At 44.7% G+C, this 72,089-nt stretch overlaps 1 long non-coding RNA gene across 2 annotated transcripts; it reads left to right on the forward strand.

The window, feature by feature from the left end:
- The first annotated feature begins 21,891 nt into the window (after positions 1 to 21,891).
- On the forward strand, positions 21,892 to 35,692 carry LOC134416838 (uncharacterized). Of its 2 annotated transcripts, none has more exons than XR_010027428.1 (3): positions 21,892 to 21,971; positions 32,979 to 33,192; positions 35,416 to 35,692. It is a non-coding gene; the product is annotated as an uncharacterized LOC134416838 (long non-coding RNA). The 2 variants fall into 2 exon arrangements; XR_010027429.1 differs by lacking the exon at positions 35,416 to 35,692 and adding an exon at positions 33,539 to 33,829.
- Positions 35,693 to 72,089: the final 36,397 nt, after the last annotated feature.

Below are 72,089 nucleotides of genomic sequence, written 5' to 3' on the forward strand. Positions count from 1 at the left end.
GTTGTTTCTTTATTTGTCTTTGCTGAGCTTTTATCTTTGATATTGTTCTCTCATGAGAATTCCAGTGAATTGGAGAAAAAATAAGCCCATTTTTTCCCTATATATCTTATGAGCATGATCCATCTTCAACATTATTTGGGACATGTTTTGGTTTTGGCATTGTAACAGAGTGAGTGACTGAGACTGAGGATGCTTGGATTTTATCTTGCCCTTGTCTTGGAACTGCCTTGAGGAAGTGACTTTTATTTGAGGAGGAAAAGCCATCAGGTCTAAGACATGGCAATTGTCAGAGCCAGATGAGTAAATGAAGGGGAAAACACAACACTGAAGTCAGTGGCAAAGGACTCAGAGAGTGATGCAGAGACCTGTTCCAGTTGTGTCTTATTTTGTTTAATAACTCTGATTAGCATTAAACCAGAAATGGATTTTGTGTTCTTCTTGAAGACCAATGAAATCAGCTTAGATTTGTTTATGGAATAGTAGAATCCATGAAGAACCTGTGTTTCATTTCAAGAATGATTTTTTTTCATTTCATTTAAGGAAATAATTTCAAGTAATTCCTCTAGGATCAGTTTCCAGAGTCCATAATAAAGCACTTGTAGTACTTTAAGGGAGAATTATATGTAATTGGGATATATTATGTGTAATTGGGAAACATTTACAAGAGAAAGGAATCTGGGAAGGATCAGTAGCACACCTCTTTTTACTCTGAACTGAACCAAATTTGCAGTTTTCTATATTCACCATTTGTTTCCCCTGCACTGAGGGATGTATGCAAGGCTCTCATAGATGCTTTTCTCAGCTGGCTACACTGTTCATTCTAAGATGGGTGTTTGTAAGTCTGAAAGGAAGGGTGACAGAGAATTCTCTCATAGGCATCCTGATCCTTAGGGTGATTTTTGGGTAAATCCACCATATCCCATAGATCCCTTCCCTTCTGCACTAGAAACATATCTCTAGTGTGTCTCATTTTCGTTCAAAAGGACGTCTTGTCCCTGATCCAAGAAAACACGTGTAAGAGACTAACCAGATGTTTTAAATAGAGGACAAACAACAGATTTACAGAAAATATGTATTTGAGACTTCTGACCAACTGTTTTTGTTCACTGGTTGGTATTAATACAACTCAGATAGACTGCAACTGCTCTGTTGTAAGAATACATGTTCGTGTTTTGTTTGTGTGTAAGCTGTAATTGTTACAGAGCCTATTCCCTGGAAGAAGCATGCAAATAAATCATTATGTGCTTTTTCTGTGCTCCATTATACACTTCATTCAGTTCATTGCCTTCACAAGACAAGTGAGAGAGTTCATTTTGTTGACTGCATTTTCCTAAGGCCTAATGGTATCACACACACCACGACACAGAAGGTACTGCATGACACACACGTTGCTGCATCACTGCTCAAACTGCAGTGGATCCAGACCATTTTCTCTGGTTAGTGTTTAACTGGAAGTCTTTGTACCCCTAATCCACAAGCCTGCAGCATGCTCAGGCACTGCCAACAATAGATATTTGAACTCAAATAACCTGTAAGCTGGAACTTAGGTTACAGCATCAGAGAAAACTGGAAGACATTTCTCCTATGTGGCTAGGTCATGATCTTGTGGACTGAACACAGTAGAATTTCTCCATCCTTTTCCTTGCAGCTTTATTTTTTATTACTAGGATGTAATAAAGCAGTGGCAAAGGCTGTTCCACTGTTGATTTCCAGGGTGCCATCCTTTCTTGTATTTAGGCAATCAAATACCCTTATGCTCACAGGGCATACACCTCAGAAATTGTAAGGAAAAATGCAGAAGTAGGTCTTTAATCCATCCTGTCTTGTCCTTTAGACATCATGAAAGGAGTCCACCTGCTGTAATTAGAAAAGGTCCCAACTTACTAAATTGTAGCCTTTGCAAAACTGTTTTATGTCAACAGCTACTTTTGGACAACCAGCAGGTCTGGCTCAAATTATTTGCATCTGCTGGGGGTTGTATTACCATTCTTTTCTTTTTTAAAGGGAAAAAAAAGTGCATTTCTCTCTACACATACACACAGTCTTCTAGTGGTATTGTAAAATACACTCCTTCTGGACTCTGGGTTGCTGTAATGTTGTTTCAGCTGGTAAGTGTTAACAAGAAGCCAGTACAATGGAGTATGAAGCCAGTGTGAGAGCTCCATCAGAGCAGATCTTTACAGAGATCAACAAACACTGTAAGATGATATGTGTGATCTTTTCCACCAGGAGTAGAGAGGCAATAGATTGAATGCACCAAAAGCTTTTTGAAACTCCTCTGCTGCTATCCAAGTTTTACCTCTTTGTCTACTTGTATAGTCAAACGAAACTCCATTTTCACTCCTTTCTCTTCTTTTTTCTTTCCTTTTGTACACTTTACTTGCCATTCTAATTAGCTTTCTATTACTACTTTAAGGGGCAAATAGTGATGCCTGTTCTGTAGAGGCTGAGAGCTTTTCTGCAGGCAGCTGTGGATGGGTTTGCTTACACTGTTGGGCAGGAAGGGCTGGAGCAAGGATGGCTGCTGGCCTGGGCTGTGGGAGAGTGACCATGAACCCTTTCTAGACTGGGTCTGCATCACTAGCCCTTCTGGAGGAAAGGCTAGTGCAAAGAACACTGCCTTTTTTCATCCACAGAAGGGTAGGAATGATGTTCTCTGGAGAAGGGTAGTTAGAGAATAGATATATAGATGATTATAACATGTTAAAGAGAATTAAACTTTCATGTGTTCCTATGTTTCTATGCCCTTACACTCAGCACAGTTCCCATAATTTCCCAATTCCATGTACTGGGCACAGTCTAGGGCTGTTCAGAGCAGCTGAAAACAGACCCTAAAAGACCACCAGGTCCCCCACAGTCTTACAGAACCTGTGAAAGGAATAAGATCTATGGTCAGAGATGAAACAGGAGACGTCAGTGACCCTGATGATGGTATTTGCTTCCTCTTCCTCATCTGACACTGATCCCTTTTGTAAAGCACTCAGAAGTCTGGGAAGTGTTACATAGGAATTAAGTGCTATTTATTAGATGCTGAAGGAAAATGTGGATTCTTGGTATTGCTTTCTTGATGTAGCTAAAAGGAAGCTTTGTGCCAGGAGCTCTGTTCCTAATATAACCTTTTGGATGTGAACACTCACACCATGCTGTTCATCTGCTGGTTTCAAGGCCTCCAGGAGGGTCTGTCTCACAGGAAGTGTTCATGAGGTACAGGGAGAGGAACAGTCTGCCTTGGATCACCCCATTTCCAATGTAAAGCCCTTGATCCATGTGGTCTGCAAAGGCTGTGATTGTTTATCAGTGAGGACCCTCCTGAGACATCTGGGCTTTCTGTGGAATGCTGGGGAACAGCTCTGCACCTGGGGAGACCCTGCAAACCTCCCCTTGCCCCCTGCTCAAGGCAGAGCCAGGTCTGGCAGCTCTAAGCTGCCTATTGTGGATCTGTGTGCATTTAGGGCTGGCCTATTTATTCAGCTTTAGCATTATGCCAGTGGAAAATACTGGCCAATAATGCATAAATGCCTTTATCCCACTAACACGGGCACTTCTTGTTCTCTAAAGGACTCCTGAGACCACTGAAATAATGCAATTAGCACATATGTGGTATGGTAGAGCAGGGACAAAAGAGAATAAGACAGGTTTATTCTGCAGAAGAAAATGTATGTGTAGTTTAATCCTGCAGCCCATTAGGGTGACCATCTCCACACCGTGGGCAGGTGCAGGGCACTTGAGAGTTGGAGCAAGGGAGAATTGTGATCCCCAGTCAAGTAACTGAGATTACTTGCTCAAAATACAAAAGCAGAAAAATACAGTATATGAAAATACAGTTTCCAGAATAAATAGAAGCTGCTTTTGCCAATAGTTAAATATTGTTTCACAGCTATTGGCCAAGCCATTCAAAACACATTAAAAAAAAAAAAAAAAAAAAAAAAAAAAAAAACAGACAGATTGTCTTCATGTTTCAGGAGAAACCAAAACAGTCTGGAGGTGGCAGTGGCCTACACAGAGGAATGTTGTCCTGAGTCTCAACAAGCTCCATCTGGTCTCAGACTCAGACTTCATTTTGTTTGATTTGGGGCATTTAAAATTATATTTGATTTCCTAATTGCCAGCATACTCCTGCTGGGCTGTTCAGTAGAAGTGAGATGTCCTTGTTAGATGACATCTTCTTCTTCCCTTGCTGGTGCTAGCATGCAGAGCAGGCACCTTTTCTCATTCCTTCTCAATGTTCCCAGCTAAAAATGCTAATGGTGCAATACATGCTAAGGCCAAGGGCTCTGCCTTTGCTGCTTCTCCACTGTGTAATGCTGGAGCACATGGCAAACACAGCCATGCTTAAACGTTCTTTTTTAGGTCTCTCATAGATAAGTGTAAATGTGGAGATACCAGCTCACAAAGGGCTTTCCCCAGTTACCAGCACATAGCTCTGATTCCAGTGGTGGGTACCATGCACATTTACCCTGATGAGTTCAGCTTCCCCTTTTTGGCACTCTGGCAAAGACATTCAGACTGCTCTTAGAGGAGCAATGGAACTGCCACCTTGTTGTGAATACCTGTAGTGCCACCCTGGAGATTTTAATGCCCATTGGAGGCTTTTACACAGTCACCTCTCTCCAGGGGGTTTTGCTGAGCCCCGGCAAGACTGTCTGCCCCTTCTGCCTCCACACACAGCTGCTGGAACAAGGGCACTTTTTCTGACTACAGCAGGTTTATACCCATTTACTGTGCTCCAGGTGCTGCTCCTTACTGATATGATGAGGAAGAGTCACTACCTCACCTGATTTTAGCTTTTTCAAGATTTGGTTTCTGGCCTCTTTCTACAAAAAGTGGAGGCAGACAGGCATCTCTAGGTGGAGGTTCAGTCCATCCTCAGAGGTGAATCTCACTGCACCTGACTCACTCCTGGTGGGAGCAGAGGGTTCCAAATGGTGCAGCCTGCTGCTGCCCTTCCTTGGCATTCAGGAGGGGTGACTGGTGGAAGGAAGCTGCCCCAGGCTGGATCAGCAGAGCCTCAGCAGAGAAGCACTCAGCATGGAGGAGTGCCCACCTTCCCACCTACTCCCCATTCACCACAGCACATTGCTTCCCAGCCCACAGGGTACGTCTGTGCCTGAATGACAAAACTGTCTTCTTCAAGCCTGTGTGGGCAAGAGGTATATGCATCAGTAAACAAAATGTTTAGAAACACTTTGCAATCAGTCTATTTTTAATCTTTCCCTTCTCCCTCTTGTTCTGTTCTGCCCCCTTCCTCATTTTGGTTCATTTCACCAAATAAATATTAAATGTTTTACTTCACATGCTCTGATAGTTTTCTTCAACTCTCAAATTCTTTTCTTCATTGGAGAATATTTTAATATATTATAAAGTGTATTTTTAAAAAAGAGGGACTTTTTACCAAACAAATCATCAGTCACAACAAAAGAAAATGCATCTTGTCTAACACTATAACCCTAATGCCAGGTGAGTTGGAGCAGTTTTGCAGATCCTTCATCACCCCATTGTGTCTCCTGCAGCAAGATGGACCAGAACAGAGCACTCCTGTGGCCACTGCTCTGTCAGCTCCACTCAGAGCCAGAGGCAGTCCCTGCCACCCCAGGATGCTCTGTGGCACAGCCCTGTGGGGCACTCACAGGACCAAACACAGGCAGACAGTCCCCTGTGGAGGGGAGGTAGTCTGCAGAAGCTCTACACCAGTCAGGGAAGTGTTCCCAACTGTTGGACTCATTGCAGCATTTTCTGCAGCATGATACAAACTGAGAGGAGTGGGATGCAGAGAGATGAACTTTCACTTCTTTGGATTGTACAGATGTGAAATATCTTTTATGCTTTTTCTCCAACCATCCAAACTCTCTCACTGGTAAGAATTTCAAAATTAAGGAACATTTTCTCTTCCTACTTCTCCATAGAGGGAAAAAAAAAACCCAAAAAACCAACTTTGATCCAAAAGATGCTTATAGGAAGAGGACAATGACCATAGGCCTTTTCCAGTGCTGCTGCCCTGCAATAATGACCTTAGTCCCAAGCCTGGAAGGAGAGTTAGATGCAAGGAATTTGTCTGCACTTCTGGATCCCTTTAAATCCAATTGGATGTCATTTGCCAAGGCTGATTGCACCAAAGGGGGCATGTGAGTTTGACAATGCTCTTTTGTCCCCAGGCTTTAAGATTCGGTCCTCTAATTAATGCATCCTTTTAACCTCAGTGTATGGGCCCACCTTTACAAATAGCTTGGCAAGTGTGTGAGCCAAAGAAGATGCTGACCTTACCAGCTAGGACCTGAGCTTGCAATGTGTCAGCTATACTGAAATTATTTCCATGCAGAAACCTCCTGGATAATTTGCTGGACTTTCATGTGAGATATCCAGTGTCCATTGGGGAGCAAACATTTGGCTGGGACAGCATGTCTGTAGTCTGGGAAGCATGACATGCTGCAGTTTTGCTCTCCAGCTTCCAAGAGCTTGCCCCTGTTCCTCTGCCTTTCCTGAGTCAGTTGCCCTCAAACACTCTGCTGCTGTGACTTCCACTCTATTTCAGTCCAAGGTTTTTGTGATGGCTCCACTTTGTAATTAGCAGTGCTGCGAAGCATAGCTCAGAGAGTCAAAAAGGATGGAGAGGGTGACACAGCAAGAAGCTGCAGAAGGATGCTGACTTTCACTGCCTGCTCTCCTGGAGATGCAGCTGCAGGCACCACAGGGCTCCTGCAGCTGCTGAGCTCCCCAGGGAGCGGGGCACTGAGTGGGGCAGCACCTTTTGGTACTTCAGGCAGCCAGCTCTGGGCAATTGTCCTTTCCCCACATGTGAACGGTGGGTAGCTCCCCCACCCCAAACTCTGGCTGAGCACTGCTCAGCAGGTGTGGGACTGGCTAGCAGCCACCAGCAGAGCCTGGGCTCTGGGAGCACAGGGCCAGTGTCTCCTTCACCTGAGGCTGCCCACAGACCAGTGAGCTCACAGGACAGAAAAGCCACTTGCAGGATTGGATCCTTGTCCCACTGCAAGGACAGGAGCAGGAGCAAGGAGCTAAATGGTCTCTTTCCAGCACACTCTGGAGGAGAGAGCTGTGGGTGGGGGAAGGCAGCACTGGCCTAAAGTCTTTACACAGGCCCATGGTGCAAGAAGGGAAATGCAGGTGGGGAAGGATAAGGATGTGCTGGTCCAGCAGGCATACTTCTGCTAGGGAGAGTGGTGTTGCATAGCTATGACATATGGGATAAATGCTTCTGATCTGCTTATGTTTTCTCTGGAGACTCATGTCTCAAGGGCTGAACATCTACTGCCTTCCCTTATTTGTCCTGCCCATGCCAGCCATACCTTTTGTTCATCAGGAAATGTTGTTATGGCCCCACTCTACTGAAAAGACCTGTCCGAAGCAACAAAGAAAAGAAAACAATCAAGGGAATCTCCTGGAGCAATTGAAAAAAATTGCCCAAGATTAACCCATAGAAGAATCTGAGATGAAATAAAAAAACAATAACTGTAACATTTCAAAAGGAAAGAAAATGCTCTGAGAAGAAGAAAATTCTTTCTGTGTCCTTCTGACACATGCAGCTTGTCAGCTAGGCTGGCAGGCTGGGCAGGCAGAGAGGGTAGCTCACTGAAAATGGAGCCTGTGTTTTGATTGAGGGGAGACTGTGCACAATGAAGAATCCTTAGCATTTTCGGCTGTGAACATTTTTCAGCTCTTATGAGAATAAAAAGGGGCATTTCCCAAGGCCAGTAGTGGATTTTTGCAAGAGCTGCATTCCTGCTGAAACTACACTTACTCTAAGGCCTATGTGATCTCACTTTTTTTTACTTGGCTAAAAGGAATTCAATGCTTTCCACAAGGTGTAACATCTGTCACACATCCACACAAGCATTGTTTATTTTTATGAAACATGAGCTATGCTTACAGTTACTGGCTCTCACTTTGCATCCCCCAAATGAGAATCTGCAAGGAGAATCACAGCACTTAATTTCCAGTAGTTTGTAGAGGCATAATATACCAAGTGGGCCTTCTGTAGCACACTGATAATCCTACATAATTACACATATATGCAGAACTAGTGTCAACAAACTGAAATCAAAGTCTGCTTTGAAAAAAAATCCGTGTTATTACACAGAATAAATCACATAGAGGAGATGTGCAGCTGTATTCAGATGCTGTCTAGAAGATGGAGAAGAAAGGTGTGATTGAGCAAGGCTTCAGTTTTGATCCAGAGCTGCTGCTGACTCCCTCTTCACCTCCAGCAACTTTGCTGGCTGGGTTTCTCCAACTGTGAAAGGCAGAGGGGATAATGTTTATGTAGAGGTGTGCTGTGAGAGCTATTGGCTGCATCTGTGTGAATGCTAATTTATTACTGGTGAAGTGTAGCCCAGATGAAAGTGTTACAGCACGCAGCCTTCAAAGTGGATCTGCTGGTTGGCACTGCAGATTTTTATCTGAGAGGGGCTGCATAACCTAGGCACAGCCTGGAGGTGACGACCACAGGGATAAATTCATAATCTGGGCAAGTACTACCAGGAAAGAAACATGCAGGGGATGTGGGTCTGGAACACAAGCATAGTGTGTTTTGCTCTGAATTTTTAGCTTTCTTTTCACCCTATACTTTATCTGATTTTCTAGTAAGTGATAGTCTATTGATCCAAATTCACCTCTGATTAAGTCCAACACCCTGAGAGACATTCACCCACGCATACACCCAGCAGCTCACAGCACAGGAGCTTCTGAAAAGAGTACACATTCTGTACTGTACGTGTGAGTAGAAAAATAAAAAGTGCAATGTAAAGTATAGTTGTTTATAACTGGGACAATTTGGCCTGTAACTAGATGCCATGTTGTGCTGACATCTGTCTTCCAATGTGATAGTTTTTTGTCCCTTTTGAGCAAGAGGCAGTGAATGTGATGGGGTGCATCAAGACTTTCCACCTTAACTCGAGGAAGCAGCCTACACACAGCACTTCAGTTTCATGAACGTCCAGATGGCACGTTTCTGGGGGAAGGGGTGAGTAAAAGCACACGTGTGTCTGTGTGTCTGTGTGTCTGTGTGTCTGTGTGTGTGGGGACACCTACACACGTGCGTTTGGCTAGGAAGACACTGATCAGTATGTTCACAGCGTAGAGGTAAAAAGGAATGGGTTTATTCTGCAACCCATAAAAGCATCTCATGGTAACTGCATCTTCTGTGAGCCCTTTCCCCCTTCTTCAGACAGGTTATAGCATTTGCCACAACTCCAGACCAGGGTGGGTCAAATGTGAGTTTGCCAGCAGCTCACATCTCTCCAGTATCCATCTGACACACATCTTTCCCTCTTGGCTCCTCTTTCTTTTACACTTCAGGCAGGAGAAGGGCTCAGTCTTCAATAAACTGAGAGCAAATGTCCACTTCCTCACTTCCAGTGCTTGCTTACCTTGAACAGTAAATAACTAAAGTTCAGATCATTGCCTACAAGTGATGAGCTGATTGGTGAATAAGGTCATACTGCATTCTAGGAAGGCCCTATAAACCCCACATGGATCTCTTTCCCCTGCATGGCCATGTAATCCACCCACCTCTTTAGCCTGGGGTACTTGATTTATCAGCACAGCTTCACCTCACTGAGGCTGAAATGGCAGGTCAAACAAGAGGAGCAGGCACTTGTCTGCCTTGCATCCTGCAGGGTGAAAATATTCATGCTCTCTAAAGTGTGGGAAGATTCTTCTCCGAGCGAGCAGAAGAACTGAAGTTGTACCTCCAGAGTGCTTAGGGGAAAGGCAGGCCTGGAAGTAGCAGCACACGAGAGGAGAACCCCACAGAAAAGTGACAAGATTAAAGGATCTTCTCTCCCCCACCCCCTTCTCCCATCCCTCCCCCGAACGGGTAGCAAAATCAAAGTTAAAAATGTATCTATGGAAGGGACTGATGAAAGATTAATAATTAATTTTAGAGCAGCGATACAGCATTTTTTGAAATGTAAATTTGATGCGCAAAAGTGGCATATTATGATAAGCAGGAGCAACAAGGGAGAGTGAGTACAGGAGGGCCTGTTGCTCAGAGACAGGCTAGTGAGGAGCACTTACAGCCGCCTTTATTTTTTCTCTTCCCCTCCCTCTCTCTCTTTATGCAAACTTATTATCTGAACTTAGGAGGTTTTGAAGAAGTTTAAGGGCTGCATATCTGAGGCACAGTCTGCAGAGTGCATCTCAGCTGCGGGTTTGCCTTGGAAGCTAAATCTCTAGTTGTGCATTGCCATCCAGTGTCTTCCCACACTCCGCTTCTCCGGACCGCTCCCGTCGCTGTGGTGCTGCTAACTGCTCCATTTCCTTACCGAGACTTTCCCTTCTGCTTCTAATATTTGGATTTAATTTTCAGCCCCTTCCCCTCCCCGCCCCATGCCCACCAGCCTCACAACTCCCCTCCTCCTTAGCTCAGGCTCTTTTGAACCATCTCCTTTTGTGCTTTTTCCCGTGCATGGTGCAGGCTCTTTTACTCCCCCTTTTCTTTCCCCGGCCCTGTTTACATGAGGGCTTTGAGAGCAGCTTCACCGTGCGCTCTCATGAGAGTTGTGCAAATTGCACCAGTGCTTTCGTTGGAAGAGACACTCATCTCTGGAGCCCCATGCTGTGCAAGAGTGCATCAAGACCAAGTAAGCCCCTTGATGCTGCCTCACGCTGTGATCCTCCTTTGCACAGTGTCATGTGTCAGGACGGTTTTCCCACAATGCATTCTTTAGTTCGGTGGCAGGAAAAAAAAAAAAAAAAAAAAAAAAAAAGACCAAATAATCTGCTGTCGTCACAGGCAAACACATTACCTGCGGGGCAGGGAGAGGAGCCAGTCTTCTTTCACTGAATCAAATTCATTCCCTAAAGTTGCCTTTGGATGTGTTTTTATTAATTATTGCCCAGGCGGTCCAAACTCTGACCCTTCCAACTTTTTGCCCATTGCATGTTTGTTGTTTTTGCAAACAGCAGACTTTTGAAAGTTGTTGAGACAAAAAAAAAAAAAAAAACTTTGTACTTTCATTTCCTTACTTGGATTCAAACGATGGTTTTATTAATGCATATCGACTGACATAAGTTTCACAAGTACAATTAATGCCACATAAATCATTCATATCCCTGCCCTGTCATTTACGGAAATACAGCATAAACTCCATATCCTTATCTTAATTAAGCTGATAAGGCACAACAGATCCAGCTCCGAAGTGCAGCTGCGAGGAGCGCAGAGCGCTGCGGGCTCTCTCTGGCACGCCCGTGTGTGTGCGGGGCTCTCACCGCCCGGCCGGGCAGCGCCTGCCGCAGAGCAGGGACCGAGCCCCGCATCGCTCTGTGCTTTGCGGCAAGGTTTCGGCACTGCCAGGAGATTTGGTGTTTCTCCTGCAGGGAACCCACGCGGCTCCGCAGCCCAGCCTCGGGTGTCGGCAGCGAGGCACCCACGTCCAGCTGCGAGCAGAGGCTCCATCTGCAGCAGCCGCAGCCCGCAGCGAGGCACGGCTGGGCGGGGAGGGGGCAGGATGCGCGCAAAAGTTACAGCGAGGCGATGTGAGATCAGCCAGCCCTGCCGGAGGCAGAGGGACGGGCTAGCCTGGCCTGGGGCCATGCGGGAACAGAGTCCCGATGTCAGACACACACAGCACCCAGATGTCAGACACACACAGCACCCAGTCCCTGCACCTGCGGGACGGCAGGCTGGACACAAGCGAGGGGCTGCTGGCCTCTCTCGCCCTCTCAGCACTGCCCATGTTTGCCCTGCTCGGGGAAGAATGTGCAGTCCTCAGTGCATCTTCCCTTCTGTCCGTGCACACACCTCTGTGCGTTCCTCAGCGCATCTTCCCTTCTGTCCGTGCACACACCTCTGTGTGTTCCGCAGTGCAGTGCCCTCTGTCCGTGCACACACCTCTGTGTGTTCCCCAGTGCAGTGCCCTCTGTCCGTGCACACAGCTCTGCCCCTGCCCCTCGCCTGTCGCCCCCACGGGCAGCCCTGCCAGCCCCAATGCACAAGGTGAGCTGGCAGAACGATGGGGTCTGTGCGTGTCTGACACCACCCCGGGGGGGATGAGGAGGGAAGGGAAGCTGGTTTTTGGGAAGGAGGAGAAGCAGCACCCCAGCAGTGCAGCTGGAGCAAGAGGCAGGCTAAGGTAAGAAGAAATATTACACCAGAGTATTTTCTGGCTTTGCCCCAGAAAAGCATCCCTATTCAAGAGGAGCACTTCAGCGTTTGCTTATGTTTAAGCACGTGCTCAGTTCCTGTTGACCTAAACAGAAACGAAGCATATGTGTTTAAATGAGCATATGCTTAAGTGCATTCTTCAGACAGGAGGGATGGAGGCAATTAAGCACGTATCTATATGCAAGCTAGCTCTCTGTCATTTACATTTAGTCGTTGTGATGCATTTTGGACAGTGAACAATTCTGGCAAGGAATTTTTTTACTAATCATTTCACAACATTTGATAGCTTTATGGAAAAGACAACATTCTCTGTTCCTTTGAAATAAGGTTTTCTCCCTAAAAATACCACAATAAATAAATAGACCAAACCATAGATTTGTTGCAATTGCAACTTTTCTCAAGGAGATAACAGCTAGCACTGGAATGTAAGCTGCTGTCTGTGTCCACTCTGGGTCATTTCACCGGAGAGAGGCATCTTGCATAACTATGAAAGGAGACAGAACTGTCATTTAAGTCTTGAAACAGAATAAACTTTTCCCATCCATTGTTCCCTTGTATATGTGTAAACGTTACCTTTAGCGGGCATGATTTGATTTAGGCCTTCCCCACATTGCAGCTGGTTTAATGGAATGCCATAATAGTGTCACACGGCTATTCTTGAAAAACAGCTACTAAATGTTGATGTTACTTATTGTAGCAATATTTATGTGAGAATGCTGCAAATACTTGGGAAAAGGTTTTAAAGGTTGAAAGGCGAGTATAACCATAAATTATGAGAAATGCTGCAGTTGGGAAGTGACATAAAGTTCAATGGCCTCAGCTGTCGACACTGTGTGTTCATTGTTTTGGACACTCATGTGACTGCGCCTCAGCCAGCCGAGGGCTGCTTCTCTCCCTTACTGCATGGGATTTCAATGCAGGATTGTGGAGGCCTTTAAAGTGATTCTCTAATGTCTGTTGTGTAACTTTCTCATCTCTGACACGAGAATCACCCTGAAAGCCAACCTTAGTAGTCTGAGTGACTGAAACAGATGATGGGGTTCACATGAATGCTGACTTACAATACTAAATCATGTTTTATTTCCTCATAACACTGAACAGAGAAATGGAAAATAAAATGCAGTACTGACCAGTAGGGCAAATTTATTTGTTGGTGGTTTATTCCCAGGATGTTTGAACTGCTTTTTGGGAGCCTCTCACCCAGCAAAGTGTAGAGAATCCCAGAGCCAAAGCCAGCCCAAAGGGTCACAGTGCCACTGACGCAGTGGGGTTCCCCTACCAGGCAGAGAACATCTGGGGCATCTCTTGCCCCAGGACTCGGAGGGAAGGCAGAAGGGATGGAGCTGGGACAAGGAGCCTGGGGGAAGATCTGCAGAGCTGGGCTGGCTGCTGCTGTCCCCCGCCGTGGCCATCTCTATTTGATCTCATGCTCAGCAGCAGCCTGCTGGCTTCTCTCAGGCTGTGACACAGGCAAAGCAAGCAGCAAAGCCAGGATAACCCTTCTGCTCACAACAGCCCACGGCGTCTTTTGCCTGTATCTAGACTAGCACAAGGGAAGCTTGGAATAGATAATGTCCTGAATTGCAAGATTGTGCCAAAGTGTCCTCAGACATACTGTGCCATCCTCCTCCTGACACTCTCCTCAGGCGCTGGAGAGCTCCGTGGCTTAGGTAGATTAGATTGGCCCCTTAATAAAGTTCATTTTGAAATTGAAGTATCCAGTGTTGTGGCGTGCAGTGAGGCCCCCAACTTCCCCTCAAAACTTTTAAGCATGCTCTGGAGGGTGGAGGGAGGGGACATCTGTACCCAAACCAGAGGGTTTTCTTTGTGGGCAAGGAAGAGTCCACACACAAAACTGTGGGCAAATCTCAGAGAGTGTCATGAGGGGTTGTTAGAGTCCAGTCAATACAGTCCTTAACAGCCATACCTGTAGTTCTCTGTGCACACACCCCATGCTACTTGCTGCCTTGTATCCCCTGCCCCTGCCTGTGCCAGTCCCTGAGCAGCTCAGCCAGGTCCAAGGTACTGTGATGTGAATGCTACAGGTGCTGCAATTATGGCATGATCTACAGAAGAGTCCACATCTTTCAGAAACTCCACTTTTCCTTCAGTTTTACTGCTTTGCCTTAGTTAGGCTTTGAATCCCATTGGTATCCGCAGCATGTTCATGAAGCTTCTGGCAGTTTCCTCATGCCAGGACCACATTGGTGCTGTCTCAAGAGTTACCAGGTCACCAAGAAGCTATCCACTGAACAAAACCTCAGAAGCTGTCCCTGAGCACTCAAAATCCTTTTGTCCTGCTCCCTGTGGCTGGAGAAGCTCCTTCTGTTCAGTAGCAGAGGTGATAAAAACAGGAAATTCTGGAGACTGGAGACAGGTCTGGCACCTAGGGTCCATTCCACCACTATAGAAGTCTTCCCAGCCTGGCAACTTTTTCAGGAACAAGTGCACCTTGGAGATGGAGCACTTTGATGCTCAGGGCTTAGACCTTCCTGTCCTTTTACAGCATTGACTATGTTATGCAAGCACATGTGGCTACAGGTGCATGCATTTGCACAGTGTTTGTGAAACATCACTTATTCTGCATTTATAAAAAGTCTGTAATGCATGTTAAATTATTTTTCCCTGATTTGAATATTTGGTTAATAAATGGGACAGCCTGTAGCAATGTTCTCTTCTGCCAAGACAAGGGTAACAGGGACATTGTACAGATATGCATTTAGCAAAGTTGGAAAATGTCATTAGCACATAAAACCTAAAACCATCATAAGCCCATAAAAACTATGGTAAGCCAACAAGTAAAATCTCAGTAAGTCTATAATCACATAACCCCTGTAGTAAATTGCTGTTGTGTAGTTAAAGCTGATTAAAAATTGATTAAATCAGTTCAAACCATGTAAGTCTCACCTTAATGCATCCCATGGTGTTTACCCTGACTTGCATGGAGCCCTTTGCTTCCTTCCCTCTCCATGCATACCCACAGTGATGGGGCAGATAAGTTCTGCTTACCTGTACCAGACCTGCAAATCAATAATTTACAGTGTGCAGAGATAGTGCCAAATAAAAATACTCTACAAGAGCCTAGCAAGCGTGCAGGGCACATCATCTAAAGCATAAATATGGCACTGGCCAAGTTTCACAGCTGCCAACAGCACTGTGTTGCTTTCAATGCCTTCTCTTCCTCAAAGACTGCTAGTACATGTGGTCCAAAGTTCTTCCTGACAGCAGAGACGCACCTAAAATACAGCTCATGAGGAATTAGCCGATCCCAAATATGAAGGCAAGTGCCAATTCCTTGCTGCATCCCTTTCTTCAGACAGCTGTTGTGGGAAGAGGGTCAGGGCAAGCTCTGCACACCAGGCAGTGCCACAAAGGCCCCTTGCTTTGCTTGCAAATCCTGAGGCTCCTATTCTGGTTCTGTGGGATGAGATGAATTAACCTCACCCCATTATTTTCTCTGACTCCACCAAGAAGCAGCAGCAGCCACAGTATTTCATCCTGTCAGCCCAAGTCTGCCATATATCACTCAGCTATGTCCAGCTGCTGTCTGTGTCTCAGGAAATGCTCCCCAGGTGACAACCACGGGATGCTCTACTGTATAAATGCTGCCTCGCTGTGTCAACACCCACCCTTCACAAAGAAACAGCTCACACAGAGTTTCCATGGTCTGTCCTGTCACAGCCATAGGCTGCAGCAAGAGGAGAAGTTCATGAAGCTCAGCATACACACAGATTGTGACAGGGACACTCAGAGCAGCCTGGCCTGGTCCCTCCATCCTCAGTGATGAGTGAGTTCAGCAGCTGTCCAACTGTCCTGTCCAGCTGGGGGAACCACCCCATGTTCCAATTAGAAATATGCTGTACAGCAGCAGCTGATTTGTGCTGGTGGCCCCATGAAATGTCACACAGCCTGGTGACCAGTAATCATCTACTTATCTTTTCATTTCTGAGAGCTTTGTTCTCTGATAATCCCAAAAGGGGAATAAAATCACCAAATACACTGCTTATTGCAAGTCTTTTATTCAGTCCTTCCTGCAAAGAAGATAAAATTCAAACAGTGAAGGGAGCATGAAACCTGTTTCTGACAGTAAAGTAGAATATCAGAGTTTTGGAGCAATAAATGCCTTTTCAAAAGATGATTAACTAGTAATGCCTCTGTAATGATAAAGGGGGGGGTTCAGAAAGTCAGTTCAGCATTTCTAAATAAAAATAAAATTTTCACATCAACTTTCAAATGGAAGTCCCAAAAAAATCTCTGAGAAAAAAAATAATTGAAATTACCTAGTCAGTGGTGTGATATCTTTCTGTGAAGGGTTCAGTACACCTTGTCCAGGAGCAGGAGAGACAAGGGAAGAAAGCAAGGAAAGAGTAGGCAAGGAAACAAAAAATATTTTAGGAATTACTCTATTGCTCACTAAGAAACCAACTTTTGATCTTTAACTTGGCTTTAAAAAGACTGTGTTATCAATTAATTTCTGAGTTTTAAGCCATGTAGAAAATTATCAAAGATATTGATTCTGAAAGAAAATGCTTGTAATTCACTTGCATAAGGGTGAGACAGAAAAATCCAAATGTCAAGCTGAAGTCAAAGAAGGATCAAGAAGATCAAAGCTGTGGGACCTTGTCTTCAAAGTTACAGGCTCTTGGACAATTAAATGAAAGTCTGAAAGTGGAGGTTTGGGATGGTTTTGGAGGCTTCCAAAGAAATACCATTAGTAGCTGGCAAACTGTAAAGCCATTAAAAATAACCTTGAAGTTGATACAAGTTTCATAGAAGATCTGTCCTAAAATAAGAATTAAATGTGCTACAGAACTGGCCAGGAAAATCATCTATTCCTTATCATTTGCTTCGTTGGACATCTATAGGATAACAGCATGTGCTGCCTCAGTGAAAGTTAAAGAATGATGTCCATAGGGCAAACAGTTATCTATAAACTCATTTCTTACAAACCTTTAGGGAGACAAAATCCTTTTGATTTTATTGAATGTACATTTCTGTCTAATCTCCTGCCAGGCTCTCCTTAGCACTACCCGTGGCTGCAGAATTGACCCCGGGCTTGAGCTGAGCTCACCCTTTGGAGTGAGCCACAACTCCTGGAAACAGGATGTAAAGGCATTTTTGATGCCCGTTTGAATGAAGTGGATATCAATGCCATCCATCAGAGCATTCTCGAGCCATGTGGGATACAAAGATTGCTAGTGCCAATCATAATTTGACTTCTTACCCCATAAATGCATATTATTTCTTTTTCATGATCCTCACACATTTCATAGTCACTTAGAGGCTAAGACAAAGGTGTTTGCAGCCTTGCCTTTAAAAATTAGTACTTAGGTTCTGCTTCAGCAAGGCATCTGAGTTTATTCTTAGCTTTATTTTCAGACCATTCTTCAAGGAGCATTTCTACAGCTTAACAGCTATAGTACAATTAAGAAACATACTGGGGACAAAATTCAGACTGCCAGTTTCACTCAAGAAAACCACAAGATCATTATTTGGAGACAAATATCAGGAGTATTGAAGGACAGGTTCCTCCTACCAAGACTCCATATGCAGCCCATGGTGAGAAGCAAGCATCTCCAGGAAGGAATTCAGGCCATGTACCTTAGGCAGCCATCTGAGATGAAATAGTCAAGAGTTCCAGAATCACACTTCTTGTCTTTAGTGACACAGCAATGTACAGACCTAAAGAACATAAATCTTTATGATCCCTCTCTCCTCTTCTGGTCTTTTATCTCCTCACCTTGTCCATTGCTTTGAAGAGACATACTGCTCCAACCAGGTCCTTTTGGTCTTCCTCTCTGCCCCTGACATCCTTCAGACCACCTGGAAAATGCCTTCCTGGCTGGTGGGCAGGACGTGCTTGGTCAGTCTTTCACCTGTGTTTTGCCAGTGTCTCCTAAGAAATCCTTTCTTCTATAACCTGTTTGTCCTTTAATTGTGTGAACTTCTGATCAGCTTCTTCAGACACACATCTCTATCTTTTTTTTTTTTTTCTCCCCTTCTGGACTAGATAGGAAAAATGGGTTTTCTCTAAGCCAAATCCACCTTTTTCTCCTAACGATCTCTATTTGAATTTCTCATCAGCAGAAGTTTCTATCATTAATCTGTTTCAGGTGGAGAGGTCTCACCCAGCCCTTCCTCAGTTTCTTCCCTTGTAAGGAAGTAAGAACAGCAGATAATTAATCTGAGTTCCATATTCATAGTGGATTTATAGAGAGAATCCCTGGTGTCAAAATCTTAAGCTCTCCATAGGCAGAATAGCCAGCCAAGAGCACCCAGCAGTGGACAGCCCTCTGAGACTTCATAGAACCAGTTAAACTCAGGCTCTGTGCCTTTTTTATTCATTTCTAAGATATGTATTTGTGCTTTTTGTTGTCAGTTATTGAGATTGCAATATTTTTAAGAGTTCACTGTTACATTAAGACACCTGTTACATAAATCAGGTAGACATACTGAAGCAGTGGTGAAAGGGTGGCAGCAAATTGGGAAGAAAAAAAAATATGTTTAATAAAAAGTAATTAGTACTGGACGGTGTCACATTTTCTAAAAGGTCCCAGATGTAACAAGCAAAGCAGAGCTAAGCTTGTAAGACAGCAAGATTTTTGCACCTTGAACAACTGAAGAGACCAGTCACAAAACCTTCTCCCTTGGAGGCAGAAGCTGAACTCAGCCTGCAGGCATTTGCATGAGATGTGCCTGGGTTTAGTGGGCTCCAGCACAGGTGGATTTGGGTTTATCCACTGAGATCAGTAATGGCTCTCAAGCTCCTTAAGTACTATTCTCCATCTGCCTGGAGTACCATACTTGCAAAGAGGACTCCATGGGAACAGACAGAACTTAGGCAATCTTCAGTGAGCTGAAGATGCATTTATTTGTGTGGCCCTACCTCTCCAGCCTTCTTCCCGTGCTTCTGTACAGCAAGACCTAGCAAGACAAAACAGAAGCACATTCCCCTGCTAAGCCTCTCCCTTTGCACTGAAACAAGCAGCAGTCCCCATGGGACCAGGTTATCCCAGCCTGTCCCTGCCATGCTCCAAACCACGCCAATGCCTTTTCCTTGGTGATGGCTCTCTGCCAAAGGAACAGAACTGCCTGCTGTGCTGGATCCTGACACTGCAACAGCCACATGTGCAAGAAAAATGCATCCTCTCCTCCTCCTAGCTCTGCACTGGTGTGCACGGACAGATAGTCCTCCAAAGTAATTACAATTACATTTCAATTAGTAACAGTCAGGGCTTCACAACAGCGGGCAGTTTCCAGGTAGTACTCCTGTGTAAGGGACGTCAGTCTTTCCACATCTGTGGCTGAAATGCTAAGGAGAAACAAGGCAGTAGCTCTTGCTCAAGACCAAATCCTCTCAGCTGCAATTATCTTACTCTTTGCCTAAGAATAAAACCAACACATTCAGAGTCTTAGCCCATTTGTTTTTGCTTGAGCTTCATTATGCTGTTGCTGTCAATGATGCTTGGCTTTTCTTCACAGATCTAGGTGAAGCTGGTCCATGCTGAAGTCAGTTATCTCTGTAAGAAAAAATTCAATATAAAGTCTCTGCCTTTGGCTTTTCTCAGCACTTGCCCTTTCACTCACCAAGCTTGTTTATGGTGCAAACGATTTACAGAAGTCTGACAGCAGGGCAACAGGGTGAAAAGCAAAAGGCAGAAGAACTCCACGTTTTTGTCATGTCATAAACATGATAGAACAACAAAAACAATTCCATTTTCTGCTTTCTCCCTTCACTAGTGATAAAGTCAGATCTCTGAGATGGTATTACTTTGAAAGTAACACTTAAATATGTGCCTTTGAGGCCTTTTTCCCATTGTTTTCCTTTAAAATGAAGTTTAAAAATACATTGGGGATTCAGTAGACTCTATAATTCTGTCTCTAGATTTCTGCTTCTCTGAGATTTGCTTTTATTCCAAAAGTGTCTCTGGTGTAAACAGGTGCAACTGTCTCATCTTCCATGAAGGTGCACCCATACAACCAGACATGCTAAACACCACAACCAGACGTGCTAAACCAGACATCATTTTGGAAATGCATCCCTGCACTTCCTTCCTTCCTTCCTTCCTTCCTTCCTTCCTTCCTTCCTTCCTTCCTTCCTTCCTTCCTTCCTTCCTTCCTTCCTTCCTTCCGCCCGCCACTTCCTTCCTTCCTTCCTTCCTTCCTTCCTTCCTTCCTTCCTTCCTTCCTTCCTTCCTTCCTTCCTTCCTTCCTTCCTTCCTTCCTTCCTTCCTTCCTTCCTTCCTTCCTTCCTTCCTTCCTTCCTTCCTTCCTTCCTTCCTTCCTTCCTTCCTTCCTTCCTTCCTTCCTTCCTTCCTTCCTTCCTTCCTTCCTTCCTTCCTTCCTTCCTTCCTTCCTTCCTTCCTTCCTTCCCTCCTTCCCTGCAGTTCAGAGCCAGGATCTCTTTTCCTCTGCTCCCCACACTGTTCCTCTTTGCTGGAGCGAGGAGCAGAGCACAAGGTGAGCCATGACTCCATCCCCCAGCACTTGGGTCTCAGCTCACACAGGGTTTCGTGTTGACCAGTTCTGCCACATGCCTGACATGGATGGGAAAAGGCATCTCAGCAGTCCCAATTCAGCTTTCTGCAGGTCTGGCAACACCTGCTTCTTCAGTGAACCAGCTGGAGAGAAAGTGATACCAAGCTCAGCCAATACATTGAAATGACTGCAGTGGGAGAAACTACTACCCAGTTATTACTCAGATAATTATTTTTACCCTTTTTCTTTCTTTTTTCCCCATAAACTTCAGCACCAATTTTATCCAGAATACGCTGTGGTAAGAGAAGAGGGAAGTAGAAGGGGAAGAAGATTGCTTTCCAGCTGACAGGCTGAAGCATATACAAGATGATCTTTTGGAATACTTTGGCCCAAAACAGACTCTTGTAAACATGTGACTAAGGGACACAGATGCATCTCCAGATAAGACATTGGTATGCCTCTAAGAAGATATTGATCTATGACCAGGGTTTAAACTGGAAGTGTTTACAACAGCACTGAAAACTCTTGAGAAAGTCATAAATGCTCACATACAGTTCCTTCCACCATTGGATGCAAAAGACCAAATCTGTGACTCTGCTCATACTCAGCCCTCTAATTTGTTTCTAAACACTGTCTATCAGTGGGTACACATGCAACCAGCAAAGCATGAACTGGTATGGCTGGCTGTTGGCCAACATGCCACACATGTTAATCTTCCTCCAAATGAAAAAAAAAAAAAAAGGAAAACCAAGGTCTGCTTTTTCATCAATTGTGCACCACAGTAGGATTTACTGACAAAGATAGAAAACGCCAGAGAGAAATGCATTTCTAACTATGTCCAGTGTGCTAAGAGCTCTTTTTCCGAGGGAAAGGTTAAAGGATATTTTAAATTATGTGAAGAAGATCATGTTTTAAAGTTGAATTAAATTTACAGAGACATACACTGACTTTCTGTTGGGTTGGCCAAGGATCCTAAACAGTTCTGAGTCAAGATTAATGTTTACAATCTCTTGGCCCCAGTGTTATTGTGGCTATTGATCCTAAGCCAAATTAGGACAAGTTCACAGAACAACTTAGTATAAGGGTGGGCTTTTGACTTCAGTGGGTTTGGTACACTTCAGTGGGCTCAGGATGTTAGAAAGTGCTCTAGAAAATATCTGTTGCAATGCAGATCTCTGAAGTTATTTGAATTAAAAGGAAACAATCATGCAAATGTGAAAGGGCAAAATAATTTTTCAAATTATTTTGCTTTCTCTCTCTGCTACAGGTTTCCTGAAGTATTTGGGGAAAACCTTTCATCAGCACTTAGAGTTTCCCCCTCCAAAATGAAGAAGGTAATAATTGCCATCTTCAGAAGTGGGTTCTAAGAGAGGTAAGTGTGGAAAGTTCGCAATTGTGCTGAAACCCCCAGGTGACAGGGTTAGAAAAGTAATATTATCCGCAGTCACCCTACTTATTCGGCTCTAAGAATCATAAGGACCACATTTTCAAAGGGGTCTCAATTCATCTTTCTACTTGAACAGACCATGTTAAACATTAAATTTCAGTCGTGTGCCTTTCCTCACTTGGGTTGTCTTTGCCCTCAATGGAAGGGAAAGTCCTGAAAATGTGTTTGCATTCCGTAAGAGCAGCTCTCAGCTTCCACCCTCAGCACCCAGAGCCAGCCCAGGGCGATGGGGATGCGCGGGCGGGAGCTGCTCCGAGCCCTGCTGCCCACCCAGAGAAAGGGCTGCTCTGCTCCGAGCCCTGCTGCCCGCCCAGAGAAAGGGCTGCTCTGCTCCGAGCCCTGCTGCCCACGAGAGAAAGGGCTGCTCTGCCCCCTGCTCCCCCTGCCCACCCAGAGAAAGGGCTGCTCTGCCCCCTGCTCCCCCTGCCCACCCAGAGAAAGGGCTGCTCTGCTCCCTGCTCCTCCTGCCCACCCAGAGAAAGGGCTGCTCTGCTCCGAGCCCTCCTGCCCACCCAGAGAAAGGGCTGCTCTGCTCCCTGCTCCTCCTGCCCACCCAGAGAAAGGGCTGCTCTGCTCCCTGCTCCTCCTGCCCACCCAGAGAAAGGGCTGCTCTGCCCCCTGCTCCCCCTGCCCACCCAGAGAAAGGGCTGCTCTGCCCCGAGCCCTGCTGCCCGCCCAGAGAAAGGGCTGCTCTGCTCCCTGCTCCCCCTGCCCGCCCAGAGAAAGGGCTGCTCTGCTCCCTGCTCCTCCTGCCCACCCAGAGAAAGGGCTGCTCTGCTCCCTGCTCCTCCTGCCCACCCAGAGAAAGGGCTGCTCTGCTCCCTGCTCCCCCTGCCCACCCAGAGAAAGGGCTGCTCTGCCCCCTGCTCCTCCTGCCCACCCAGAGAAAGGGCTGCTCTGCCCCCTGCTCCTCCTGCCCACCCAGAGAAAGGGCTGCTCTGCTCCCTGCTCCTCCTGCCCACCCAGAGAAAGGGCTGCTCTGCTCCGAGCCCTGCTGCCCACCCAGAGAAAGGGCTGCTCTGCCCCCTGCTCCCCCTGCCCACGAGAGAAAGGGCTGCTCTGCTCCGAGCCCTGCTGCCCGCCCAGAGAAAGGGCTGCTCTGCCCCCTGCTCCCCCTGCCCAAGGAATCCCGGGGGCGGGCTGGGAAAGGAATCCGGAGAGGGGAAGAAGCTCATTCATCCACCACCCTCTGGGCAGGGCTTGTACTCGCCTGTTCCTTAACCCATAGAGCCACGTGCTTTTCCTCGGTCTGCTGACCCAAAGGGATTCTTTTCTCCCTGGTCCTTGTGTCAGGTGGATGTGACATTGGAAACTACATCTGGGATGATCTCCTCTACACCAGGCTTATGCATGCTATGTCCTCAGCCCCACTCTCCTTTGTGTCCTTGCAGTGTCCTGCAGGTTTGTCCTGCACAGCCTGGAAATACTCATTATCTACCACAAGGATAATACCCCGTGTAAGACGCCCATCCTGTGATGCTCAGCACATTTAGTGTAACTCTCAATGTAATTCTAGTACCAACCCAGCTGACCCTCTGTGGATATCTAACAACAATCCTGGCTTAGAGCTCTGCAAAGTCAATGGGAATTTTTGAATCTAGCTCTCTTAAGAAAAAAAGGCCCGAATGGTCATGGAGGTTTTGCACAAATTGTGTTCTTGTGGGTGTGAAAGACAGAGGTACCATTGCACCTCTGCCCCACCTCCCACCTGAACTCATGAGCACTTTCAGCTTAACCCAGCAGAAGTGCACAATGTTCAAAGCCATCCTTCTTTCTGAATGTTTCATGCAGAGAAGCAAAAGGCAGAAGAGACAGACCTTTGCAGGGCCCTCTCTGAGCAGGCAGCTACAGCTGCTTGTGCCCACCAAGAGGTGTCAGGAGAAGGCATTGAGAGGGAAAAACACCCCAACCCCCACTGACACTCTGCTCATTCCTTAAGCCCTACCAGACACCGTAGGATCCAGTCAGAAGACACAGTGCAATAGGAAATCAATTTTTGTAAATCTCAGTGCTAACAGAGCAACTTCTTAGCTTTGCTTGCAGCAAGCACCTTTTCTGGAACCATTTTCTGGAAAAAAAAAAATGTAACGTTATTTTGAGGATGACTGTATCTTGCTACATCTGTTTCAGGACAAACTGGAGCAGGGGCACCACTCTTTTCTGATTCTGTTTATGTAGTTGCAACATTAATTGATGTTTATTGCAAAGACAGAAGATTTCTCCCTATCTTGTACTTTTCTCTGAATCAAAACTCCCAACGAATCTTTTTTCTTTAAATAAAGTGTAATCACAAGTTAGTATAATTGGTTTGTGGATAAGATTGCTAGACTGGGTAAAAAGGTGTGGAGGTATTTCCCAATGAAAAAAAAGAGCAGCTGAACAAAATCTGATGTCCAGTGTAAGTTCTACAGCAGCTGTAAACTGGATGGATAGACCCAAGCGGGAAATCATTATATAGGTACCAAAGCAAGTTGTTTAAGTTAGCAACTTACAGAAGCCTGGGGGACCAAGAGATGTGAGGGATGTATGCAGAAGAGCAGAATCATGACCTCTCTGGATGTTCTCATGCTAGCACCACCCTTCTCCTCCAGTGGAGGAGCCTTTAAAAGGCTATAACACAAAAAGGTGCTGGTGAAGGCAATGTTTTGGTTAATCAATGTCTGTGCATTGTCCTCTTGCACTGCTAGTTGTTACTTTCAGCTTCACAGGATCCTTTGACTCAGCATCAGTATGGAATCAGTGTCTTACATTTTGAACCACTTGCACCAGTCTCAGACCATATCTGACATTTCACCATGGTCGTCAGCAGTGAACTTGGCCCACTGTGTTTGTTATGACCCCCAGTCCCTTATGGCTTTGAGATCTTCATATTCCTACTAACATCATAAAAACCTCTGTATGAGTCTTGCTATTTTATGGGTTTGCTGGCATCAAGGTCACAGCTGGGATCTTCAGTGTCCAGTGTGCACTTTGGGATCTGCAGCTGAAAACAGTGTGCAAGGTGTCAGTAAGGATAATATGCTATGCTATCTACCAACAGCCAGATTTATTAATTAAATTCAGCTTCAGCAGAAATCATGATTTTTTTGCAATTCAACTGAATTCAGTGGAATCACTCAAATGGATGCAAATGGAAATCAAATGGATGCCATTGCAACAGACATGAAATCTGGGCCTATGTCTTTCTGTATTCTAGCCTATTTAAACTTTAATTCAAAACTAACAGTGGTATGACTCAGGATTTTGGTGAAGAGATTTTGGAATTCCTCCATTCTACTGAAAAATCATTAAACTGGATTTATGCACCAATCTTGAAATGGATCATTCAGTTAATGGTGAAATTGTCAAGAAAAGAACTGATTAATGAGCCAAATGGATCAGAAGGGATTTTGATACACTTTCCTTTGACAGTCCTCGTGGGAGAAGCTCAGGTAGATGTCAAAAGGCATCTTTTGCCTTCTTTCATACCTGCTTTGTTGATAAGGCTGGCTGTAAGGTACTATCTCCCTACATGAGTAAGGACTTACAGATTTGGGTTATTTCTGTATTTTGGTTTGTTTCACCTAATCATGTAAAATTAACTGTGGACAGCAAAATGGCCAGAGAGGCCCACCTGGCCTGGGGAGCCACAGGAGGCAGGGCACATTGTCAAGGCAGCACATATTGCCCAACAATGGCTCTGACCCAGGGAACAAATGCAGCTCCTCCTGCTGCCTGCGCGGCCAAGTGCCTGGGAAGTCAAGTCAGTAAGCTCAGTGACTCAATAGTTCATCTTCATGGGATGAATTTGTATTTCTGTGTCTCTGGAGCTGAATAATGGGAAAATAAATCAAAAGCAAATTTCAGTTTTGTTTTATAAAATATAATTAGATGACAATATACTCAAATGTTTGACAGTGTCAGTTTTAGAAAGCAAAAGCCTGAGTAGCTTTCCAGTCCTACGAAGTTATTTCAAGTTGATCAAGATTTCTTATACAGCAAAACTCCTTTTTGAAACATCTGCAGAAATTTTGCTGCCTTTTCCTGTTGCCTTTTAACTACTTGCATATCCCATCTCTCTTTTCTGACTGACTTTTAGCTGATTATTTCAACTTGTGTTGGTGATACTCACACTCCAGTTTGATGCTACAACCATCTAGGCACACATATAATTGGATGTGCTGGAGTTTCTCCATTGACATTCTCTGAGCTAATGGGAATAAATTAAGTTCATGCAAAAGCTTTACATGATCCAGATTCAAAATACCCCCAAGTGCAATCAATGCCTCTGTGAGTGTTTGATCCTTTTATTTCAACATGGGTAATCCTACATCTTGTTTGTGATTCTGTTTTATCTGTTTTGAATTGTGTTGCTGTTATTCAGGTGTCATAAGTAAATTGCCATTTTCTCCTAATCATCTTGGATTATCACCTTCTCTTTAACCTCCCTTGTTTAAGAGATTGGAAAAGAACTGGGGGGTGGATTGAAGGGAAAGATGGTCCTATGTCTGATCATCTAGTCACAAAAAAATTTCCCTGAAGTCCAGTTTGATTTCCATTATACTGAGGCTGGGTTGGTTTGAATTTTTAATTATTTATTACAGTCTTCAGAGTGTGGCAATGTGAGTGACCTATTGCTTTTTAATTATTTTGGTGGCTTTTGATACTATTAACCATGACATTTTGCTGATCCTGCTACATCATTCTTCAGTTTTGGCACTGAGATCATTCAATGTCTCTGTCCATCTCTGTCAACAAAATGTCAGCCTCTTCTTAAAAGATCACTTTGTCTGATGGTGTCTGTTGGAAAAGATGATTAAATCCTCACCTCCAACTTGTAGGTATGAATTTGGGTTAGATTTTTGTCTCTTCTGGCACTGTGTAGATTTCTGGCTCCAATAAAAAAGTAATATCCTAGGGTTGTTTTAATCTTGCTTCAACACGAAAAGGAACACGTAATAATTTCAATAAAGGGATGTCAGCAAGACAAGCTTTTATTAGCAGTCCCATGCCTATTACAAAAGCTCATTATCTTTCCTCCGTTTAGTGACTGGAGGAGGGAGAGTTTCGAAACAAGGCAGATTCCCCAGTTACTTCTGGAAACCCCTGAGAGATCAGAGCCCACTGCTCCCTGTCGTCTGTCATTATCTGCATGGGTTGCACTCCTGTTTTGCCTGGTTCCAAAACTGGTATTTGCTCCATCTATAAATACCATTTGTAAAATGGTAAAATTCAATACATTTTGCAATTTTATAAACCAAGTGTAAAAAAGGCAGGAGCTGGAAGAAACTGGGCTGTGCTGGTGGGGTAGAACAAGCTGTGAAAAAACACTTCTATTTCCATAGCCAACCACTGAAAGTGAAAGCTAGAACATGAAGCTTTCCCTGTGGGACTATGTGGGTGAGTCTGAGCTCATGAGGCATCTCCTCATCTCTGGTTCACACAGAACCAGCCCCTGGTCACAGAATCTGGACCAGATTTCAGTCAGCCATTGCTCTGTGTTCATTGATAATCATGGAATCATTTAAGATGGAGAAGACCAAAGACCAAAAATTAAATGTGAAACTTTTCCTTTCAGATTGTAGGGCTTTACAGCCTGATAAAAGAAGAAGGAAAATGTTGGAAAGAGGAAAAGGAGAAAAACTTTATGGGTCAACATAAGCCCCAGAAAACATAGATCTCCGCAAAGGCTTTGGGGTCTGCCTTATCTAACCAAAAAGTAATCCTTCTCCTCAAGCAGTAGTAGATAAGAGGAATCATGCCCTAAAATTGCATATATTTTCTGCCAGGAGAAGCAGACAATAAGTACCATCTCAGAGGAAAATGCATTCCTTTGCAGGCACTGAAGGAAGGGATGACAGGAAGGTGCTGCTGTCAGCTCTGCAGGCTTTGAAGAAGTAATGTCTGGGGCAGAGAACAGCTCCTGGGGGAAACAAACATTCCCTGGTTGTCTTTTCTTGTTGTTGGCAGAACCCCTTTTGCCAGCACGATGCTCCCACAGCACAGAGTGGTTCTTGCCATGCCTTGGGTACCCCCACTCTGCCCTGCCCTGCTCCACTGGGCTGTGAGCTTGCCTGGCAGAGTGAACACAGGCTCAGACTTTGCCTGTTTTCTGCAAACTTTTGGTTAACATCTTTTATAGTATTTTTATTCAGCAATGTTCAAAATATTGGTTTCTTAATCTGGTGGAACCTTCTGATTTCTTCTTTTTTGAAGGGCACCCATTTAGCCCTAAAAACATTCCTTTTAAAGCTGAACAGTTTTACAGGAACTCGTCAGCTTCTTCCTTGCCCTGCAGAGACAGTGCCTGAGACCTGGCTGGCCATGTATGTGCATGTAAAGGCAGTGACAGGACATAAAAAAACCCCTCAGACATAAAACACTGCTGAGCTGTTTTATGCATTGACAATATTAATGATTGTGGCGTGTCTAAATCCTAATTTCTTTAGGAAAATCGGTGTCTCAAACTGATTTTCTGTGGAGCATCTGACAGTGGGGAAGTAGATTTTGAATTTTCCCTTTCCTAAATGTACTTCCATGTCCTTGTACCACTACATTTCATCACTGCCAGCTCCATGTGTGCTAACAGAGAAAGCCCATTAAATGAACCCTCAACCTTAACAACTGTGGAAGGAAACCAAGACACAAATGACATCTGACATGGTTAGAGCACTGATATCACTACTTAGCAGTGGAGAATTAGTTATGGATAAATCATTATGAAGTGTATTTTGAGCCATTTCCTGTTTGTATATGGTGATCACTTATAAAACATCAGCATCAGTGATTGCTGCGCACTTTACATGTAACACCATCTCCACACTACAAAATACCAATTTTGTTCCATCTGAACTAAAAGTTGATGAGCAGTCAAATGTCAAAAAAAATGAATGCATTATATCCCACTTATCCAAACAGCACATAATACCAAATTTTGTCTCATAAACAATGCATGTTCCTAATCTAACTGGATCACGGCTTCAGCTGCTACAAATGAAAAGTTATCACATGTTTCATCACCACTTAATGAATTCCAAACTTGCTCTGGTTTTACTCCCAGTCCCTGCACAGAATCCCCTGAACCTCTGTACTCTGGACAGATTATGGTACATAATCCAAAGCAATTATTTTGTCTTTTATCCTTCTGTCTAATATAAAAATATGTTGAATGCACAAATATTTCACAAAGACATTAGTTCCTTTTTCCTTGGCTTTGTCAGTTTATAGTAAAAGAACCTGCTCCAAAGCAGGGAATTGCCTGTGGAAATTATAGCTTATGGAACATAGTACTGATAACTGAGTAACATACACTTTTCATACATTCATACACCAAGAATAGGAAGGAAGAGTGGAAAACAAGAGGGAGCAGTGTTAATGACAACACCAAAACAGTAAAGCACAAAGGGGAAGATGCATTGAGAAACTGCTCTGTGCTGTGCTATCATTGCCAGATATAAAACAGTTTTCCAGTGTGAGGCTCACAAAGAAATTGGTAGCACCTGACCCACATAGCTCTTTCTACAAACCTGCGTGAGCTTACCTGGCATTTTTCAAAACCAGTTTTAAAGGAGAGGTATTTATAGGTCTTCTTATATCTAATTCCAGAAGGTTAGGGCAACACACACATTCTCAGTTTGTTAGTGATGAGTCCTTTTTATTATCAAGATTACCAAACTATGAAAATATTTGACTGAATGCTAAAGTCACACTATAATCTTGCCAGATCAATATGAACACTCCTCCTGCTGGAGTGTTCTCTTCTAAAGAAGCCTTCTGCAGTAGCTCTTTTTTGATTGTGAATACAACATACACACAGATTCCCTCAGAAACAACTAAATCTGAATCTATTTGCAACAACCAAATGTTAGCTGTTAATATTTATACAGAAGAAGGAAGAAAAAACTATCGAAGATGCTACTACTAAGCTTACTGGTCTTTTGGTTTACAGGAATTCACAGAAGATGCAAACTATTCCAGATCTGATTGAAATACAAAGGTTTTATTAAAATCTGAGGGGAAAAAACCACAGTCCCAATCAAGCCCATGGGAATTTTTCCATTGGCTCTGCTGTGCCAAGACTTCAAATGGGTATTTAACCTGGCGAAGAAATGAGTAGAGACGATTGCAGGATTTCCTCCCGTTTGAACGTTCTCATTAGATGAGGCCTCGGTGACCCCTGGGTTGATGGGTTGTTTCAATGTTTAATTGCTTTGACCTTCAGGGAGTTTCTTTTCATGTCCAACATAACCTTAGGTTTTTTTAGTTTAATGTGACAAATTACTTCATAAAAACAGCCCTGGATATTTTCATTAATTCTGGACAAATTGTGTTACACATAAAAGATGTCTTTTTCACAGATGCTGTAACCATGCCAAATAGTATCGTAATTGTTCCTTTTTGAGCTACTTCGGTATATGTCTGTACATATTTAGAGTAATTGGTGTGATTTAGGAGAGTATATAAATGATGAGGTAATTCTAAGAAGGGTAAGATCACAAAAAAGCCCACAATTTTGACACCCTACTCTGTAAACTAAGCCTTCCCAAGGGTCACATTTTCTGAAAATTATTCATTTATTTTTTTCTGAGAAGGGAGCACTGTCCTTTCCACAATGAGCCACAGAAGCAGCCATGGTGGTGATGCAGAAAAGGTGTTGGTTCTTTCCAAAGGAGCCCTCTCCATCTGGGACGTGCATCTTCCACATCTCTGAGACCCCGCAGCTGCTCTAGAGCTCTGGAAGTGCCACCACTGGCTGCTTTCCACACAAGTCAGGTGTCAACTTCCCTAGGCACCCTTGGGCCAAAGCATGCCAATGAAAGCATTTCAGAGTCAAAGCACACAATCTGTGGATGGTTTTCCTGATTTTCCCCTCCAAACAAAGCGCATGGAGCTGCACGTGAAAATGCCGGGTACTGCACAGTGCTCCTCCACTGCCTCCACCAGGCTGGCACTCCTGGGGAGGGATAGGGCCCCGTAAATCCAGAGTGGTCAAATTTCCAGCTGCTGCAGACTGGCCTCTTGGTTGACACAAAGTGCACTTATGCCAGGCTGTCCATATGGAAATGAGAGGCTCAGCTGCGTGCCTCACACATGCGGGTCCCCATCTGCAAATGTCACCTGTGAGAGACAGGGGCCGCTCCAGAAGGCACAAAGCTCGGGATTGTTTAGGCAGAATGGAAAATGACACCCCGGCATTTACAATGGGATTTTTATTATCGATGTCACAGATATGATACTTGCTACTGACATGCTTGAATTAGAAGAGACAAAGTAAACTGTTAGAAAGGAGAGGCCATTGAACTAAATACAAGTGTAACCTGCATGCTTATATTGCAGCATTTGATTTCCTCTTAAGTCTTGGGAAGAGGGGCAGACAGCAGAGGGGAGACCTGTGTTTCAGCTGAAATCTCTTGTGTCTACACAGGATAGTAGGGCCTCTCCAAAAAAGCAGACAGAGAGCCAGGAGCAGGCAGCTGTGAGAGGTTTGGTTACAGGAGATGGAGTTTGCAATTCCCGCCAACCTCCATCCCAGGGCAGATCTCTGCAAAGCTGAGGTAAGGAAAAAGTCAAAAGTACTGCAGTTGGACTGAGCATGTCACAAAAGCTACATTTGTCCTGTCCTGAGCATACCACTGGTGACACAGGTTTGGGGTCTCTGGATTTACATGCTGAGCAAGTGGTCATCCCATGTCTCAGAGCCTGAACCTGGCTGTAGGAAGCAAGAGGCCATTTTTTCTTGGAGAGTTTTGGATGGGAGCTGGGCTGAGAAGTGCTCTCAGACCCATTTGCTTTGGAAAGACAAATTAACTGGTGCTGTGTGGTGAAAATGAAAGAACAGTGAAGTTCACAAGCATGTCACCCAAAGAGAAATGTCACTGGTCACTCTAAGCTTTGTAGAAACTGCTTATAATAGCAATAAAGTAAGAGATGAGTAGGTTTCATCTCTGCTGGTTCTTTTCTCTTTTAAGAAAATAAAAGTATTTTAAAAGCATTTTTAGTATTGAAGTATCGATTGCAGAAGACCCTGTGTTAAGTGCTTCCTTCCCCTGAGGTTTGGCCCCTGAGGGCTTTTAGGATCATAGCTCAAAGGATTGAATCTGTGACACAGATAGATTATGAGATGTCTTAGAAGGCCAAAAATCTGGTCCCTCCTTCTGTAAAGCTGTGTACCACTGGAAGAGTGCAGCTGAATTATCCATACTAAAATCTCAGTGTCTTCATCCCACTCAAAGAGCCTCTCTAAACACTGTGCTGTCAGGAATAAGAAAGAACAGCAAAATAAGCCACTGTGTGATTCAAATATTCCTAAGTGGTCACTGAAACACCCTCCTCTTGGCCACAAGACTGCATTCTTCAACTCTGTTTGCTGCACTATGAAACACGAGGTCATTTTTAGCACAAGCCTTATGAATAGGGACTGGAATTTTCTACAAGGTCTTCTTTTCTTATCCCCCATTTCTCCCCCCTTTAAAAACAACTCCCAGTCTGCCAGTACAAGAGGGTTCACTGTCTGGGAATTCCCTCCCCATGATACCTATAGCCTTGGAGGGGACCTGGTGGCCCCTGCCGGGTCTGCAGGAACATTTGCCAGTTTACCTGGAAGCAATCTGATCTCCTCCTGCTCCACCCTGCCTGGTATCATCTAGCAGCAGCAAGAGGCTAAGAAACATCAGGAATAACAGATTCAATTTTCCTCTAGAGCCAAAGTTTTATGTTAAGGAGGAGAAGTGAATGATACGTTGCAGGTATTTATAGCAATTAGATGCTGCCTGTAAGAACATGAGCTTGTCAGGAGGAGCAGTGACTGAAAGGCATGCAGACAGCTCCTTGATGAAGTGGTGTTCACTCGATGAAATCTCTACTCTCAGCATTTTTAAACAAAAAGCAGCTCCTTTTGGGTGAGACCTTTAACACTCAGTCCAGAAGGGGACTACCATTTTCTTTTGTTTTCAGCCTCGATTTAGGAGCTTCAATAATTCTCTAAGTAAAAGAAGAATCTGTCCCTTAACAGCTACCTCTGCTAATTTGCCTTTTGCAGAATTTTGTAGTGTGTGCCAAACACAGCACAAATGAGCAGCCCATCCATGTGAGTCACCGGCCAGCAGTGCCCATCATGCTGGGCAGAGACTTTTGTGTCCAACACTTGTCCCTTCAGCAAGGAAGAAGGGTGAGTCTTTTGGGTCCCCAGGGGCACTCTGCCACACCTGGGGTACATCCCAGCCAATATGAAACCACAAAACCTAGTCACTGGAATTAGTGTCACTTCCATTAAAAGGTTATGAATGAAAAAATACTTCAGATTGCAAATTCTTTGTTTTGACTCTACATTTTTTTAATAAATAGACTAATTCTTAATTATTCAAGTTGTGTACACCTGCTGACATTTAGATTCAGGGCCAGAAGCCTTAGGCCCAGTCCTGAAATCCTTTCTGACATGGGTGGAAGCAGAAGGCTGGGGCTACTTCCCAGAATGCAAACAGCACTTGCTATTCTGTGTTTCACTCTTCCAGCAGCTCCCCGAAATGAAGTCCTGCTGGAGGAAGAAGGAAGCCTTAGCAAGAGAGCATGCCCCAGCTGGGATACATTTTGCAAGTTTTGCATACCATTATGAGGACTTAAATTGAGCCCTCCTGAAGTAGCACAGAACAGGGAACTCCAGTGAAGGAAAAAAACCCACATTTTGATTCACCCAGATTTATATCCTTTGATCAAAAGCTGCCCCTTGTGCTTATGAGAATCTCATGTAAATATCTGCAAAGTTACTCCTTTATCTGCTTTCACATTTCTTTCCAGAGAAACCTTTGCAATGCTATCTGCAGCAGCTGTGCTTTCTTGGGCTGCTGAAATCGTGGCTCATAGGGCTGAACATTAGAATCTCATTATCTTTTTTCTTGTTAGGGATATATCTGCCCCTTGTTTCAGAGACTGTGACCATATTTTATCTCCTACTTTTGTGATACCTATAAAGATGGAGTCCTGCTGCATAACTGGTCTCCAATCTGCCATGATAATGGAAAGAATTCCTTTATTGCCACTATGGTTTTACTTAGCTACATCTTTCAAAGAACACTGCCAAGGTTGGTCCAAAGTTTAAATCTCACAGAAGCAGACTTTTACAAACATATGTCTGAAAAGAAACATTGGCATTGATTTTTTTAATTGCAAATGAAAACAGTCGTATTTGATGAAATAACCATTCCCCTGAACTTTCCACCCTAGGCCTGAAAACCTAAAAGTGAAAGTGACTCAGACACAGGCAAACCTGACTTCATTGATTTCTATTGTCCACAGTGAGAAAACACAACTGGTAAACAAAACAGAAAGAGTGACAAGTAAATTGGATTTTTAAAAATTCTTTCACTTTTAATAATGTTGAGGTGGGATTTGTAGCACAGGTAAAGGCATTTGTTTGTTTTCAACATAGGAGTTGTAAGGTGACAGTGTCCCTTTAAATGCCTTCCCATTGTAATTCTTTTGCTTCAGGGATGAAGTTCACACTGGAAATACTTGCAGCTCCTGAAGAGGTCAAATTTGCCCCAAGTTTCACACCCTTCCTCAGAGAGAGCTTTTGCTTTCAGGTCATCCCAAAACAAGTCTCTTCCCCTACACATTTCTCCCTCTGTGGGATATGGGACCCCAACCCATCCCCACGGGGTGCTTGTGCCTGACTCTCCCTCCAAGGGAGGAACAAGAAGATTCAGGCAGCTCAGGTGGGGCTGGGCAGGGTTTCACATCCAAAGATGAAAGTCCAGAGGCTCTGGTGTCACAGCCTGCACAGGACAGAGCAGCTGCTGGGGAAATAGACTTTCCCCTTCCTGCAAGCCAAGGAAAACTCTGATGAGTCTCCATGGTAGTTTGGCCCTCATTTTTCTCAAACCCAGCTTCTTGGGAAATCTGGTGAGTTTTGCCCAAGAGGAACCCAAGAAAAAGTGGACCAAGGATGTCAGGATCTGGCATGCTGTGGGAACCACATTAATGGCTTCAGCTGATCCAAACTGCCACAGTGGGATACGAATTCCTGTACCAAACTGAAAGCCAGAATCCTGCGCAAATAATTTCTTTTTCATATTATCACATTAAATGATGTTTCTGTAAAGATGTGAGGCTTTTCAGTGCTGGAATTGTTCATGTCATAAATGCCTGAATAAAGCAACAGCTAAAGTCTCTAAATGGAGGAAAGCAACTGTCTTTGCTTCCACTGATCAGCATGCCTGGATAAAAATCACCTTTCCTGTTTAGTGTTTGTCTTCCATATTTTCAAGTGTAGAAATCCAAGCAAAAAAAAATTGCTGTGTAGCAGCTGGCCCATTTAAGGATGTGATACATATTATTCAAGTGATTACACGAATGGCTAAAAGTGTTGCATTATTCCCTATTTTCATTTGTGCAGCACAGCTTTGGCATGGTGATGAACTATGTCAACCAGGAACCTTGGCTGCCTTCTAATGGAGAAAGCCCCTCAAAGATCTTTGATGTGACAACGAAACTGGGAAATATTACTGACTCACAGCCTTTAAGCAATCAAGAAGTGATCAAAGCAGTGACTCAAGAATTCAAGGGAAAAATTACATGCTCAGGGAAATGAGGAAAGCTTATTACCTACTGATATTCAATAGAACAGGCAACTGAAAGTCTAATTTTGTGAAATATGCTTTTAATTGGTATTCACCGACTTATTGTATATTACTTATGTAAAAAGCAGCTTTTAATTCCAATAAAAATTAATGGCTCAAAATTCCAGTCATGATAGTGTGGGGTGGAAACACTTAGTCTCATTTCAACTCTATCCTACTCCAGCATAAAATGCTGGGCAGGGGTCTGCAGGGTTCACCTCTGTACCTCAGCCCAGGAGCCATCAGCCTGGCACAGATGTCTCCTCTGTCAGAGAGTGAAGGGGTGGTGAGGGCACCTGAGCATCATTCTGTGAAGTGCCTACACCTGAAAATGAGGCAGGGACAAAGCACAAGATGCCAGCCCTGCAGGTAGCAGCACAGTCCCCACCCAGTGCCTGGGGACAGCCTGGGGTATGAGGGTTTGGGGTGAATAAAGTGCAGTTCCCTTAAGCTACCCTGTGCCCCATGTCCCAGCCCATTGCACTCTGGGGTTTGGTGTGAAGGCGTGCCTGCTTTCTGGGGAGGGTCTGGTCCCTAAAGTGTGGCCATGAAGGGAAGATGGCGTGTGAAACAAAAAGCAAAGCGCTGTCCTCAAACACAGAAAGGCACTGGGGGAGGGGCCTGTCAGCTGCCCAAAGTCAATACATTTGGGCATCTAAACACTCCAGGAAGGCTCCTACAACACATGCTAGCATGTGGTTATTGTCCTATGCTCTATTTTGTTTATATATTTATATATTATATCTTTATAATCAGGTGGAATCACCATATTTCCCAATTTCCTACTATGGCTGTGCCATCACTGAAGCTGGGATGGCCTTGGGCACTGGCCCCTGCCTGGCAGCTCAGGTACAGAGTCTGTCAGCCAGCCTGAGGAGTGATGGCAAGGGGACATGTTTTGGAGCTGTGGCGTGTTAGTGAGTCAAGGAAACGTTTCCTTCCCAGGCAGATTAGAGATGGGACAGGGGAAATTCCTTTCACCAGATCAGCATATTTTTGCTTTTGCTGAAAACACCCATTTATTTGCCCAGTGAGCCATTCACTCACATTAGCTACATATAATTTTTATATACCTCAACAGAAAGATTTGATAGTCTAACTGGTTTTCTGACTGCCCATTGATTGGTTGTCAGGCATCTCCATATGTAAAACTCTTTGACTGTGCCAATGATCACGCAAAAACTGAAGCTACTTGTCCTTTTGTCTTCTTGTATTTTTGGCCTTCAGCAAGATACTGACACTGCTGCTCCCACAGCATCCTCCTGGAAAAGCTGGCAGCCCACAGCTTTGACAGGAGCCCTCTTTGTTGGGTTAGGAGCTGGCTGGTTGGCCGGGCCCAGGGAGTGATGGTGAACGTGGTGGTGGCATGCTACTGGCAGCCAGCCACCAGTGGTGTCCCCTAGGGTCTGTGCTGGGGCCAGTTCTGTTCAATATTTTTATTGATGTCATTGAGGAGGGTATTGAGTCTTTCATCAGTAAATTTGCAGATGACACTAAGCTGGGATCGTGTGTTGGAGGGTAGAAGGGCTCTGCAGAGAGATCTGGAATGGTTGGATGGATGGGCAGAGTCCAATAGGATGAAGTTTAAGAAGTCCAAGTGCCAAGCCCTGCATTTTGGCCACAATAACCCCCTACAATGTTATAGGGGGCCGGGGATGGTGGTGCTGGACAGTGTTCAGGGGAAAAGGGGCCTGGGGGTTCTGGTTGACAGTCGGCTGAACATGAGCCAGCAGTGTGCCCTGGTGGCCAAGAAGGCCAATGGTGTCCTGGCCTGTATCAGGAGCAGTGTGGCCAGCAGGAGCAGGGAGGTCATCGTTCCCCTGTACTCGGCACTGGTGAGGCCACACCCTTGAGTGCTGTGCCCAGCTCTGGCCCCTCAGTTTGGGAAGGACCTTGAGACTCTTGGAGTGCATCCAGAGGAGGCAACAAGGCTGGTGAGGGGCTGGGAACACAAACCCTGTGAGGAACGACTGAGGGAGCTGGGGGTGTTCAGCCTGGAGAAAAGGACACTCAGGGGTGCCTTTATCACTCTCTACAGGTCCCTGATAGGTGGCTGTGCTCAGGTGGGGTTGCGCTCTTTCTCCAGGCAGCCACTGACAGAAGGAGAGGATGCAGTCTCAAGCTGCATCAAGGGAAATATAGGTTGGATATAAGGAACTATTTTTTTTTACAGAAAGAGTGATAAAGTACTGGAATTACCTCCCTGGGGAGGTGGTGGCATCACCATCCCTGAATGTGATAAAAAGAGACTGGATGTGACACTCAGAGCCATGGTTTAGTTGAGGTGTTAGGGCATGGGTTGGACTCAATAATTTTGAAGGTCTCTTCTAGCTAGTCATTCTGTGAATTCTGTGTCTTGATGTTACATTCTATTCCCCCTAGACTACTTTTTAAAAGACCTCAATTGCTGCAAAATGAGAACTGTACATGTTTAGAGAGGATGATCCATGCTGACAGACACTCACTCGCTATCTGCCACAGGTAGCCCAGCATTTGGTGCTTCAGGACACTGAAGGGATTTGATCTAATCTTATATTATATGAAGCACCCAACATGCTACATTCTCTTTTCCATCACAGATACTTGTGTACAGCCTAAGGGCCCAATCCTGCTCCTCTTGAAATCAGTTGGGAGTTTTTGCCTTTGCTTCATCAGCAGAGGGGGAAGGAACAGCTTTTGTAAGGGTGTTAATGATGGCTGGTCCTTCAGTCTTTCCATCCTAATCACTGTTTAATGGCAGAAGGCAGACACAACAGTGCTGGAAACACTACCTGTGTAATTGGAGCAACCTGCCTTCCAGCTTTTTCTGTCAGTTAACTTCTCTTCCATTGCTCTTCCTTGCTAAAAATCTGAAATTCATGCATTGACTGGTAATCTGGATTAAGGAAAGGAGAGGTCCTTTCAGCAGATACAGAGTTGTATGAACATCAAAAGAATCAGGGTTCTTCTGTAATAAAAACAAACTCATTAACTACATTAGAAGGACATGTACACAGAATGCAAATACTCTCAATAACTAAACACTTCTTGTAAGCAGCTGATGAATTGTGCTTATTGAAACAAAGCCTGAATACAGAAGCCAATGACTAAGACTTAAGAATGCTTTTCATTTTCTTTCCCATCTTGTTAGGCAGTAAAATGCATTTATTGTATCCCATCATGGCCATTCATTGTAGCACATCAGACTTTAAACCAAGGAGATATGTTACAGATACTGTGCAGAGCTGCATGACTGGGAACATGAGGACTTAGCTGAATGCAGGTTTTCTCTGCCTGATCTTTGCTAACAGAAACCTTGGAGCACTCATACGACAAACCCAGGGACTGATCTGGGTGTTCATGCTGGTGATCCTTCCTCTTACAAATAACACAGGTCCTTGGAAACTGGCTTCTAGCTGCTTGCAAGAAGCACTCACCTTTTTTTTTTTTTCTATTGCCCGGAACTACAGGACTTGGGTCAAAAATATGCAAGTAAAAGGAAGTATTTACCAAATTTAAGGACTGCATCGAATGCTTTTAATAGCTTCAAACACAGAGACAGAAACAACTACAAGACTGTGGTCCAAAATATGCAATTAAATTAAAATATTGATTAAATTTATGGACTGCATCAAATGCTTTCAATAGCTTCAAACACAGAGATAGAAACATGTATAAGTTTGAAAAAAACATCCAAAAAGGTCTGTTTTCATATCACATTATCCATTCCTGGCTGGCTGCAAGCAGCAGAGCCTGATCCAGCTAGCTCTTATTCATGTAGGTAATCCCTTTGACCCTAGTCATAAATACATTATTCTAGTTCAAGATAATCTCCAAGTATCAATCTGAACTGATGTCTGTGCTCTTGAACACAAATGCACATTTTCCATTTCTTCCATCTCAGAGCTGTAATGCTAAGCAGGCTGTCTTCACCTAATATTTTGCTTAAAAAAATACAAGAGTATCCCACCAGAACTGACTTTTAAAAAGAAAAAATCCAGGTGGCTCAATTTGGAAAGAAACTTTGGATTTGTTGTAGCTTTCTTTCCGTGTGCTTTTTTTCCCAAAGGCAGACATTCATACACATATAATTCCCTCTTCTTGTCACTGGGCTTCTGGGTCAGTGAACATTCCTTTGCTGTAGTGTTTTTCAGATGAAACTCCAAGAGAAACACTGTCCTCAATGATGGGTCGGATACAGAAGAGGAGGATGGGCAAATATTCTAAGATTGGCCTGGATTCTTGCCAGGAGCAGAAGAAAAGGGCCTTTGTGTTTGGACATCTGAAGGCCAGGCATAAACATGTTAGCCGATACTTAACACCCAAAGCCAGAGCCAGAACCGTTAGACACCCTGAATAATCCCCGCCAGGCCTCCTCTGGGTTTCAACTGCCCACTACAATGGGGCAGCCTCCTCCAATTACCAAACGTGTTTCTTCTAAAAACATCCTTACAGGAACTCCCAAAATAGCAGCGATTAAAAGCAAACAGCCTGTAATTCATTGACATATGCAAACCTTTTAATGTTTTGCAGGAGACAAGTTGCAACTTTTTGTACCTACAAGACTATTTATGCATTTTTAATAATTACCCTTGTATATTATGTGATACAATTCCTTTAGGCATTTAGTTAAGAGAAGCAACAGAATTCACATTCAAAAGAAACTGTTAGTTTTGCTGCAAGAAGCGCAGCTAATTTATGTAGTGAATTTTTTATACATTTTTCCCCTGATTTCTCTTCCCTGCTGTCCTCTTTCCCCTTTCTTCTTCACTACATTAAGAAATTCTGATGTGCCTGCAGCAACATCCACTGGTGGGGAGTGTCTGCAGTGATGCCAGCCCTGCCTTCCCAGCAGTGGAAGCCGGCAATGAGTGCTGCTTCAGCAGGATGTGCTCCTCTCCAAGCCCCCTTGGGATGGGCTCACCTTGGGGTCCTGTCTAATCACACACCCCCTGTGAGCTGTCACCGGGCAGACAGCGATCCCCAGCCCATCTGTTCTGCACAGAAAGCAGCACGAGAAATCTTTGCTGCAGATCAGGAATAAAGATGCTTTCACAAGCAGCGTGGTCCTGCGGGCTCTGACTTTCATTGGAGCTCAGATCCCTGAGTGTCCACCCAGCTCCTCAGCTCGAGTTTGGGATGAGCTGATCCGAGGGTCAGGCAGGGAAATCCAGGCACGGGGCTGGGCATGGCACATCTGCGGGTCCCACACCTGCAGGGGCACACGCAGCTTTGGGAAAGCAAACAGCACAACTCAGCAAAGGTTCCATCACCAGGCAGTGCTTTACCCCTGCCCCAGGGGCAAAATGTAAAGAGTTCATTTCCTCTCCACCAGAGGCAGAGGACCAGATCCCCGGTTGTATTCCTGCACTGATTTAATCCATTTATACCTGCTGAAAACCTGCTCCTCCCTCTCTTCTTATGACAACAACCAAAGAAAAGCAGGTCAAATACTTTTCTGTTACTGTGGTTTGACAATGTATTTGCGGAGGGATTTTCAAGTCAGCCATTGCAGATGCTACACTTAAGGGAAATGCAAATAAAACCTATTTCTTAGCATGTGCAGGACACAGTTATTTCACAACAACATTTCTCTTGGCTTCAGAAGGCGGTTTGTCAAATCAAGGATTTCATCTTCCTGTTGTAAAATAGTAGTAGATAATTAGGAACTGCCCACAATTAAATATTGATGTTAAAAATAAATAAATCCCAGCACTTCCCTGTTTAGACAGTAAGAAGGCTTTGCATCAAAAAACACAGGACACATGAGAATGTGAATGGTAAAGAGCTCATAAAAAAAGAAGGATAAACTCTTCATTGTGTGCTTACAGCATTCATTCCTTTCTCTGTAACTGAGAACCTATACAAACAAATGGGATAAAAAGACAACATATACTGAGATTATCAGCTGCAATCTGCCAATTCTTCAGCCAAACCTACTGGAACACAAAGGAAAGGGGCAAGGTTTACACAAGGTGCACACTGAGCCAGCTCTTGTCTCAACAAAACTCCTCTTCATCCCCTATAGCTGCAGCAGGACAAGTCCAGGTAGGACTGACAAAGCCACTTGCCCAGCTCCAGCAGTATTTCAGCCCAGTTCTTTGCTCATCCTTGGAGTTCACTTGAGCCTGTGACTCACTGTAGGCGAATCCTTTAGTGGCTGCACCAGCAGCAATTTCAAGCCCTGCATCATCAAAATTCCTGTGTGCCCTGCTGTGTGGGGGGCATGGATCTCTGGCTGCAGAGCACAAGGTGGTTTCAGTCTCTGAAGGGAAAAAACAACTGAGCCAGAAGTATCTCAGCCTGTGTCTGGTGCACAAGGCAGGACTTGGGCCATCATTTAGCCTGGAGTGGAGCCCCTGAGCCTGTGCCACAGAGGATGCTTGTGCTCATTGTGTGTGCCACAGCCTGCTTGCAGCCATAGCAGGGGTAGGGCAGCCAGGGGCTGGAAATCCTCAGCAAATGTGCACCTGCTCCAAAACCCTCCTTAGGAAGTGTTCCAGGTAGGGGAAGGCAATGAGCCACAGAGAAACCATCTTTGTATGGCCTTATTTTCTTTGTGGGAGTCCTCCCCTAGACTTAGGTACCTCATCTGTGGCTTCCTACCTCCAAAAATTACAAAAGAATTCCTCAATCTCACAGGAGAGCGGGGGAAACCCTGGTTCTGCTATAGCTGAACACAGAGAGCTACTGGATTGTGAAAAGAACTGTTTTCCCTGACCTCATCTCTATCCCTTGGCAAAGGGATCCCTCCCTTCCTGTGACTTTACAGGAGTAGGGAATGGAAATGTAACCCTGTTTCAGTGCATCACAGTGACAGTGTTTGTAGTAAAGATATATTTTGAGAAGAAAAAAGGCTTCATGCTAGGAAAGGCTTACCAAAATATCAGCAGCAATTCAAGTAATAGTAACAATTTAGAGCAAAAAGTGCAAGATCATCCCTGTTTCTGCCTCTGACACTTCAGGCAGCATATACTAACAGGAGAAATTGTGATAGAATTACTACACTAGCATTGCTTTCATTCACTTTATGGGCCAAAATTATTGTCTCAAATCCTTCTGAAGCACCCAGATGCTCAGGGTATTTGCAGTGCTGTCACCCCACTGCAGGTGGATTTTCTACCACCAGGGAGAAGCCAGACAGGCTTGTCTCAATCAGTGATGCTGGTGTCAGCCTGGTGAGCCTGATGAATTGGCTTTGGTTAATGGAGCAGGCTTGCTTCTGGCACCATCCCACCCACCCAAGTGTCATACTCCTCCAGAAACCCTTAGAAATCAGTCACACAGCAGCTAAATGGAATAGTGGACATTCATTTGGGATGGCAGCTTTCCTGCACAATTCAAGAGCTATAAGGAGGTAATTATTCACTGGTTTTTCTCTGTGACAAAACTATTTAGAAGGGATTGCAATCTGATGAACACAACTGAGGGAGGAGTGCCCTCCTTTAATTCCCCAGTAAAATGGAGTCACCACCCAGCATCGTTCTAAGCCTCCTTATTTCTCATTAACCTCAGCATTTCCTTTCTTGCCCCTCAAAAAGCACAATTATGTGGACTGACAGTATCTCTCCTGCCCTAATGACTCACTACAGTATATACCTTTGCTTTTGACCCTCTCTCCTGAGCAGATTTGAGCCTCTGGTAGGCTTCATGCTGACACCTCTGTGAGAAAAGCAGGACCATTTAGGAGACAGGCAGGAGAGTTATCAAATAAACTTTCCATTTTATTTACAGTTCAGGAGCCTTGCAGAATGACACACACTTATGGTTTGGGATCACTAGCAATTATTGTAAAGGTGAAAGCAGATACTGCAAATTTAACAAGCCTTTTGTATGAACTAATTGCATTAGAATACATTAGTAAGGGTGCACATTGTAGGTTTTATGTTTCATTGGAAAGGTCATCCTAGATTCTGGTTGAATAGTGAAAGAGAGGAAACCATATTAGCAGTTTATCCAGCAAGTGTCTCTAGGATGAATTTCCTTCAGGTCATTTGCATTATTTGATTGTAGCTGAATAGTTCTCCCTCTGCTAAGCAAGTAGGGGAAGACCTACGGTGACAATAGGGGAAGTTCAAAGTCTTTGAGCCTTATTAGAAGGCTCATTTTCTGCACACATTTTCGTGCACTCATTTCCCAGAACTAGGCTAGCAGCTGTATAATCAGGACTGCAACTTTACATGCCTCCTGTAAAATATGAGCCTCCCAGGGAAAGCTGCTGTTGGTTTTCAGGAGGGAAGAGGGCTCCTGCTCCTCCAGAGGTGTGACACCCTGTAATGCCACAGCACACAGCCCCCCTTGCTGTCCCTCTGCAGGTGATTTGTGCCAGTTCCAGCCCTGCTTCAGCTGCCTTGGGTGTCTCTAAAACCCTTTGTTGGAGACAGTCACTAACCAACTCTGCCAGCCCCCAGGGCTCCAGTGGCTTTGCAAGCCTGGGGGTGGTGGCAGCCCTGCAGAGGGCAGAGGGGTGGTAGCAACAGAGCCAATGTCTGGGGAAGAGAGAGGGAGAGAGCAGCCCGCAGGATCCTGAAGGAGGTTGTGGGGAGGAGAAGCTGAGCCAAGTAAGGCACAAAATTTTGGTTCAAAGAGAATACTTTTCTTCCAGGCAAAATTTCTGGGAAACCATCTTCCAGTGGTGCCTCATCACATGGCTGCAGGAAGGGGACTAAGTGACAACCAGAGAAGGGCAGAGACCGTGTCCATCCAGACATTTTTGATCTGACAATATAAAATCTTCTGGTTACTCCATGAATGCCCATCAGGATTTCCAGAGGGTAGCTGGTGTCCACTAGTTGTACTGAGCTGTGTATTTCAACCAACACTCCAGAAAACCTTACTGGGTAAAAACTAGGAGGTGGCATTCCTCTAGGCTAAAGAGTGCCAGCAAACCTAGAACAGAAGCTAAATTGGTGCTAAAAATTGTTCCCATCCTCCCCAAAGCCTCTCTCTTGTGTAAGTGGCTAAGAAAGCACAGCACCCTCTGGGAGGCTGTAGTGGCATTCGTGCTGTCACCAGCCACCTTTGCTCTGAAAGGAGGTGGCTTCTGCCCATCTGCTACTCCCAGAAGACGTAAAAGAGAGGAGCATATGGTTTTGAGAAAATGAAAGGTGCTGGTATCTCAGCTTGGTAAAGCTATTGACTTACTGTCTGACCTCTGGCAAGATGTGTGCCCTCCATCTGCCCGGCTCGGGGGAGACAAGCCAGAGGAGACTCGAGTGCAGAGATGCTGAGTTTGAGTTTAGCTTGTCAGAGCCACAGCAGCTGGTCACCCCTTTGATGCTGACAAGCTACACTGAGGCCCATTTCAGCCAGCTCACAGAGGCTGGGTCTCCCCACCCCACAAACTCAAACTGGCTCTAAGGCTCCCAACAACTTCCCAAGCCTAGGAGCACAAGGAGTGTAAAAATATGCACAGTATGACTGCTGCAAGGGTGAGCTGGGACCCCCTGGGCCCCAGCCCCTCTTTCCTCAGCTCCATAGCCCATTGTCCAGCTGCTGCAGCCCCACAGGCTCTCCACATCTGCTGGGGCTGCCCACTCACTCCCTGCCTATGGCTCCTTTATACAAATGCTATCACTCAACTACGGCCAAGGGAGTGAATCAATCCACTCTGCATTGAACGTCACCTCTGGCAAGGTTAAAACTTCAGTTCAGCAAAGCCCTTGTGCATTTGGCCATGGGGACTGGTCCTGTGCTGCAGCACACCGTGTAGGAGAGCTCTGATTGTGCAGAGGATGACTAAGCCCCATCAGAAACCAGAGGCACCTCAGCCTTCCAGAACTGAGGCAGCAAAACCTTAACATGGGGATAGTAATTATTGTCCATCCTTCATTAAAGCTACATTGCAGCCCCAACAATAATTTTTACATATTCCACATTAAAAACATAATACTTCAAATTTTGCTGTCCCATAATTTGCATATGGAATTCCAGGGAGGATATTTGATGGAGTGTGTGCCATAGCTCCTGTATGTATGTACTATATCCAAAGGACATGACACTCTAGCATAGCATCAGGTAAGTCCTAATAACAGCCATATTTTAAGGCCCATTTTAAATATTTAAAGATACAATCTGAAATAAAAAATGGAGTGTGAAATGTTCATATTAATAATATTAACATCAACCATTACTAGAGTCAATGGCTTGGGTTTACATCACTGCTATAGTCCCATTAATAACTTTATCCTTATAAACACACCCAGGACCTCTAGTTTCCTCTTCTTGGCCTGCTTTATCACTTCTTTTCATAGGGAACTAAAAGCTGCAAGTTCTAGAAGAGGATGAAAACCTCAGTATCCCACCAGGTCCCATCAGCACAAACACCCTGAGGCTGCTTCTGGTCCCTTCTTGGTGCCATTGAAACAGGCCTGACAAACCCCATTATTCAGCCACCCAGCACCTTTTTCTCTCCCATCCTACACTAATACAAACATGTTTTCACTGTCCTCCAAGTTTACTGATGAATTAATAGCCATGAAATTTACATCTGGAACTTGCAAAATATTTTTAAGCACCCTCCTCCGACATGACTGGCGCCTGCCACCTCTGTCACCCCCTTCCTTGTTTACTCCACCCCTCTTCGATCCTGGTGCTTCTCTCCAATTCAGCAGGAATGGGGAGGGACAGTGTTCCTGACTGCTATGAATATGATGGGGATGAGGAAGAAAGGATTTATATTGGTGGTATATGGGCTAAATATTCATTATATCAATGTCTTTACACAGCAACAAAGTAAATATAAAACTTTTAACAATGTGTTTTGAAAGGTCATGAAAATACATTGAAATACATCAAATCAATAAAAAGAACTTCAAACTACTCTCAGAAAACACTAAATAGCTACATATAAGAATGATAAACATTGGAAAGAGCTCCATATAAAATCATTTCTCACTTCAGTACCCTCTCATGGTCTGATGGAAAGATTTTTCTGCTCTAGAAGAAAAATATTTGTTTGTAATATCTGTCTAATACTATTAGTTATATTGATTCATGTTTGACTATAGACTGTTGGAGTTTTCAAAGCTTTAGCATTTCACAGCTTATGAAAAACCTCTTACAGGAGCTTTGGGCTGGGCAAGGTGCATGGCAGGGTCCCCCAAATGGTGTATTTTGCTGGATTATGTTTAATTGAGTCATGCAATAATTACTATAGATCAAATTTTCTTGAGTCGTTGAAATAATTTTATTAACACATCAAAATCTTGAGCCTGTTTCCTTGAACTATTCTACAATTCCATTTCTCCTACTATTCTTCTATTCTTCATGTGAATATATACAGTATTTTGGTAAACACAAGCACCTGGAACGTGCTTGCACAGGACACCTCCAAAGACAGCCCATAATCACTGTGTTACAATCATAACCCTAATCCTCATATAAAGGGAAAATGCTGTGTGAGGCTTTTGTTTGCCAAACCTCTCTCACTTTTCCAAAACTCCCTACAGTATCATTAAAACAAATTTGTTTCTTGGGAAGATCCCTTAGCCCTCATGCTCCAATGATGCATGAACCCCAAGGACTGGGCATATTGTGCAGGGCTCTGCAAATGTGGATTACTTTTTACCTCAAAATTCATAAACAAAAAAGGTAATCTCATGTGGACCTGCTTCTCTGAATTGTTTAGAGTCTTGGTTTCTATTAAAAAAACAATTATATTAAAATTCCTTAAAATAAAAAAAAATTCCTAAAGTCTAGAAGATTAACAAAATAGAAACACAACACTATTTAAGGTGATGGATCATGTAAGGTAATCACTAAACTCTCAGACTGTAAAATAGGATTACACACCATTTCTTCTTTTTTTTTTTTTTTTAATTTTCTCTCTTGGACACTGCAGTATCAACTGCTGTAGTCCTAAATTTAGCCAAACACTGCAATTATCAGATGTATTCAGTTGCAAAAGCTTTTGTCACTTTCGTGGTTGTCTGACGGTGTACGGTTCAATCATAAAAGGGCAAATGACAGGCGGGTGTAGGAAATGAATTTTCTTCTTCTTCCTGACATACCAGGGGAAGGCCCCCTGCTGTAATATGGAAAATCTTTTATGCAAAAGAGCACAGCAACTTACAGCACACAATCACTATGCAGACTTTTGTTGGAGTCTTTTTTCACAATTCCGCAAAGGAGAGGGAAGAAAAGGCAGCCTTAAAATCAAGTTTAAAAGTTCAAATTTGATTTTAGCATTAGGGTATATTTATAGGTTTAGGGATCTGGCAATTAAAATGCAGCAAAGCTCCTTCTAAGTATGAACATGCCTTCTTTAAGCAATGTTGCTTTTCGGGTGATCCCAAGGCCACAGCAGCAGAGCTTTTCACACACAGCTCAAGCAAGGTGAGAGGCACAGAGGGATGCTGAGTCCAGCTGGAAGCAGTCAGGGCAACCCCATGTTATCTACTCGGAAAACAAAGAGAAGGCTGTATATTTAGTGTTTATACTGGTATTTCTGAGCATGATGCAAACAAGAATCTGGGAGAACACAGAAAAATATCCTTCCTGCAGGTTTTAAGAAAAACTGCCTTTGGAATAAATAATCTCTTTAACAGAAGGGACTTTCACACCTTCTGGCAATAAACAAAATTCTTAAAGAGGGGGCAAAATTAGCATTTGTCATTTTAAGGTCCTGGTGTGTAGTGGTATTTTGGCAAATGAACATCACTCAGATTATCCACAGTGCTTCCAAATGAAAACAGGTATGGCATAAAGGCTTATTAATTGCCAAAAATACACTTTGGCTCACGATCACTGCTCAGCTGTATGAACCACAGGTGCCAACTCTGAGTAAGAACAAGGCCTGCTCCTTACACAGAGGCTGGCAGTGGACACCATAGCAAAGATTCCGGGGTTTCTCAAGGCAGTTTTTCTCCAGCTGAAGGGAAATTGGCCAAATCTCAGGGGTACAGTGGTGCCTCCTGGGCTGGCCCTGCAGGCTGTGCTCACTCAGGGAGCTCCACAGGCTCCTGTTCTGGGCAGGCTGCAGACCCTGCAAAGAGAGGGAACACAGCATTCACAGGGAAGCAGAGGTTTTACTACCCCAAATTCCATCAGGCATTGGCACAGTATTCCCACATCAAATGTGGGGTCACTTTCAGCTTAATTTTTTCCGTCTTAATAAAAAATAGTACCTTTTTTATCAAGACATCTATTTACTTGGCCATTTTTTTTCCAGGAAAGGCTTATGTTTTTCTTCTAAAAATCTTTTTTTTTTGGTTAAGAACACACAATTCTAATGAAAAACAGTCTCAATGAAAAATCCCTTTTGAATTGCTCACGGAAAACAGAACAAATACCAACAGCAGGACATATTAGGAAGGAATATTTAGTTCCTTAGGAAGAACGTAGCTCTTCAATAACCAATGGCTAAAATACACCAGAACTAGTCCCAGTGAGTGCAAATCAGCTGCTGATTTCAATGAACTTGTGTCAGTCTACCCCAGGTGAAGTTCTGGCCCACTGAGCTCAGAGAAACAAAATGTCACCTTTACTTTCTAAACACTCTTTCTCAAATCATATCTCCCTTGTAATAATGTGCAGCAAGTGTTTAGCTCAACATGCCTCTTATAGTTTCTGTTTGGGAGATGATTTTTCTTTTTAATTTCTCTGTCAGGCACACTTATTGAAGCGCACACGCATTAGACAGATGCAATCTGCAAAAAAGTTTTGAAAGACAGTGATTTATTTATGAAATTCCTGCTTGAGAGGGTGAGGTAAGCCACACAAAAATTTTAAAGCTTCTCACTAACGTAAGGCATATGTGTTATATATGTAAAACAAGGGGAAGGAAACACTTAGAATATTTGGGCACAAATCCTTCACAGGGTAGAACTGCAGTGGGAGAAAAGGAGCAGCAGGTGGAGAAGAAGCCGTAAGGACAAGTTCTGCTCTGCCTTTAATTTCACTTTGTTACCTCAGGGCCAGCAGCATTTATCATATGGGCATTACACATACATCAATTTTTTGTTCTTGTTTGTTTTATGCTGTGTAGTCAACACAGCAATCAAACCTGAAGCTCCATGGTGGGAGCTTAAATTTACTCAAAGCATAAATTCACTGAAAGTTCCTGCAGCAAAGTGTTTTGGTTCTAGCTAAACACTTCTCCATGACAAAGTCCTTTGCTCCAGCTGGGAAGTGTTTTAACTTGCAGATGTCTTCCAACAAAGTGGGCATGCCACAGTCCAAAGTGTGCACTGGGGAAACAATGTTTTGGCTGGGCAAGTTTGATGGCTGCCAGTGCCAGTGTCCTGGGGTAAATGACACAAGGCTGGTCTTCCTGGCACTGTGGAAGGTGGGAGGTTGGCAGACACACCCCAGCAATACCAATCTGCAGCACCTTAAGAGGGATTTGTCCCAGTCTACGTCCCCCTATGGCTGAAGAGGAGGTGCATCCAAAGCCCTGGGGAGCAGGGGCTGAGGAGCCCTCCCTTCCCATGCCAAGCCAGGAGTCACCAGAGATTGTCAAAACTCACTGGGGAAAAGTAATTGAAGGACACACATGAGGAGGAAAAGCACCTGTTCCATGCAGGTTGCAGCTAAAAGGTGGAACTGAGCAGTCTGAACTATGGGAGGGACAATGATGTTGGGAAGAGCAGCAGGAACTGGGGTTAGAGAGACTCTTCTGGAGGGTAGAGTTAGCCAGGGATATATCCAAACATCTTTTAAAAGCATATCCAAAAAAGATATTTTTAAAGGGCTTAAGATTCCTGGCTGTAAGCAGGAGGCAATTTTTGCAGGCTTTTCAGCTGAAATGGCATTGAGGATTGCGGAGGTGGGGTGGCAGTGGCTGAGCTGGCTGGCTCAGAAAGGACAGCCCCTGCACAGAGACAGGAGCATCAGATGCTGGCACTGGCAATCAGGAACTGCTAAAGAAAGGCACAGCAGTGATCAGGAAGATGTTGGAGCTGCCCTGTGTCTCACTGAGGACAGGAAAGTTGCACTCAATAAGGTGGAGAGTGGAATGGTGGAGAGATTCAAGGTGTGAGGTGAAAGGGAGAAATGTGATGTGAAAGCCCAGTGAGAATGATGATCCCAACAGGGATAACTGGGATGGATAGCCAAAGGCACTCTCACCACACCAGGGGGGAAATCTGTACTCATTATAAAATCATGTTCTGCTCCACCATCTTGTCCTGGCACATAGTATGGAAAACAACAGCAAATACTGTGGGTACAAAACTAAACACCACAGGGCACCAGTGCCAGGATAGTGCAGAGCTGGCAGTGGAGAAATCAAGCCAAAAAAGATCCAAAGAACTGCCTAACAGTGGAAAGCCCTTGAGTCACCCAACCCTGCTGCAGTGGTGAGGAGCAAAGTCCTTTCTGCCCTCCAAAGGGAAGAGCAGTGACTTAGGAGGCTGCCAGTAGCTCCCCACAAGTGAAAAGGGTTAGAAAAGGAATCCTCACCTGCAGGGTAAGAGCTATTTCTGACAAAACCAGAGCTGAGGAAATTCAAGTCTCAGACTAGAAAAATCATATTTATGGTGTCCTCTCTTTCTCCCTGAGGGGTGGAAGAGTTAGATGGAGGGAAAGGAGAGGAGATGCTGAGTGTTGGGAGTTGCTGTGTGAAAAAGAAAAGATTACATTAATCAAGGTGAGAGATGAGAAGAGTTTTGCAGAGTAAAACTGGAAAGGAAGATATGGCAAGCATTAGAGAGGACCCCAAGGGGATGGGGCTGGGGGTGGAAAGGAGATGAGAGAAGAGGCACAGAGAGATACCAGATGTAAAAGATAACAACCCAGAAGAATTTTGCCAAGAATAAAGGCTTCCCCTTCATCACTTTGAATCCACATGTCCACCCTCCACTAGTAAAAGCATTAGACAGACAAGAATTAAGAGGAGAGGAATCAGTCTCCTGCAAACAGCTTGCTGAAGACATGACACTCCTGAAGAAAAATGTACACAAGCCTAAGCAGCTTACAAGAGCAGCTATCTCAGCCGGCTCACCCCCCACGAGCTCTGGTAAATCCATGAGAATCAGAACAAGGAAATTGTCAGCGAAAGGCTGCGATTAGCCAGAGTCTTGACTAGAAAAATAGTTTATGAATTGTCATAAAAATTTAAAGCTCAACCTCACATTAGCTGCTGCAGTGTCTCTGCTCCCACCTACAGTACAGTTCGTCTCCCTCTGTCTCCGTCACTGGCTGTGCCAGCACAAGGGGGAAATCTTCTGAATGTTTCCCCAAAATTAAATGCTGAAACAGCATATCATTATTTTTGATATTCAAATCTATTATTAATAAGCTATACACTACAAAAAAGATTCTGAACATGAGTGATACATCTCATAATTCTGACCTATTAACAGAAGTACATGAGTCTCCCTGGACCAAAAAAATAGTTGTTAAAAAAGATGAATCGCTTACTCAAATCAAAATAACATGACAGTTGCATGAAAGATTTCAAAATAAAAGTTAATAAGTTAATGGATTCATTTTACTGCTCCTAGGATGCAAACAGACAATGCAGAACAGTCATCTTCTTATTAAATGATATGAATCAAGACTCCATCACGTTTGTGTTAAGCAACAGGCACCAGAACTCTCTTATGGTGTGTCAGGGTGAGTGTGTCTGTGAGAGGGAAGAGCCAAAGCACATTCTGAATCTTCTTTGCCAGCAGGGACCAGGTACTTACAATTTTGTCATATACCTACATACCATCCTGAATGCAGGGGCAGAAATGTCCCCCCAGCTGATGCCATCAAAACCTTCCTGATTTACAGTTGCTCCTCATCCTCGTGGTTTGTGACACTCACCTTAGCAGCTGCCCCTTTATCTGCCATACAGCAGAGTGCTGAGAGCTCCCTGAGCCCCTTCTCCCCTCGCCCCTCCAAGAATTCCCAATAGCTGCTGATAGAGCCCAGGCAAGTGGCTTGAACCAGGCTGCTGGCTTTTCAATAGTGAAAATGAGGGGAGAGGAGTACCAGGCTCAGCGTGCACTAGAGAAAAATGTTTCTCAAATTTTTGATTTTAAAAAAGTAGGTTTTTCTCTAGTATGAACAGAATAAAAATAAAATGGCATTTCCCTAGTATAAAAATAATTCTTCTGGCTTCTTACAAGTGCTGTAGCCTAGAAGTATTCCTGAGAGGGAAGATACTTGGAAAGAAGGTTGCCCTTAGGGAGTGATGGAGGGACTTTCTCCAGCTCCATGGATGTCCTGTTCAGTTTTGGCTGCATTATGTGGGCTTGATAACCAAATTCTTTATATGCACAGGAGTTACTTTAATAGGAATGAGGGGTAACAAAAAATCTTCCATTTGAAAGTGGATTGCATTGTACAGGCCTAAGGGATTTCAATGCCTGCTCAGAAAAGATATATGGGAGGGTTTTAATGTAAGAAATCAGGTGGTGAAAGGACAGGAAACAAGTGACTTGTGGCTCCTGCCATTTAAGCATGACAGGGGCATGTGAAGAGGCATTAATTTCAGCCACACTGGGCTGCAGGGTAAGGACTATTCACAGAAGTAAGGCTTTGGAGGACTGGGCTTGTAAACCCCAGCTGCTTAAACAGAAGTCTGAGGCACCTTTTTCTAGAGCACCTAAGCCTGGTTTTCTGAAGGCCCTTCCCCTCTTAAGTTATTTAGGCTGCATCTACCCCTTCCATGCTGGATGACAGGGGCTGTGCTGGGCTGGGGGAGGCTCTCAGGGAGTGGGGCTGGGGCTCTGCAGGACCCCCACAGGCTGCAGGGCTGGATGTACCAGCTCGGGCAGGGTACCAGACCTGCTGCTATCCCACATCCTTCATTCCCTCAGGCACTTGCAAAACTGCTGCCTTAAGCCTGCAGCAGGATTTCAGCTGAGGTCTCTTAGGCTTTAAGCAGCTTCTAACTGCATTTATGTGCTTTATCCCTTGAGTAGGATAAACAGGTTAGCAATTAACTCTGGTTTTCTGACCTCTAGCTGGATAACCAGATCTCTAATTATATTTTCAGTGGCAGTGAATCTCAAGAGTTGTGTGACACTATCTGAAAGTTTCCACCCCCATGTAACATCTGCAGCTCTATGTGGAAAATGGCAGCCAAGAAATTATCGGCAAAACAGAAAGCAAATTTTTTTCCCCTCCTCAGTGCTTCTGCCTCCTCAGCACTTCCAATCCTTCCTCTCTGTTGCTTGGAAAATATTTACCCTGATAGGTGATTCCTGGTATGCCAGACAGGTCATATTGAAAACCAAAAAATCCTGAGAAGTATTTTATTCAAAATACCATTTTTTTTAATAGGATCCTTGTGGTGGACAATATTTATAGAAATCAGAGGCAATGATAAGCCCCATGCCTTGATAGGTTCTTTCCTATTGTTTCTCAACAGAGCACTATTTTGTGAGACAGCGTGTTTTTTAGGGCTACAAAAATATTATTTATGAAAAGAAAAGGAAGAAAATGAAAAAATTTAATGTAGCATTTACTACAGAAGCACAAATGACCTTCAGAAAGGTGATGTAGTTGGAGGAACAGCACTGGAACTGGCAGAGCACCTCAGGAACAGAGTCCCTAGATGGCCCAGTGCTGGGAGTTAACAGTGACAAAGCAGAGCAATTTGGAAAATCAGCTTGCTGTCATCCTGGATGCATGTAACTCTGGAAATAAAACAGTGATCTAATATAAGGGAAGTATATGAATTTACTCTGACAGCAATGCCAAGTGTTCATTCTAATCAAGTGCCACACATATTCTCACTTTAAAAGGGGTAAAATAGACAGCAAATTAACTATGTTCATATCTTCAGAATGAGTGGTCTTTGCACTAATTTTTCCATGTGGATTACTGTACTACCTGTACAGAAAATTCATGTCTGTGTCTGAGCCCACTTCTTACTTCACTGCCCATACAAATTATCCTTTCTGAGGACAGATGTGAAAGAACTGCTGAAGGTCTGCATCAAACCAGAAGAAAAATAAACCACTTCTTACTTACATAGAACATGATCATTAATTGTAATGAAAGCTGGCTTGGACTCACACCACAATCACTTCCACACTTGAGGCTTCTGTGCTGCAGATTATTTTGGAGAGCTGTGCCAGGTTTCCCTGACATCTGGACAAATGGGCAGTCAGACACTGGTAGATTCCTTCTCAAGAAGGTGAAATCTAAAGTAAGATGTGCACGCCATCAGATGATAACCAACAAAAGTAAAAGCCAAGAGAAGAAAATAGAGTTGACACATCAGCTGGAAAGCTAATTATACAGGTCTAGAGGACCATGACAAAGTCATTTTAGAAGCCCAATTTTGATTCTCAGTGCAAAAGACAGAGGTCAGCTGATTAGTGCCTGCTTAGATCTTTCCCTTCTCAGTGGCTTCCTAGTTTCTGACAACTTGCCACCAATTCTGTTCATCAGGGGCCAGCGCATTACACACCCACACCAGCCAAGTCCCTGCTTTGCCTGGACTAACCCCACCACCAAGACAGAGGCTCATAACAAAGGTTACTCACACAGTGACTGTGGAGATGCCTACTGAGCCACTGCTGCTGGAAATCACATTCCCTCTATTTGTGCAGAAAGGAAACAGTGGGAATGCAGTATGGAAAGCAGGTGAGGGATGCAGTGCGAAGGGATGCACACCTGAAGCTGTATTCAGGAAAAGAGAAAGAGAGGGAAGATCAACTGACATTTTAATTGTTCTCATCTTTTAAAGTAGTGGACTAATTTTTTCATTGAAAATTTTCAGACAAGGACTTAAGGAACAGCCTTAAACATCCAAATAAACTTTGTGGAGGATATAGCTAAAAGTCACTGTACTCAGAACAATTTTGCAAGGTATAAACAGTGTTGCATGAGGCCAGACTTAGCAGAAGGACAAAAGCACCCATAAAGTTCATGCCTACCCCTGTGCTGAGCCTGGACAGTGCCTGCTTGGCTCACATGGCACAGCTGGAGCCATGCCTCACATGTAGACAGACACATGAGGAACAAGAATACAGGAATTAAATTGTTGCAGATCACAGATCCATGGCACAAAATATTCTGAGTGCTCTAAATAAAGGTCTAAAAGAGAAAAAATATACTATCCTGTATATCTCAGAGAACAAAAAGATGGAGATGATTCTGTTCTTTAGATGCCTGAAAGACTTCAAATAAATCAAGACCAAATAAGTAGGCAGGCTATTCCAAGCTGAGCTTGAAGGGTAATGTGCAAAAAGAGTTGTTTCATGACTGAGCCTACCCCATAAGTGTGTTCTCATCCTCTATGACCCGCTTCTAGGCTAAACAAACACCAGACAACCTTTCTGTTTCTAAAAGTTCTGCCCTGTTTTAATTCTTGGAAGAGGTTATAAAGGCTGAATTCTGCAACTACCTGGCCAGCCACAAATACTTTTTTGGTGGTAAAGCAAAGACAGGGAATCCAGTGGTTGTGGCTGAGCAGCCAGCAGTAACAGTTTGTGCTCTCTGAGTGCATTCTTCTCCAAGAAGCTTTGCTATTTCCCTGTTCCTAAAGTGGGAAATAATTGCTTCGTAAGAGTATTGGCTTTATAACAGCAAATGATATACATACACCAATATTCAGGTAGTCTGAAAATTAATACTAATCTCTGTGGCAGTTTTACGTACTTGGTTTTCCCCTTCCCAGTCTGTGTGTTAGTTTCTTCAATCCCATTACCAAATCACCTAGATAACTAAAAGTGATCCACACACAGTGTAAAGTTAGTAATGAAGAGTGGCACTTGTCCATTGTCCAAAGATGCCATCTCATCTAATCACATTTTTAATGCATAAAAAACAATATTTCACACATTTATGGAGGGGAATAAAACCAGTCTGTTACTGGTGCCTTTCAGTTTGGTTTAGCTTGCTCAGGAAACGATGGTTTAATAAGAGCCCTCCTCAAAGAAAGCATGCAAGTCTGAATTAGAAGTGTGAAACTGAATTTATGAAATAACCTTGGCAGTAAATAATAGCACACCTCAAACCAGGATTCATCACACACCTGTGTGGTAGGGAATGGAAGCCAGCTTCATCCCACTCAGAGTATCAATCACTCCCAGGATGCAAATTCCATGAGATACAGAAAGATTACTTTACATAAACTGCAGAAAGTATTTGAATCAATGTAATAAAATTTTCAGCACAGCATTGTACAGCCTATGAGTGTCCTTACAAGCACACTTTTTTCATCATTTTCCATACGAGCACAAGTGTGGTTTGTAGCTGCAGACATACTGCACTTCATTCTAAGATTTATTCAAAGCTTTCAGTAATGAGTGTTGGCTCTTCATCAGAAGAAGTCTCACCTCACTTCAATTAGCAGCAAAAGGCCCATGACCCTCACTCAGGGTGGGTCTTCCACCCTAAATGTACTTTGAGTGCTCCGCTTCATTCTGACAGCATTTGTGAGCGCTGCCCAAAGGAGGCTCAGCCTGCAGGACACACAGCACCAGCACCATTCCTGTGTGTGTGCCCCAGCCATGCTGGCTGGCACTGCTGCTCTGGAAGTGTTCCCATGGGACAGGGATCACATCATGGACTGCAGCTCTCCACAGACCTGCCTCTGCCTGTACTCCTGTACAGGCACCCAAAGGAAACACCTCCATCTCCAAGCAGCCCAGAACCCAGCAGCAAAGCTCTTCTGAAAATCTGAGTAAGATTTGTGCATTAAAGTCAAATTCTTTTAAAACACCAGTCCCAAGACGTTGGGGAAACCCTTCTAAACCCCAGTCCTTGTTGGCCATGCCAGGTGCCAGGGAAGAGGGGCCAGCACAGCACAGTCAGCCCAGACAGCCACTGCCCCCTGAGCTCTGGGTGGCAGGCACAGGGTCAGCCAGGCATTCTGCTGGGAAGGCAGACAGGAGGAGACAGACTGTCTTATTTTTAATTCCTACTACATAACACAATACTTAGGTTCCATTCACTGCACATGCGGTCTCCTAAATACTCTGTTATTTGTTAAAAGTGTATCACAGTAAATCCCTGTATCATGTATATTGCAAGGGGTTTCTGATGCCAAGACACCTTAGGAAAAAAAAGATGCATGTGAAATGCACAGTAAAAAAAATATGAAGGTCACTTCTTCATTCTCATGGTTTTTTTGCTGTCATCAAAGAAGTATAAACATAAAAACATAAATCTTATGGCTCATTTTATATGTGTTTTGTGTACTAAAAAGAACTGTTTACCTTCAGTTTCTTATTGTTTTCCTTTTGAAAAGAGACTAATATAGAAAAGTTTTAAAATTAGTCATTCCACTGCCACTTTTCTATTGCACTATTTATTACCTCTTTGAGACTGCAGAAGAGGGGTGCAAGTGACACTTTATTCCATAAGTCTTTGGGTCAAACTCAGTTGCCTACCATGCTGATCAGATTTCCTTTTTTTAATTTTGGCAAGGGCTAGATATAACCCATCTTCATATTAGATTTTGCAATATAATCCTTGTTACCTAAGCCCACCTACACCTGTGACAGTACGGCTTTCAATTTTTCTTGTAATTTCTTTCTTTTCTTTCTTTTTTTTTTTTTTTTAAGATTCACACACAGAATCCCCACCCTAACTGATATATAAAACATCAGGGCAAAAGATAATAAACTTGTTAGCAGCAGTTTGGCAAAGCCTGAGAGGAAGCTGGGAACATCCAGGTCCTGCAGTCACATCCAGAGTTAATTGAAGCCACTGCCAGCCTCAGTATAACAGACCTGGAAGTCTCTATTCAGAAAGGAGGAAAAAAAAAAAAACACTTTAAAGATGTGCTTAATTCAGGGCACATCAGATCACCATCATCACCCACCTGCTGGAAATCAGGCCCACACCTAAACCTTGAGAGCAGATCAGCTCTCGTTGCTATTACATTTCCATTCAGGGGGGTGGGGAGGCTGCACCCCAGAGCACAAGGGCAACATTCATAACAGCCTTCCTTCACTGCTCTGCAATAATTCTTCTGCCTGTATTCTACAGAAGAGTCATTTAATATTTGCTTCTGGGTAATTAATTTTGGAAATGCTCTGCATTAAAACTGAACTGATCACTGTGTGTTCTGCATGTACTGCAGGCGCCCAGGTAACCTGGGGTTTGTGCTGTGCAAAGCTGGAGACTGAGGAGCTGTGGATAGGATGGAGAGACTGCAGATTTATAAGATTGTTTTTAAAATGTGAATGAACTGGCAAACCTAATTTTCCTTGGTGCAGCAATGGCTCATGTCCACTTAAAAATTAGTAAATGCAGAACTGTGTTGAATATTCAGTGTGCGACCAAGACTTCTGTCTTTGCTGTGCCCTCCCTGGAAATTATTAAGCTTGTAAGTCCAGAAAAATACCAAACCTCTGTTCCCACTCATTATGTTCACTCTGCCCACCTCAAATTGTCATTTTGGAGCTTGATTGAAAAGTGATTGAGAAGGAGGAGACAAACAGGCATCAAACCAGGGCCCTGGCTATGATGCTCCTGCAGCTGCTCCTTGCCCGTTCTCGTGGACAAGTTGGACCATCAGAAACTTCTCCATCCTGTTCCAGGGTGGTATTAACCAGTGACCATGGCTCATCTACACTTTAGAAGTTTGGAAAACACAATGAGGATAACTCATTTCACAATGCTATTCTCTATTCTCCCCAACAAATTAAAAAATTGATACTTTCTTTCACTTCCAGCTAGAAGACTGAGTATAATGAGCTTGTGTTCCAGCAAGTAACAGGTCAGATTTCATGTCCTGATGAGGGCTAGTAGTGTTCCACACACATCATAAGGGAGGCTTTGGAATAAAAATAATGCACACACAATGTCTAGTTATTATCTATCATTGCCATATAGAATTAAAACCTAAAACTAATTTGATCATTTTATCAATTCCTCCCAAGAGGTCACTCCACTTTAGATGACCAGTCTTAGTCAACTGGGACCACATATGTAATCACACAAGCACATTTCAATTTATGTACACAAGAGAAGAAACTTTATTCTGACATCCTGTAACTTTTGAAGGCTCAATTATTCACCCTTCATACCCCTCAAACAGATGGAGTTCAGGAGGAGGAAAACTTTATGACTTGTTTTAAAATAAACATATCACTGGGTAGGAGAATTAAGTCCTCCACTCACAATGAAGTCTGTGACATCATTCCTTGCTTGAAATAATGGCAGTAACAAGCTGTTATCTTTGAGTGCTGCTCACCAGAGGTGTATTAGAGCATGGGTGTATGGGAGCATGTTCAAGATTTCTGCTTGCAAGTCAGAACACAAATGCAGAGCGATGGCACTCTTGGATCCTGCTGTGGATCCCTTAGGGAGCTGCACACCCTTTGGCCTCTTTCCCTCTATCCCCCTTCAATGTCATATTCTGTCCTATTTTGGGCCCTGATATTTCCCTCATCCTCTTAATTTCATCCTGACTTTCCACCTTCCTCCTCTTTTCCCTTGTGTGAACCCCCATTCTCCCACCATCTTTCCACACTTCTGGCAGTTCTCCCCCTCCCAGTATTCCTGCCTCCTCCCATAAGATCAAACACATAAGATCACAAGAGAGCAACCCTTACTGGCTATTCCCCTGCCCAGAAACTCAGAAATATAAAGTCATCACAAGCAGGGGTTGCAGGGAAGACCTCCCCAAATTCACTCACCTTGCTCCATCCAGAGCCTGGTCATGACCAGGGGAGGGACAAGCTGAAGTCTGTTAAAGGTACCTGGAGCCTGCAAAGACTGTGTCTGGCCCAGGATAAGCAGCCAGCTGTAAACTCACATTTTCAGAAATATCAGAGTTTGGTTAAAAGCAAAATTCTGCTCTTCTCTACCAAATATTGATGTGCTAGACTTTCACAATGAAATAATAGTGATTTTTTTTTAGGATGTTCAAGTGTATCAGTTTTGCCTTAATTTCATTCTCTGAAACCATGGAACCATGATAGTGACTGCTTCCAGGATAGTTTGCATTGAGTCAGAGACTAACCAGAAAAAGCTCTTTAATTTTTATAAGTTGGACAGAGCTATAAACAATACTGCCAGTCCTGTGCATTAAGAAAGTACAAATCAGGCCATGCACAAAAAGCTTTATAGATTAGCTGTAAAAAATTAGTTGTTTGGGTTTTTTTTAAATACCAGTAAAAACAGACACCTGTCATTGAGGTGCTTTAAGCTTTCTCATTGCATTTGCAAGGCTCCCCTTCCAAACTTTTCAACTTTGCAAAGTCAAGAAGCTTTTCTTTTGAAATGAAAGATAGGCTGCTTATATTTTCACTTGTCTCCTGGATCTCGATCTGGATGAAAACATCAAGCACTAAAACACTCAAATCAAGACAGATGGCACAACTATATAAGCAAGAGGAAGCAAAATTTCATGATGAAAAGCATCAAGGAACATATCTATAGGTGATAGCACCAGTGTGTCTATCAAGCTCCTCATATCTCTTAGGATAAAATTCCAGCCAATGAATCTCAGCTCTGTGGTTAGTTACGTGCTCCTTTCCAGTGCTTTGGATAAGATTTCACTGCACGACAAAAAAGTGATTTAGGGCTACCAGTAGTCAGAAAGCAAGAAGAGAGTTCAGCTTCTTGCCCTGATCTACTCCTTTCTTTGCATTATGTCTATTTTCCTACCTAAAGCCATGATAAAAAAAGAGCTGTAATATTTCTAAACCAGTAGCCACCCCAACAAGCCCCAGTGAAGTAAAAAGGACCACGGCTGAGGCAGCAGCTTACATGAGCAATGCCTGAGAGGGGTCAGACCCTTTTGGGGCCAGGCTCCACAGAGGAATGTGCATCAGTGAGCACACCTGTGTGCAGCCCCAAGTGCTCCAGGGGCTCCCTGGCACCACAGGCTACAGTGGGGAGAAGAAACACATCCCTGTCTGCTACATTTACAAGAAAGGATGCTGGAGAGCTTGCTGAAAAAGCTGCTTCCAGACATGCCACGTCTGGCTGCCCTGGGAAGCAGGGTGAAACTCTATGGAAGATGGAAGAAAGGATGTCTCCAGGGTATGCCCCTCTGCAGTCCCACTCAATCCCACTGGCTGCTGTGGGCACTTCTGCCCCTGCTGACCCTTTTTCCAGAAAGTAAACCCATTCATAGCACTATATGTGCTGACTTGATACCCCAGGGATCTGCTGAGAGAAAAAACAGATATAAAAACAGCAAGTGGATGCTTGTTCCCATACTTCTATATTCCAGTAGCTTCCAGAAGAGTTTTCTCAACATGTACCTAACCCCTTTCTAAATGGCACACTGACTTTGGCCACTGCAATGCAGGGATGATGCTAACAGATCCAGAACTTCTCCTGGGACAAGTTTGTGTGGAACTGATAGCACTGTCAGCAAGGTATGGGACAACGGTCCAGTGATAAACTGGGCTACATGGGCATAGAAATGGAAAAAAAAGATGCAAAAAGTAGAAGGCAAGAATCCCAAACCTTCTTCTTTTTAAAGAGGGGAACATTTCAAAGTGAGTATCAGGCACCTGTTGTTATGTGCTAATGGGGAAATCTTTCTACCAGATCCACAGGGCAGGTCTGAGATAAGCAGCTGGAGAATGATAAGTTATCTCTGTTTTGATTCAGGAAATATAGATGCTTCAGATGCTAATGGTGTGTCAGCAGGGAGCCAGGCACACGGTGGACTGCGGGTAAGCAAGCCCAGGAAGGTGTTTATTCATGTACAACATCTGCAGAGAAGGTGACTCCCTGCCTCCCTCCTGGCCGCCCGAGGAGCTGCTTGTGACCAGAAATGTGCTCGGGGAAGTCAAGCAGAGAGGTCAGGCGGGGCGAGAGGTGAATCCCAGCCGTGACAGCGCTGCCGTGAGCGCGGCCCGGCTCTGCTCTCCTCCTGGGCAGGGCGGGGAGAGCCCACCTGCCCCTGCCAGCCCCGGGCCTGGGCACAGCCCCGCTAGTGTCCTGCAGCACTGCCAGTGTCCCACAGCCCTCAGTGTCCCACAGCCCTCAGTGTCCCACAGCCCTCAGCGTCCCACAGTGTCCCACAGCCCTCAGTGTCCCACAGCCCTCAGTGTCCCACAGCCCAGCCAGTGTCCCACACCACAGTGTCCCACAGCCCTCAGTGTCCCACAGCCCTCAGTGTCCCACAGCCCTCAGTGTCCCACAGCCCTCAGTGTCCCACACCCCAGCCAGTGTCCCACAGCCCAGTCAGTGTCCCAGTGTCCCACAGCCCAGCCAGTGTCCCACAGTGTCCCACAGCCCTGCCAGTGTCCCACACCACAGTGTCCCACAGTGTCCCACAGCCCTCAGTGTCCCACAGCCCTGCCAGTGTCCCACAGCCCTCAGTGTCCCACAGCCCTCAGTGTCCCACAGCCCTGCCAGTGTCCCACAGTCCAGCCAGTGTCCCACAGCCCTGCCAGTGTCCCACAGCCCTCAGTGTCCCACAGCCCTGCCAGTGTCCCACAGCCCTCAGTGTCCCACAGCCCTCAGTGTCCCACAGCCCTCAGTGTCCCACAGCCCTGCCAGTGTCCCACAGCCCTCAGTGTCCCACAGCCCTCAGTGTCCCACAGCCCTGCCAGTGTCCCGCAGTGTCCCCCAGCCCTGCTGGCGCTCAGGGACCGAGCTCAGCCGGGCAGCAGCTCGGCAGAATTAGAGGTCACTTGAGCATCCTTTGGCACTGGCCTGGATCGACTGCAGCTAAACCATTCCCAGCAGACATTCGTCCAATCTATTTTCAAAATCCTCCCACTGTCACTCTAGGCAATCTATTCTTGTGCTGTGCGACTGAAAGTTAGAAAGCTGTTCTTAATGTCTCATCTAAACCATAAGTCAACTTTAAAAATGACAAGTATGGTTAAAAGTTTCGAGATTTTTTTCCTAATAATAAATGTGGTTTTCATTCTATTTCTCTGTTGGTTGCTGCACATTCAGGGTACTTTCAAATCACTTTTTAAAACATCCCTCTAGAATCATGATGTATAGAAACCATATTTATTATTTTTCACAAGAACTGAGATTGTAATTTAATTACATAAATCCAACAGTAGGAGATTTAAGGAGGAAAAAAATTTGCAATAAAGTCCTGAGAGAGATGCCAACACTTAATTTAGCTGTAAAAGGTTTTCAGAGGTTTTTCTATCTGTATGCCTCACAGACCCATTGCCCAAAAATGTTCTGAAGAGGCAGCAGTGTCAAGCAGAAAAGACACCTCACCCATAACTAATAGAGAAAAATATCTCAGGTGTAGGAGACAAATATTCCTGTGTATATGCATACATATTCCTTCATTTACCACTCATCAAAACCCCTTCTAACTGTCCCAATCATGCGAACACAGTCTTTCTGTGGACACTTTGCAAGATCTTGTTTAAACCAGTCAATAGAAAGAGAGGTAGTTTCCTCCTGCCTCACTGAAGATGAACCCCTAGAAAACTGCCATTTGCTCTGGTGCTTGAATTGAAAAACATTACTCAAAAAAACCTGGACTCACTTTATGATTCAAATTTTTGAAAGTGCAGCCTAAGGTTGCTACCAACCCTGATTCAAACACAGAAACACAATAAAAACACAAATAGGAGCTCTGATCCTTTACATCAACAGCACCAGATATGAAGGAAAACTACACTGGCTCAACTTTCTGGATACACATGGTTGGGCACTGATTCATCCCTGGAGACAAACATGCTCAAAATTTACATCCTCAAAGCTTGTTATTTATCGCTGGAAATGCCTAGCTTTTAACTAGGGTGTCACATTAATTTTGCTTAACTTTAGCATCCGTGGCATAGTCAGCTGTATCTGAGTGAGTTACCCCAGGCACTGCCCTTGCTCCCAGAGCAGACACAGAGCACAGCACAGAGCTGTGCCTCCCCTTGGCTGCCCTGCACTGCAGACAGCAGGAGTTAGGGGATATTGCCATCACCCTTGCTGCATGCATCCTTCTCTCCAGAGCTACCCAGGGAGGAGCAGAGAGCAATTCCTGGTAAGAGATGAGCAGCTGTCTCTGCTTCCATTTCCTATCAGCAGGCTCAAGCATGCCCTGTTCAAGGTGCCTGCTTATCAGGATTGTAGTTGGGAGAACCTGGAGTGCACTTCCAGGCTGAGAATTCCCTTGGAAAGCCAGGTATATAAAAATTAGGTATTGCAACCCTGAGTTTCAGTCTCCCTCTAGGTATCTAGCCTGAAGTGCATTGCCAGTCTCTTTTCTGTACCTTCAGCAAACACAAAGGAGGGAAGAGGGCTTGTGGATGTCCTAAGCTGTTTAACTTTTGATTTTACCACATCACACTGGACCTCTATGTAGGATGTGCCTTTTTCTTTATGGATATAATACATTATCTACAAATTAAATTCAAATCAAGAAGCAATGTCTATGGTCTTGACTTTTGCAGACCAACCTAAGATGATAAATACAGTCCAATGAATGATCCAGGACTGCACACCCCTAGAAAAGAGGAACAACCATTCACAGTCATTGTGTCAACCATGCACTCAGAATGTCAAGGCATGTAATTTCCAAATGGCCCCAGTTTCCACCTTCAGCATGCCTACAGGACATACAGCATCAAGCTGGGTGATCTCAGCCATGTCTGGAAGAGCTAGATCTGTTATGCTATGTACACAGCTCTGTTATGCTATGTACATAGCTATATATATACATACAAGGGTGTGCTATGCGCATAGCATAACATCTGAAGTCAGTCCCTTTCAATCCTTTCCCCACTCCCTAGACTTTTTTCTTTGCCCCACTGTAGATTAAAATCTATAAAATGAAAATTTTTTGTCCACATTCCTAAAGTGCTGTGTGGCAATAGAAAATCTGGACCTTGTTGATGATATCTCGCAACATTACAAAACCAAAAATGTTTAACTGGAAGTATCATACAACTATAGCAAGGGGCAAGTCTCCCATTCCCACCTGTAATGACCAGGATGCATTCAGACAGGAGGCAAAGAAAAGAGTGAGGTCTTCCTCTCCTACCCTTAAAACCAAAGCAGGCAGATATTTTAATTAATGCATTTATTTTTTTGTCAACAGCAATGAATATGGACCTCTTTCAAAATAATGTATGAGCACTGGATGTTGACCAAGCTTTTCTGGATAGTTACTGGATAAATATGTTTGTATAATATAAAAAAGGACTCTAAAAATATGAAGAAAGGAAATAATGGGGGTGGAGTATAAGAAACCCTGCAAGAAATTTGGGAGAGCTGTCAGAAGCCACTACACCACCAAACTGCCCTTGAGCAGCGCAGCCTAACCGTTTTTCAGCATCCCAAAAGGTTTGAACTAGCAATGCCAAAACTCTGGAGCCAAAGGACTAAATCAGAGACCCTTTTGGCTGTGTGAAGATCTTTTATTTTGAGCAGGGAACAAGTTGTTGTGAAGGCATGGCAGGGAAAACACACTGACACGGGGTCCCCCAGGATTACTGGTGCCAAACACAGAAGCTACTGTCAGCTCACAAAATGCTTTACTGACATGCCAATGATAAAAATTCTATATTGCCAACCACCCTCACCACACATCCCAAAATGTTCCATATGGCCCAAAGTACGACAATGGATTTTGCCATTCCTCGGGTTTGGGTGTGAATTGACAATGAATCTAACATATAAATTACATCATCTTTTAACTTTTTGTGATATATAGCATCAGACAGCTTTGTCTGGGACAATCCATCATGAACTAGTCTTGTTGACATCCTGGATTCTCTCTTCTGACCTTGTCCTTTCAGCACAGGCATAATTGTGCTTATGATAATTTTATTCCCAGTTAGGCAGTGATTTTGCACACCTTTGAGTTACAGAATAACTAAGAAGCCAGTTCTCAGTACGACTGCTGAAACAAGGCACCTTGAACCAATTTATGCTGAAACGCAGGCCAGTGGTGTAGCAGTAAATAAAAGTGGATAAACTCACCTCTCTCGGTGTGCATAAGTGGGTTAACTCTTTACTCCTGTTCACTGCTGACTCTACCACAGGTGCACTCTCAGCTGGGGGCTCCCCACTGAGGAAACACCAACCATATGTCTGCACAGCAGAAAGTGGAGGGGGGCAGATGTACGACCCAGTCTTCATGGTATGAAGGGTCTAGCAGGCAAAGGGAGGGGATCCAGGCTCATTTCTGCCACCCAGCTCTTGTGCAGAGGCTCTTGTTTCAGCCACAGAGCTCTAGGCTCAGTTATCACCACTAATTTTTACGTGCTTGCATATCATCATGGGGGTTTGGGGATTTTTTTTTTTTAGAAATGTAACACTTCAGCAATCATCTGGGGTGGTGGGCAAATCTTTTTTGTTGAAGGATCGACTGCTCAGTGTCGCTTTAGTGGGAATGTACAATTATTATGGTACATGAATTATTTGAGCTGTTCCCTAGGAAGACTGATTGCCTTTCAGGGGCTGTGTGTGGGAGCACAGAGCAATCCCTGCTGCTCCAGCGGGTGTCAGCACCCCCAGAGAGCCCAGCAGAGCTGTGCAAGTGCAGCTGTCACGTCACCTGTAGCAGCGCCTGAGCCACGGTCCTGCCCACCCTGCACTCACAGCAAGGGAGTGACTGAGCTTGCTTCTAACCACTGGATTCACACAAATGTGAGAAAACAAGTCGGACTGAAAGATACTTAAAATTAAACTTTGAGCTGTCACCCACCACAGCAGAGAGAAAGGGGCATCCCAGCACGTCCACGTCTGCATTTTCAGGGGACAAACAGTAATGTCAGCTGTAGCCTCCTCTCAATATGAAACTTGTAGACCAGTTATTAGATTTTTATAGCAAATAGGCTGTTGCACTCCCACTGTGATAACTTGGTAACCATAGGAGTGCCAGTGTGTTTTAGTTGAAGATCACTCCACCCAGTCACTTCTCCTCTCTTCAACACTATTTTCAGCTCTGCCACTGAGGCTGACAGGAGGATATGGAGGAACACACATCAGCTTGACCAGAGGCAGAAAGTAAGTTCCTACAGAATCAGTGGTTCTAAAGCTGGAAACAGTGGCAAACAGTGGGAGCTCTGCAGGTTGCTACTTTTTTAGCTGATTGCCACAATATTCTTTTGTGTGGTTTCTGGATCTGCTTCTGTTAAATGTGTTTTTCAGCTGTTTCTGGTGGAGACTCTCTTTACTGGAGTGTGGATGTGCTGCTGAAGATGCTGTTCAAGCTTGCAGACTGCTTGTGTGCCCCAAGCTAACTTTTACTGCCCTCAGTGCCTCTGGTCCCCTGTCTATCCAACTTTGTTTGCCATCAAATTTAAGATAAAAGGTATTTGTTATTTATTGGAAATATTAACTTCCTGGGGAATAATTACTTGTTTCTAGCATTGGTCTGACTGCATGGCCTAGCTTCAGACATGAAGGAGAGGTGCTTCTGGAGAGCAGGAGCAAGGAACAAAACAATTTACCCTTATCTCTTCCACAGCCTCCTCACCTACTCCATTTCTCGAAGCTGTTACTTAACATAGCATTAAACATAAATGGTTATCAATCCAGTCCAGAAAGTGGGCAAGAGACATTAATAGACAAGAAATGGATGTTTTTGACAAATGCTGAAACTCATGGAGGAGCAGTAACACTGCAATAACAGAAACTGAGATTCAATTGAGTTGAAAAAGCAATTATCTGGTACTATAGAATGAAGTGAGAACAAGGAAACATTTTATAATGTTATGATTCCTGTTAGTAACAGTTTTTTGAGGCGGGTAGGGGGTTGCTATGACTTTTGCATTTAACCATGAAGCTACCAAAGGCCACCTCAGCTCTGCTGCACAGTTGCTCTCCCAAAACAGCGTCTGGGTAGTAGCATTTGTCTCAGTGCGGCTTCCTCGGACTTTTCTTCAGGAGCTTTCCGGGAGGCTCAGCACAAAGGCAGACACCAGGAAGGACAGCCAGTGTCCCACCACCAGGCCGGGGATGCTGCCAGGAGGACGGAGCCGGCAGGGTCGCCTTCCCCCGGCATCCTCCGCCCCGCGGGTGAGCACCCTGCCACACGCTCCCGCCTCTCCTTTTCCTCTTTCTTTTTTTTTTTTTTTTTTTTTTTTTTTTCCAATTTATTTTCCCCTGCAGAAGTCGAGGTTAAAGCCCTGAAACCCGAAGCCCTGAAACCGAGCCGCCTGGCCCCGCCGGTGGCGCGGCCCCGCCACGCCCGCCCGTGTCCGCTCGGTGCCCGGGCCCGAGGAGCGGGGAGGGGACGGGGCCAGCACAGGCTGCGGCTGCTGCTGGTGCTGCTGGGGTGACCGTGACCCGCGGGTGTGCGTGGGTGACCGCGGGGCCGGAGGGGTGAGAGAGCAGGGGAGAGACAGGGGGTTTCTCATGGGCAGGAAAGGCAGGACCCCGTGTGCCTGCGTGGGGGAGGGAGGGAGGGAGAACCGCTGAGGTTTTATCCTTGAGAGAAGCAATTAAACTGAAATTAGTTGCATTCATGAGCTGGGAGGATAGCCCCGTCTGTCCGTCCTTACTCCTGGGGCGGCCGGCGGGGGCAGCCCTGGGGCAGCTCCTCGGAGCATCCCCGGGCTCGGGCGAGGCGCTCCCGCATCCCCCCCGCACCCGCTCCCGCACCCGCATCCCTCCGCTCCCGCATCCCTCCGCTCCCGCATCCCTCCGCTCCCGCATCCCCCCGCTCCCGCATCCCCCCCGCACCCGCTCCCGCACCCGCATCCCCCCGCTCCCGCATCCCCCCGCTCCCGCATCCCTCCGCTCCCGCATCCCCCCGCTCCCGCATCCCTCCGCTCCCGCATCCCCCCGCTCCCGCATCCCTCCGCTCCCGCATCCCCCCGCTCCCGCATCCCCCCGCTCCCGCATCCCCCCCGCTCCCGCATCCCTCCGCTCCCGCATCCCCCCGCTCCCGCATCCCCTCCTGCATCCTCTCAGCTCCCGCATCCCCCCCGCTCCCGCATCCCCTCCGCTCCCGGCGCTCCCCGCCCCGCCTGGCCTCGCCACCACATCCGGGGCGGTGGGTGAGGGAAATTCAAGTTGCAGAAGGGCTGACCCAGAGCTGCTCCCGATGCCAGCCCGCGGGGAGCCCCCGGGGTTCGGGAGGAGCGGGACGGGCCGGGAGCTCGCTGCGAGGCCGCCGGCTGCCGGCCACCGAACAAGTCCGGTGTCCCCAGCCTGCATTTTAATCCTGAAATCTGGAAATGGAAATTGTTTGATGTATGAGGAGACGTTATCTAATTAGGGCGTAAGAAATTTAATCTTTCCAGCAGGCAGGTCATATAATTAATGTTAATTTAACGCTCAAATTCTCAGTCATTAATTTTTATTCTCTTAAATGTAGTTTGGCAGGGCCCCCTGATCCATGGCAATGGATTTTACTGAATGTAAGAGCACACTTGGTCTTCGGAGTGAATTACTGCAGCCCTTCCTATCCCAATAACAAGATCACATCATGTATGCATTATTAAGCCATGTAATTGAATGGTCCATAGTTTGCATATCAGACTATTAAAGTAATGTGTTTTGCTTTTCTTCCAACACGTAATGTTAAAGCCTTTGCGAATATTTGGTGATTCTGATAATTATCACCAAATTACTACAAATGTTCTCTTCATTAACGTGATTTCTCTCAAGCATTTTTTAAAAAAATGTCAATAATGCATTAAGTGGTAGCTTGTAAAGTGTTTTTTTAAATAAAACTTGTCAACTACAATTAGAAAATGAAAAGAAAAGAAAAGAAAAGAAAAGAAAAGAAAAGAAAAGAAAAGAAAAGAAAAGAAAAGAAAAGAAAAGAAAAGAAAAGAAAAGAAAAGAAAAGAAAAGAAAAGAAAAGAAAAGAAAAGAAAAGAAAAGAAAAGAAAAGAAAAGAAAAGGAGAGAGAAAGAGAGAGAGAGAAAGAAAGAGAGAAAGAGTGAGAGAAAGAAGGAAAGAAAAGAAAGAAGGAAAGAAAAGAAAGAAGGAAAGAAAGAAAGAAAGAAGGAAAGAAGGAAAGAAAGAAAGAAAGAAAGAAAGAAAGAAAGAAAGAAAGAAAGAAAGAAAGAAAGAAAGAAAGAAAGAAAGAAAGAAAGAAAGAAAGAAAGAAAGAAAGAAAGAAAGAAAGAAAGAAAGAAAGAAAGAAAGAAAGAAAGAAAGAAAGAAAGAAAGAAAGAAAGAAAGAAAGAAAAAGAAAGAGAGAAAGAAAGAAAGAAAGAAAGAAAGAAAGAAGTAAAGAAGTTAGGGAGAGAGAACTGTTTAGAGAGAATAAACAGTTGCATGGAAAGAAAACAATTCTCCTCTGAGATTGAAAGAGACGACTTCCCTTTTTTCCCTATTTCAGATAAGTGGCTATACACCTAAGAAGTTTCACTTCATCGGGAGCAAAAGTGCATGCAATCTAAAGAAATGTCGATTGCGGATGATACAGAACAGATGGAGGAACAAAGTTGGAGCTTTTCCCTTTACAGGGAATAGATGGGGACATAGGCGGACCGACAGAGAGATTGATTTGAAAAGATACTGACCTCTCTCCTTCAGCTGCAATTTAACTTGTCCTGGGAGAAAAAAAAAAAAAAAAAAAAAAAAAAGAGAGAGAGAGAGAGAGAGAGAGATAAAAACTCCCAAGTGAGAGCTGCCTCCTCCCCTGTCGGCCTCCTGCCACCCCCCGCCCCAAGTTCGCACTGTCATCTGAACAAACTGCTGCGCCGATCTCAGAAGGTGAATAATTCTCAATTAACTAAGTAACTAACTTTCTTTGTGCAATCTTGAGTCACTCACTTAACTAAATCTTAAGCCTTCGAGACCCTTCATTATTGCCTTCCCCCGCCACACTATTTTCAAAGTTCAATAGCAAGGCAACAAAAAACACTGCTGCAAAATAAGAGTCTCTTTTAAAATTAAAGAGCTGCTCATTTGCATCGGAAGAAGTTATTTTTTCCCCCTGCTTTGAATTATTTAGGCACAAAAAAAAATAAAATAAAGGACACCCCGCAAAGCCTCCCGCAGTCCGTGTCAGGATCAGTGTCACGGATGCTCTGCGGGGTGCGGAGCACTGTGACCGGGCTGGCTCAGGTGTGCTGTGGTGCTGTGCCACTCGGGGCATCCCGCCGCGGCGCTGGGGGTTTCTGAGCTCAGCCCGCGGCGCTCGGAGCCGCCGGGCCGGGCCGGGCCGGGCCGGGCAGCGCAGGGGGCGCGGGGCGGGCGGGGCGGCTGCGCCCGGGGCCGGGCCGGGGCTGCGGACGCTGCTCGCCCCACCGGGAGCCCGGCTCGGCCCGCGGCCCGCTCTTATTTTGGTTGGGAGCGGGGAGCGCTACCGGCTGGAGCCGGGTGAGCGAAGGGAGGCGAACTGTGCTCCTCTGTTTGGTTTAGGGTCGGGTATTTTTTTTTCTTTCCCTCTCCCTCCTCTCTCTCTCCCCTTCCCTCCTCACTATAGCAACCAACGCCAGCCTGACAAAAATGCACCCTCTGTGGACAATGGCCAGCCTTCCTGCTCGCCTCGCTCCTCTTCTTCCTCGCCAAGCGAAAGAAAGTTTGCAGCCCCCCCGGCCCGTTCTCGCCTCTCCTCCCGAGGCAGGCTCCCGTGCAAATCCCGCTCAGCCCCGCCGGGACCGTGCCGACCCCCACGTGGGAGGCTGAGAGCGGGGGGGACACAGCAGCCGCCCCCCAGCCGGGGCCCCGATTCCCGAACCCGCCGTGACAAGGGGCTGGCAGAGCGCCCCTGGGCCGCCGCCAG

Source organism: Melospiza melodia, chromosome 3 (genome assembly GCF_035770615.1).
Source record: "Melospiza melodia melodia isolate bMelMel2 chromosome 3, bMelMel2.pri, whole genome shotgun sequence".
Taxonomy (NCBI): domain Eukaryota; kingdom Metazoa; phylum Chordata; class Aves; order Passeriformes; family Passerellidae; genus Melospiza; species Melospiza melodia.